We start from the raw sequence: 72,089 nt of genomic DNA, 5'->3' as shown, positions 1-72,089 counted from the left end.
CAGAGCTTCTCACCCTATCTCTAAGGGAGAGCCCCGCCACCCGGCGGAGGAAACTCATTTCGGCCGCTTGTACCCGTGATCTTGTCCTTTCGGTCATAACCCAAAGCTCATGACCATAGGTGAGGATGGGAACGTAGATCGACCGGTAAATTGAGAGCTTTGCCTTCCGGCTCAGCTCCTTCTTCACCACAACGGATCGATACAGCGTCCGCATTACTGAAGACGCCGCACCGATCCGCCTGTCGATCTCACGATCCACTCTTCCCTCACTCGTGAACAAGACTCCGAGGTACTTGAACTCCTCCACTTGGGGCAAGATCTCCTCCCCAACCCGGAGATGGAGTGTTACCATTTAGTGGTCAATTGTACGGAATATGTACTGTACTGTGCAATCTACTAATACAAGTTTCAATCAATCAATCAATCAAAAACAAGGTTTTCCAAAATAAGAGAACAACTTCAACTCCAGTTATGGAAAAAAATGCCAACATGGCACTGCCATATTTATTATTGAAGTCACAAAGTACATTATTATTTTTTTTTAACATGCCTCAAAACAGCAGTTAGAATTTGGGACATGCTCTCCCTGAGATAATCCTGATACCCACTACAACTATGGGAAATACTATACATTGACTTTCACAAAGTGCATTATTTTTTTAAATCTTTTTTAAACATGCCTCAAAACAACAGCGTAGCGTCCGTGTTTTACCGGATATGTACCGCTCCGTACAGCGGCGTTTTAAAAAGTCATTCATTTTACTTTTTGAAACCGATACCGATAATTTTCGATATTACATTTAAAGCATTTATCGGCCGATAATATCAGACATCTCTAGTTAGAATGCATGAAATTTGTTATTTTCTTACATAAGGATTGGAATTGTTCCTATCATTTGGCAAAAATCCACCCAAAAAGGCAGTTCCTCTGTAAGGACTTGAGGTGGTTTGAGACCATGGAGCAAATAAACAAGTTCATGGACGACTGTTGGGTGAAAGAAAGCGTGTTTCCTGAGCTAAGTGTCACGATTGTTCATGACTGTTTTGGGTTTGTGTATTATTTCCCAGCGTTTTGTGTTATTTTCAACGTCAGCACTCCTTCCTCCTTGTTTTTCCACTTCCTGTGCGGTTTCCCTGCCTCGGCCAAGCCACTGCGGAGCGCTGATTGACACACCTGCCTCCCTTTGGTGATCAAGACACTCACCGGTTGACAGTCACCATCTGATGGTTTTATATGCCCGCGCCACAATTCAGACGAGTGCACACCTCCGTTTTTTATTTCATGAGTAACTTTGCTTCTCTTTTGCATTTTCACGGGTGGTTGACTGTTTTACTCACGCACGGTGCTCTTTCTCCTATTATGCTTTCCTGGTACCTTTTGCTCCCACACCGCCTGCCTTCTCTGCATCCTGGAGTCACGCCAACAACGCCAAGCCGCAGCCATAATCCAGCAGGCACAAGACAATGATACGTTGATTTCACATTCATGTCCTTTAAAAGTGACTTTGAAACATCCATCCATCCATCCATTTTTCTACCGCTTGTCCCTCTTGGGGTCGCGAGGGTCGCTGGAGCCTATCTCAGCTGCATTCGGTACACCCTGGACAAGTCGCCACCTCATCGCAGGGCCAACACAGATAGACAATGTTGCAAAATATTTGTAAATTGAGACTACGTTGATGTTTTTCTTATTTAACCTGGAAAAAAATCCCATTGAGATTATCCATCCATCCATTTTCTACCGCTTGTCCCTTATGGCAGTGGTTCTCAACCTTTTTTCAGTGATGTACCCCCTTTTGAATTTTTTTTTAATTCAAGTACCCCCTAATCAGAGCAAAGCATTTTTGGTTGAAAAAAAGAGATAAAGAAGTAAAATACAGGACTATGTCATCAGTTTCTGATTTATCAAATTGTATAACAGTGCAAAATATTGCTCATTTGTGGTGGTCTTTCTTGAACCATCCATCCATCCATCTTCTTCCGCTTATCCGAGGCCGGTTCGCGGGGGCAGCAGCCTAAGCAGGGAAGCCCAGACTTCCCTCTCCCCAGCCACTTCGTCCAGCTCTTCCTGTGGGACCCTGAGGCGTTCCCAGGCCAGCCAGGAGACATAGTCTTCCCAACGTGTCCTGGGTCTTCCCCGCGGCCTCCTACCGGTCGGACGTGCCCTAAACACCTCCCTAGGGAGGCGTTCGGGTGGCATCCTGACCAGATGCCCGAACCACCTCATCTGGCTCTTCTCGATGTGGAGGAGCAGCGGCTTTACTTTGAGCTCCTCCCGGATGGCAGAGCTCCGCACCCTATCTCTAAGGGAGAGCCCCGCCACCCGGCGGAGGAAACTCATTTCGGCCGCTTGTACCCGTGATCTTGTCCTTTCGGTCATAACCCAAAGCTCATGACCATAGGTGAGGATGGGAACGTAGATCGACCGGTAAATTGAGAGCTTTGCCTTCCGGCTCAGCTCCTTCTTCACCACAACAGATCGATACAGCGTCCGCATTACTGAAGACGCCGCACCGATCCGCCTGTCGATCTCACGATCCACTCTTCCCTCACTCGTGAACAAGACTCCGAGGTACTTGAACTCCTCCACTTGGGGCAAGATCTCCTCCCCAACCCGGAGATGGCACTCCACCCTTTTACGGGCGAGAACCATGGACTCGGACTTGGAGGTGCTGATTCTCATCCCAGTCGCTTCACACTCAGCTGCGAACCGATCCAGTGAGAGCTGAAGATCCTGGCCAGATGAAGCCATCAGGACCACATCATCTGCAAAAAGCAGAGACCTAATCCTGCAGCCACCAAACCAGATCCCCTCAACGCCTTGACTGCGCCTAGAAATTCTGTCCATAAAAGTTATGAACAGAATCGGTGACAAAGGGCAGCCTTGGCGGAGTCCAACCCTCACTGGAAACGTGTCCGACTTACTACCGGCAATGCGGACCAAGCTCTGGCACTGATCATACAGGGAGCGGACTGCCACAATCAGACAGTCCGATACCCCGTACTCTCTGAGCACTCCCCACAGGACTTCCCGAGGCCCCCATGGGGCCCGGCCGGGCACAGCCCGAAGAGGCAACGTGGGTCCCCCCTCCAATGGGCTCACCACCCATAGCAGGGGTCATAGAGGTCGGGTGCGATGTGAGCTGGGCGGCAGCCGAGGGCAGGGCACTTGGCGGTCCGATCCTCGGCTACAGAAGCTAGCTCTTGGGACGTGGAACGTCACCTTGCTGGGGGGGAAGGAGCCTGAGCTAGTGCGCGAGGTGGAGAAGTTCCGGCTAGATATAGTCGGACTCACTTCGACGCACAGCAAGGGCTCTGGAACCAGTTCTCTCGAGAGGGGCTGGACTCTCTTCCACTCTGGCGTTGCCGGCAGTGAGAGGCGACGGGCTGGGGTGGCAATTCTTGTTTCCCCCCGGCTCAGAGCCTGTACGTTGGAGTTCAACCCGGTGGACGAGAGGGTAACTTCCTTCCGCCTTCGGGTGGGGGAACGGGTCCTGACTGTGGTTTGCGCTTACGCGCCAAACCGCAGCTCAGAGTACCCACCCTTTTTGGATTCACTCGAGGGAGTACTTGAGAGTGCTCCCCCGGGTGATTCCCTCGTTCAACTGGGGGACTTCAACGCTCATGTTGGCAGCAACAGTGAAACCTGGAGAGGCGTGATTGGGAAGTCTTTTTTGAACTATTTGGAAAAAAAAGATAGGTTTTTATTTATATTTATAAAGGATTTTTGAATTGTTGCTATTTTTAGAATATTTAAAAAAAAATCTCACATACCCCTTGGCATACCTTCAAGCACCCCCAGGGGTACGCGTACCCCCATTTGAGAACCACTGCCTTATGGGGTGGCGGGAGGCGTACTCTATCCCAGGTGCACACCAACTCAGTGGCCTAGTGGTTAGAGTGTCTGCCCTGAGATCGGTAGGTTGTGAGTTCAAACCCCGGCCGAGTCATACCAAAGACTATAAAAATGGGACCCATTACCTCCCTGCTTGGACCTCAGCATTAAGGGTTGGAATTGGGGGTTAAATCACCAAAAATGATTCCCGGGCGCAGCCACCGCTGCTGCCCACTACTTCCCTCACCTCCCAGGGGGGGATCAAGGTTGATGGGTCAAATGCAGAGAGTAATTTCGCCACACCTAGAGTGTGTGTGACAATCAGTGGTACTTTAACTTTAACTTTAACACGGGCAGAAGGGTGGGTGGACCTACAGTAAAGCAAGTTATTCTTCAAACATATTTAGGGGTCAAATGGGAAAACTAAATGTTTTAAAAATAAATAGTTAAGTAAATACATTTCTCTAAATTATGATTTAAATAAAATAAAATAAAAGGGAATTCAATATTTAATTACTGTATTTTATCTAATAGTAATTGTAATTAAAGCTGCAAGCAGCGTTGGACGGGCCCGCGTATTTGGCAGGTGCTAGTCCTAAGTGTCCCAATACTTTTGTCTACTTTTAGTCTGAAGTGTCCCAAGACTTTTGTCTAGTGTACCTACCTTGTCTGCATTGTGTGGGCATGTTGGTGCTTCCTGCTTTTAAGCAGCCATCTTACAAAAGCAGCAGTGCAGCAGCATCAGCGCAGCGGTTCTTTGAAGGCTCATAAAATCAAAACCGGAGCAGTTATAAAAAAACTGTTCTGTTAATTTATACACAAGGGTTTAATCTCTCTCCTGTGTTAGTTTGAAGCCGAAACGACAAACGCGCTCAGAGGAGATAGATTTTGAAGGAAGGTGACCGGTTTTTCCAAAAAAATTGTTTTGAAGGGGGAATAGCAAACTTCCTGTTGATTTTTGCTGGGGGTTGTCAATTTATGAAATGTAGGTCTAAGTGAGACCTACATAGAGGTTTTTGTTTCATCTCTTTCCGACCTTCCCAGTGGGAGTTACAGGCAGTTTTGTAGTTTTTTTCTTCCGAGGAGCAGTTTTTTGTCCGTTTTATAAAAAAATTGCTGTAGAGCACAATTTTTAGATTTGGGGTTAGGTTTTTTCATTATATCACAGATTAAGCCAGTCCTGATGTGTGTGTTCAGTTTGGTGAGTTTTGAAGCATGTTAAGAGGGTCAAATTACAGCTCAAAGAGGCAAAAGTGACTGTTTTTAGTACTTTTTTGTCTTGAAGGGGGAATTGCCAACTTCCTGTAGATTTTAGCCCGAGAATGTACCATTATGAAAGTTAGGTCTGAGTCAGACCTACATAGAGGTTTTTGTTTCATGTCTTTCCGACCTTCCTAGTGAGAGTTACAGGCAGTCTAGTTTTTTTTTTCTTCCTAGGGGGCGCTAGAGCGCAATTTTGATTTTTGCGGTTCAGTTTTTTTACTAGAAGACAATTTTCGCAGGTCCTGATGTGTGGGTCAAATATGGTGAGTTTTGAAGCATGTTAAGTGGGTCAAATTAGTGCTCAAAGAGGCGGCGGAAGAATAATAAAGAATAAAGAATAAAACAAACGAATAACAATAGGTCCTTATGTCCCATTGCATAAGGACTCCCTGTGGGAGTCCTTGTGCAATGGGCCATGCGGGCCCTAATAAGTAATTAGGGCCCGCTATTGTTTTTCTAAGGTTTTATTATTATTATTATTATTATTATTATACCGGCCGCCTCTTTGAGCTGCAATTTGACCCACTTAACATGCTTCAAAACTCACCATATTTGACGCACACGTCAGGACCTGCGAAAATTGCCTTTTGATTATAAAAAAACCCCCCAAAAATACAAATTGCACTCTAGCGCCCCCTAGAAAAAAAAAAAAACTAGACTGCCTGTAACTCCCACTAGGAACGTCGGAAAAACATGAAACAAAATCCTCTATGTAGGACTGACTTAGACCTAGTTCTCATAATTGTACATCCTCGGGCTAAAATCAACAGGAAGTTGGCAATTCCCCCTTCAAGACAAAAAAGTACTAAAAAGTCACTTTTGCCTCTTTCAGCTGTAATTTGACCCCCTTAACATGCTTCAAAACTCACCAAACTGAACACACACATCAGGACTGGCTAAAACTGTGATGTAATGAAAAAACCTAACCCCAAATCTAAAAATTGTGCTCTACAGCAATTTTTTAGTAAAACGCACAAAATACTGCTCCTCGGATGAAAAATCTGACAAAACTGCCTGTAACTCCCACTGGGAAGATCGGAGAGACATGAAACGAAAACCTCTCCGTAGGTCTCACTTACACCTACATTTCATAAATTGACAACCCCCAGCAAAAATCTACAGGAAGTTTGTTATTCCCCCTTCAACACAACATTTTTGTAAAAACCCGTCTCCTTTCTTCAAACATTATCTCCTCTGAGCGCGTTTGTTGTTTCGGCTTCAAACTAACACAGGAGAGAGATTGAACCCTTCTGATTAAAAGTTGGTGAAAGAGTTGTGATACCTGCTCCGGTTTTGATTTTATGACCCTTCAAAGACCCGCTGCACTGATGCTCCTGCGGTGCTGTTTTTTAAGATGGCTGCTTAAAAGCAGGAAGCACCAACGTGCCCACACAATGCAGACAAGGTAGGTACACTAGACAAAAGTCTTGGGACACTTCAGACTAAAAGTAGACAAAAGTATTGGGACACTTAGGACTAGCACCTGCCAAATACGCGGGCCCGACCAACGCTGCTTGCAGCTTTAATTGTATCAATTCCTTGTTTATGATATCAATCACGTCAACAACTCACTTCGGAAGTGATTGGTTGAGGGTGGTATCGCTTTCTCCTGTGATTGGTCAGCGACGTCACGTGACGCTGGAGGCTTCACCCAATCACTGCACGAGAAAGTTCTCCTGCGGAAGAAGGAGAAAGGATCAAGGAATGTCTGGTGTTGCATGTAGCCCCGTTTGACCACCTCTTGTCGGCATGGATCTGAGCGGGGGAGCACGGCTGCTTGTCCTTGCAGTGGTCGGCTGTTGCTTTAGGGACGTTTGCGCGTACGGAGAGGAAGGCAGCGAGTTCACGTTCTTGTTGCAAGCCGGGAAATCCGATTGTTTCTTTCAGAGGGCAATACAGAACGGTACGATGGAGGTGGAATATCAGGTAACTGTCATGTGTGCTCAGTACGGTCCTAGCTGGCGGTTAGAACGTTATTTCTTATGTTACTACGTCAATAATACTTTGAAGCACATAAAGCATTTTAACACATACGTGCTTTATGTTTGTGTATATATATATATATATATATGTGTGTGTGTATATATATATGTATATGTGTGTGTATATATATGTGTATATTATTGTATGTATATATATATATATATATGTATGTGTGTGTATATATATATATATGTGTGTATATTATTGTATGTATATACAGGTAAAAGCCAGTAAATTAGAATATTTTGAAAAACTTGATTTATTTCAGTAATTGCATTCAAAGGGTGTAACTTGTACATTATATTTATTCATTGCACACAGACTGATGCATTCAAATGTTTATTAGGGCCCGCCATGGCCCATTGCAAAAGGACTCCCACAGGGAGTCCTTATGCAATGGGACATAAGGACCTATTGTTATTGTAAGGTTTTATTATTCTTTATTATTCTTCCGCACCCACAAGAAACTGTAATTTGACCCACTTAACATGCTTCAAAACTCACCATATTTTACCCACACATCAGGACCTGCGAAAATTGCATGTTTTTAAAAAAACCGAAACATAAAACTCAAAATTGCGCTCTAGCGCCCCCTAGGAAAAAATAAAACTAGACTGCCTGTAACTCCCACTAGGAAGGTCGGAGAGACATGAAACAAAAACCTCTATGTAGGTCTGACTTACACCTACCTTTCATAATTGTATATTGTCGGGCAATAATCAACAGGAAGTTGGCAATTCCCCCTTCAAGACAAAAAAGTACTAAAAACAGTCACTTTTGCCTCTTTGAGCTGTAATTTGACCCCCTTAACATGCTTCAAAACTCACCAAACTGAACACACACATCAGGACTGGCAAAAACTGTGATCTAATGAAAAAACCTAACCCCAAATTCAAAAATTGCGCTCTACAGCAATTTTTGAATAAAAATGATAAAAAACTGCTCCTGGGAAGGAAAAAATTACAAAACTGCCTGTAACTCCCACTGGGAAGGTCGGAGAGACATGAAACAAAAACTTCTATGTGGGTCTCACTTAGACCTACATTTCATAAATTGACAACCCCCAGCAAATATCAACAGGAAGTTTGCTATTCCCCCTTCAAAACAATTTTTTGGTCAAAACCGGTCACCTTCCTTCAAAATCGTACTCCTCTGAGCGCGTTTGTCGTTTCGCCTTCAAAATAACACAGGAGAGACATTGAACCCTTGTGAATACAACAACAGAAGCCTTTTTTAATTAAGTGCTCCGGTTTTGATTTTATGACCCTTCAAAGACCCGCTGCACTCATGCTGCTGCGGTGCTGTTTTTTTAAGATGGCTGCTCAAAAGCAGGAAGCACCAACGTGCCCACACAATGCAGACAAGGTAGGTACACTAGACAAAAGTCTTGGGACACTTCAGACTACAAGTAGACAAAAGTATTGGGACACTTAGGACTAGCACCTGCCAAATACGCGGGCCCGAACAACGCTGCTTGCAGCTTTAATTAGGGCCCGCCATGGCCCATTGCAAAAGGACTCCCACAGGGAGTCCTTATGCAATGGGACATAAGGACCTATTGTTTTTCGTCCGTTTTATTAGGGCCCGCCATGGCCCATTGCAAAAGGACTCCCACAGGGAGTCCTTATGCAATGGGACATAAGGACCTATTGTTATTCGTCCGTTTTATTATTATTCTTTATTATTATTATTCTTCCGCCGCCTCTTTGAACACTAATTTGACCCACTCAACATGCTTCAAAACTCACCATATTTGACACACTTATCAGGACCTGCGAAAATTGTCTTTTGATAAAAAAACCGAACCCCAAAAATCAAAATTGCGCTCTAGCGCCCCCTAGGGAAAAAAAAAAACAGACTGCCTGTAACTCCCACTAGGAAGGTCGGAGAGACATGAAACAAAAACCTCTATGTAGGTCTGACTTAGACCTAGTTCTCATAATTGTATGTCTTCGGGCTAAAATCACCTGGAAGTTGGCAATTCCCCCTTCAAGACAAAAAAGTACTAAAAACAGTCACTTTTGCCTCTTTGCGCTGTAATTTGACCCCCTTAACATGCTTCAAAACTCACCGAACTGAACACACACATCAGGACTAGCAGCAACTGTGCTGTAATAAAAAAACCTAACCCCAAATTCAAAAATTGCGCTCTACAGCAATTTTTGAATAAAACTGATAAAAAACTGCTCCTCGGAAGAAAAAAATTACAAAACTGCCTGTAACTCCCACTGGGAAGGTCGGAGAGACATGAAACAAAAACCTCTCCGTAGGTCTCACTTAGACCTACATTTCATAAATTGACTACCCCCAGCAAAAATCAACAGGATGTTTGCTATTCCCCCTTCAAAACAATTTTTTGGTCAAAACCGGTCACCTTCCTTCAAAAACTATCTCCTCTGAGCGCGTTTGTCCTTTCGGCTTCAAACTAACACAGGAGAGAGATTAAACCCTTGTGCATAGATTAACAGAAGCGTTTTGTGATACCTGCTCCGGTTTTGATTTTATGACCCTTCAAAGACCCGCTGCACTGATGCTCCTGCGGTGCTGTTTTTTTAAGATGGCTGCTCTAAAGCAGGAAGCACCAACGTGCCCACACAATGCAGACAAGGTAGGTACACTAGACTAAAGTCTTGGGACACTTCAGACTAAAAGTAGACAAAAGTATTGGGACACTTCAGACTACAAGTAGACAAAAGTATTGGGACACTTAGGACTAGCACCTGCCAAATACGCGGGCCCGAACAACGCTGCTTGCAGCTTTAATTTCATTTAATTTTGATGATTTGAAGTGGCAACAAATGAAAATCCAAAATTCCGTGTGCCACAAAATTAGAATATTACTTAAGGCTAATACAAAAAAGGGATTTTTAGAAATGTTGGCCAACTGAAAAGTATGAAAATGAAAAATATGAGCATGTACAATACTCAATACTTGGTTGGAGCTCCTTTTGCCTCAATTACTGCGTTAATGCGGCGTGGCATGGAGTCGATGAGTTTCTGGCACTGCTCAGGTGTTATGAGAGCCCAGGTTGCTCTGATAGTGGCCTTCAACTCTTCTGCGTTTTTGGGTCTGGCATTCTGCATCTTCCTTTTCACAATACCCCACAGATTTTCTATGGGGCTAAGGTCAGGGGAGTTGGCGGGCCAATTTAGAACAGAAATACCATGGTCCGTAAACCAGGCACGGGTAGATTTTGCGCTGTGTGCAGGCGCCAAGTCCTGTTGGAACTTGAAATCTCCATCTCCATAGAGCAGGTCAGCAGCAGGAAGCATGAAGTGCTCTAAAACTTGCTGGTAGACGGCTGCGTTGACCCTGGATCTCAGGAAACAGAGTGGACCGACACCAGCAGATGACATGGCACCCCAAACCATCACTGATGTTGGAAACTTTACACTAGACTTCAGGCAACGTGGATCCTGTGCCTCTCCTGTCTTCCTCCAGACTCTGGGACCTCGATTCCCAAAGGAAATGCAAAATTTGCATGGTTGGGTGATGGTTTGGGGTGCCATGTCATCTGCTGGTGTCGGTCCACTCTGTTTCCTGAGATCCAGGGTCAACGCAGCCGTCTACCAGCAAGTTTTAGAGCATTTCATGCTTCCTGCTGCTGACCTGCTCTATGGAGATGGAGATTTCAAGTTCCAACAGGACTTGGCGCCTGCACACAGCGCAAAATCTACCCGTGCCTGGTTTACGGACCATGGTATTTCTGTTCTAAATTGGCCCGCCAACTCCCCTGACCTCAGCCCCATAGAAAATCTGTGGGGTATTGTGAAAAGGAAGATGCAGAATGCCAGACCCAAAAACGCAGAAGAGTTGAAGGCCACTATCAGAGCAACCTGGGCTCTCATAACACCTGAGCAGTGCCAGAAACTCATCGACTCCATGCCACGCCGCATTAACGCAGTAATTGAGGCAAAAGGAGCTCCAACCAAGTATTGAGTATTGTACATGCTCATATTTTTCATTTTCATACTTTTCAGTTGGCCAACATTTCTAAAAATCCCTTTTTTGTATTAGCCTTAAGTAATATTCTAATTTTGTGACACACGGAATTTTGGATTTTCATTTGTTGCCACTTCAAATCATCAAAATTAAATGAAATAAACATTTGAATGCATCAGTCTGTGTGCAATGAATAAATATAATGTACAAGTTACACCTTTTGAATGCAATTACTGAAATAAATCAAGTTTTTCAAAATATTCTAATTTACTGGCTTTTACCTGTATATATGCAGTGACGTGCGGTGAGGTTGATGGCTGGTGAGGCACTGACTTCATCACAGTCAGATTTACAAACATATGAACCCTAAAGAGTATCTTATTCACCATTTGATTGGCAGCAGTTAACGGGTTATGTTTAAAAGCTCATACCAGCATTCTTCCCTGCTTGGCACTCAGCATCAAGGCTTGGAATTGGGGGTTATTAAATCACCAAAAATTATTCCCGGGCGCGTCGCCGCTGCTGCCCACTGCTCCCCTCACCTCCCAGGGGGTGATCAAGGGGATGGGTCAAATGCAGAGGACACATTTCATTACACCTAGTGTGTGTGTGACAATCATTGGTACTTTAACTTAACTTTAACTTTACACATACAAACTGTAGCACACAAAAAAGCACATTTAATAATAAAAAAACGTTATTATAGTCTTACCTTTACTTATAAAATAAGTCCATGAGCCGCTGTTGTGCTGGATTAATGCACCCCCTGACGAGAGTGTTATATCAACTAAAGCCCTCACTTAAACTTTCCACGTGCAAGATTGAATTTATTTAAAAAAGTGTAACCGAGGGTTTATAAATGTCGCCTATACTGTATGAAACTACAAAATAACAAACACGGAGGCTCCAGTTTACACGAGGACCACTTTATTTACCTTCTTTCAAAAACTTCCGCTCAACTCCAACGTGTCATCACTTCTGCTCTTAGCGCCTTCAAAATAAGAGCTCAAGGCATATACTGTATAACAGCGCATAACAGGAACTTAACATCACAAAGAGGAAAGCCCATAAAAATAGGTTACAAACGTTATTTAATAAGAAGCCAAAAAGTGCAAAAACAATAATGTTCGTGTTGGAGGAGTTGTGAATTAGGTACACCTGCAGTCTGCAGGTGTACCTAATGTTGTGGCCCTGCAGTCATTCACAACTCCTCCAACACGAACATTATTGTTTTTGCACTTTTTGGCTTCTTATGAAATAACTTTTTTAAATAGATTCAGTCTTGCACGTGGAAAGTTTAAGTGTGGGCTTTAGTTGATATAACACTCCCGTCAAAAGGTTGCCGTGCATTCTACGGCGGGGGTGCAGGAGGCGAGCCTCAGCCAGTGCGTCTTTTGCAGCCGTTTTATGATCGCTCAGCACAAGAAATACTTTACACACATACAGTTGTTGACAAAATACACTGTACATTATATACCTCAGCTAACTAAACTATGGAAATGTATAATATAATTCATATAGCAATACGGTCTCACTGCACAGCAGGCCAGCAGTTAGCCGAGTCCGCAATCCATGTTGAGGCACAAATGAGTGACGTGCCTCAACTGGCTGCTGTTCACCCTCACCGTCTCTTCTCAGTATTTGAACGGCAAATGTGAAAATTCAGCGATTTTAAATAAAAATAATCTAAAACGGGTGAAGTTAAATGGAAAATAACTTTATAGTATAATCACTGTATACATATAACAATTTAATTAAAAAAAAAATATTTTTACTTTTTTTTTCTTTCCATGAGAATAAAATTAGATCCAAAAGTGTGTAGCAATTCAACATTCCCAGTATTGCCATGCACTGTATGTATAATTTCTCTAAATAATTGTCTGTGTGTGCACGTACCAGGTCATAGGAGGTGCTGGTATGGATGTGGACTTTACTATCCACTCTCCAGAGGGCACCTTGTTGGTCACAGAGTCCAGGCGCTCTGACGGAGTTCACGTGTAAGTACAGCCACAACCTGGATACGGCCGTCTTGTTTTCAAACACTGTCGTCTTTACTCCCCGTTTCTTTCCTCAGGGTGGAGCCCACGGTGGAGGGGGACTATCAAATGTGCTTCGACAACAGCTTCAGCCGCTTATCGGAGAAGATGGTGTTCTTCGAGCTCTACGTGGCGGGTCAAGGCGGAGACGTGGGCGGCGACGAAGAGTGGGGCGGTGTCGAGGAGCTGGACGAAAACATGCTGCAGTACAAGTTGCAGGACATACGGGTGAGATGCAGACGTGGTCAGAACATACACACATCCTGGGCAGACATTTTAATTGTGCATCCTTCTTCCAGAAGTGGAATGTTTACACAATTTCCAATAGCATGCATATCTACACAGCGCCAAACAAAAAATAATTAAGGTCCGGAACCAATTAACAGTGATAAACGAGGGTTTACTGTTATACTAGTGACGACCAAAAGTGCATTTATCTGTGGGAGCCTGAGTGTGTGCATATAAGACACAACCAACAAAATGCAGTTCAAGTATGTTTCTAATTAGTTTTAAGTTAAAGTACCACTTATAGTCACACACACACACTAGGTGTGGTGAAATTACCCTCTGCATTTGACCAGAGGTGGGTAGTAACGCGCTACATTTACTCCGTTACATCTACTTGAGTAACTTTTGGGATAAATTGTACTTCTAAGAGTAGTTTTAATGCAACTTACTTTTACTTTTACTTGAGTATATTTATAGAGAAGAAACGCTACTTTTACTCCGCTACTTTTATCTACATTCAGCTCGCTACTCGCTACTAATTTTTATCGATCTGTTAATGCACGCTTTGTTTGTTTTGGTCTGTCAGACCAAAGTGCCTGCGTTACTGGTGACGTTTCACTCCGTTCCACCAATCAGATGCAGTCACTGGTGACGTTGGACCAATCAAACAGAGCCAGGTGGTCACATGACCTGACTTAAACAAGTTGAAAAACTTATTGGGGTGTTACCATTTAGTGGTCAATTGTACGGAATATGTACTGTACTGTGCAATCTACTAATAAAAGTTTCAATCAATCAATCAAAAGTGTGAAGGAAAAAAGAAAATTTTTTATTTCAACCGTACATCCTGTCAAAAGCCTAAAGACTGACTGCACAGTTCCTGTCTTCACAATAAAAGTGCCGCTCCATGGCGCCTGCGCTTTCAAAATAAGAGTCTCCGAAAGCCAGCGCAAACAAGCTAGCAAGCTACGGAGTTTGCCGCCAATGTATTTCTTGTAAAGTGTATAAAAACGAATATGGAAGCTGGACAAATAAAATGCCAAAAACCAACCACTTTCATGTGGTATTAGACAGAAAGGAGGAACTTTTTTTCTCCTCCATTTGAAAACGTGGACGTTATCATCACTACTGTCTGATTACAATCAATGCAAGTCATCAGAATCAGGTAATACACCAACTTATATTCTTGTCTTCATGAAAGAAAGGAATCTATATGTGTTAAACATGCATGTATATTCATTAAAACACCTTTAACATGTAAACAAAAACGGCAAAATAAATAAATATAAATTATATACTGTATATATGTGTGTGTGTGTGTATATATATATATATATATATATATGATATGTGTGTTACTCATCAGTTACTCAGTACTTGAGTAGTTTTTTCACAACATACTTTTTACTTTTACTCAAGTAAATATTTGGGTGACTACTCCTTACTTTTACTTGAGTAATAAATCTCTAAAGTAACAGTACTCTTACTTGAGTACAATTTCTGGCTACTCTACCCACCTCTGCATTTGACCCATCCCCTTGTTGTTAGTGTCCGCCCTGAGATCGGTAGGTTGTGAGTTCAAACCCCGGCCGAGTCATACCAAAGACTATAAAAATGGGACTCATTACCTCCCTGCTTAGCACTCAGCATCAAGGGTTGGAATTGGGGGTTAAATCCCCAAAATGATTCCCGAGAGCGGCCACCGCCGCTGCTCACCGCTCCCCTCACCTCCCAGGGGGTGATCAATGTTTTACAAATTCTGCACATCTTCGTGTTTATTATAAATAATCTCATATGAACAATAAACAAAAGGACTACATTGTCAACAACAATTCAGTTTCAATACGTTCAATAGTCTTGTGTTTATATTGCAGATCATGTTTACATGAAAATAGGGAAACAATAGGTTGGTAGGTCCAATGGGGAAAGAAAAGCCAATTGGAATACATTGAAAAAGTAAACAAAACACAATAAATGGGCAAAAATCATGAGCAAATTAAATGTTTTAGACATATCTATGGGAAACTTAAATACTATGGCTATTCTACAAATGTAACTAAATCTGTCAAGATTACTAGTGTTTAAAGCAGGGGTGTCAAAGTCAAAGCCAGATTCGGCCCGCGAATGAATTATCTATGACGCCCGGGATGATATTTGATTAGTATTAGAACCGGCTCGCAGGCCCCAGTCGCCCATACTTGCCAACCTTGATGGTGGGGTGGGGGTGTTGTGGGCGTTGTAGCGGGGGGTTTAGGTGCAGGCAGCATACCCCTTCCCCTTCGAGCTGTCCTGGATGAAATTAAATTATTTTTTCCAATCATTTTGGAACTTGCAAGCGTACTTCTTCTTACTCGTCGTCTCCATGTCTCTTCTACGTTCTTCTGCTTCGTCTCCTTCTTGTTGTGTGTGCAGTTGTGCACTGAGCTCCAAAAGCCGTAGATGTTATTGTAGCGTCCCGGAAGAGTTAGTTCTGCAAGGGGTTCTGGGTATTTGTTCTGTTGTGTTTATGTTGCGGATGTTCTCCCGAAATGTGTTTGTCATTCTTGTTTGGTGTGGGTTGACAGTGTGGCGCATATTTGTAACAGTGTTAAAGTTGTTTATACGGCCACCCTCAGTGTGACCTGTATGGATATTGACCAAGTATGACTTGCATTCACGTGTGTGTGTGTGTGTGTGTGTGTGCTTGAAATCAACGTTCTTATTAAACCAGTTAAAAGATCATACAACGTGTCAGCATTTCTTGACATCTTTGAGTAAAGACCATTGTTAAACCCATCCAACGCTACATTATTATGTGACTGGGCCGGCACGCTGTTTATATGGAGGAAAAGCGGACGCCTAGACAGCATGCGGCTGTTAAGGGGTGAAGGTTTCAGGTGAGAGAGGACGCTAAAGCATACTTGCCAACCCTCCCGGAAATTCAGCGCCTCTCCCGAAAACCTCCCGGGACAAATTTTCTCCCGAAAATCTCCCGAAATTCAGGCACACAATATAAACAGGTGCCTGCCCAATCACGTTATAAATGTAGAATGATCGAGGGCGAGTTCTTGGATTCTTATGTGGGTTTATTGTTAGGCAGTTTCATTAACGTCCTCCCAGCGCGGCAACAACACACAACAACAGCAGTCGCGTTTTCGTCTACCGTAAAGCAGTTCGTCTGCCGTAAACAGCAATGTCTTAAACAGGACAATACTGCCATCTAGTGCATTTGATGAAAGCACTTTTGTGCGTGCCACACAGCAATGCATCATCAGAGAGGGCGTTCAGCATGGTTAGAAAAATAGTGACAAATAGAACAAGGATGGACAATTCAACCCTTAACTCAACAATGAGTAGATGAGTGTTATGTGTGTATATGTGTAAATAAATGAACACTGAAATTCAAGTATTTGTCTTATTTATATATATAATATAGCTAGAATTCACTGAAAGTGTAAATAAATGAACACTGAAATTCAAGTATTTGTCTTATTTATATATATATATATATATATATATATATATATATATATATATACACACATATATACATATATATATATATATATACAAGAAATACTTGACTTTCAGCGAATTCTAGCTATAAATATATATATATATATATATATATATATATATGAAATACTTGACTTGGTGAATCCTAGCTGTAAATATACTCCTCCCCTCTTAACCACGCCCCGCCCCCCACCTCCCGAAATCGGAGGTCTCAAGGTTGGCAAGTATGCGCTAAAGGCAGTGCCTTTAAGGCACGCCCCCAATATTGTTGTCCGGGTGGAAATCGGGAGAAATTCGGGAGAATGGTTGCACCGGGAGATTTTTCGGGAGGGTTGGCAAGTATGCAGTCGCCTGCTGCTGTTTTGCACGCACCAATACTCCATCAGTGTTGGCGCTAGGTATTTTCAAAATACAAGTCATAAAAATGGGGTCCCGTAGTAAATTTTTGGGGTCCCAATTTTTTGTAAGCATTTTGAAAACAAATGTTAAATGTATGCATTATTCTGTTATATCTCACATTCTATATGTGTATATATGCTATATATACACTGTCGAGTTTTGAGAAAATGAAAGGATTTTAAGTGCGCCTTATAGTCCGAAAAATACAGTACTTGAAATGTAGGTTTATAAATGGAAATATCAACATACCGATCAATTGTTACACCCCTGGTTCATACACAGACGCACGGTTGGCACATGGAGGCATATTTGGTTAAATCTAATGGTTCGTAAATTGAAACGTTCCATTGTAAAGTGTTACATTTCATAATTGTCAGTATCTTCTGAGTTTTAAGTCCAAAATATGCAATAATGTGTGATTTCTCCAGGAGTATATGGACTCTGTGCACAAGCGTCTGGAGCGTTGTCGACAAATGCAGTCGGTGCTGCGAGCTTTTGAGGCGCGGGATCGAAACCTCCTGGAGGATAATCTGTGGAGGGTCTCGTTCTGGTCGTGCGCCAGTTTACTGGTGATGCTGTGCGTGGCCATCACTCAGGTAACAACACAGTCCAGATGGCCAATGGCTTCTTGTTGGGCATTTACCAGATTGTCGCCTTCCCCACGCCCCTGCAGGTCTACACCGTGCGTAAACTGTTCGACGATAAGCGGAGGGTGTGCACATAGAAGTGAGACGAGACAATACAGCTGTTGACATTTCATTTCAAAGGACTGCCGGCTGACAGTTCACCATGAAGAACAATTTATTTCCTTAAGTGCCTTGTTGGTGTTAAATGGCACCGCCAACTGATGCATTTCAAAAGGCACTGCAGGGTTAGTAATTAAAGACGGTTCTTCCAGTTTACAAGTGATAACTGTGCAATATTCTGGTTGGATTTGTTTTTTCTCGCAGTGTTCTTTTAATGTTTTTTTTTTTAATGAGATTATTTCTACATTGTGTGTGCATGTTGCCAGCATTGTGTTCTACATCCCTCAAATATGCCAAGATATTTCGTAATATTAATATTGTGTTTCATGCCTCGGCTCCGTCCTCAATATGAGATGTTTTGTTTTTTCTGATTACCGGTATGTGTTTATTTTTAATCAGTGGCTTTCCTTGTCAAAAATGAGTAATTTACGGGGTTTTTTTCCTATAGGAGCTACTGCATTGATTTTAAATTTGTATAACGTTTTGTGAATGTTGAGTTCAATCAAGTCTTGTTGCAAATCCAGTTATTAAAAAAAATAAATTCACAATACACTCTGACTCCTCAATGCTACAGTTCTTCTATATGTTTTTTGTATTCCTGTTCTCAAGTTTCAAACCATAGGCAAGTAATGTGGTGGAAATAATTTTCGGTAACACTTTAGTATGGGGAACACATTCACCATTAATTAGTTGCTTATTAACATGCAAATTAGTAACACATTGGCTCTTAATTAGTCATTATTAAGTACTTATTAATGCCTTATTCTGCATGGCCTTATTATACAACCAGTAAGCCATTAACTAAGAGTCTTCCCTCAATAACCTCAGAATTATTGCTTATTAGTAACCCTAACCCTTATATGCTTCCCTAGTGTCCAAATAACTCTAAATTAAGTCTTTGTTACTTTAATAAGCAACTAATTAATGGTGAATATGTTCCCCATACTAAAGTGTTACCTCGTTTTATTTTGCTGCAGCTGTTACATATACTGTAATATTGTACATGGTAATTGGGATTTGTTATATATTGTATATATTAATATATACAAATATAATAATATACCAGTATATATTATACACTATATATAAAATGTACATATTTCATATGTTATATTTTATATTGCTACTATGGTACATTTTTTGTCTACTTTATCCCTTCATTATCCTTTTCATCCTTACCCTTTCCATCCTTTGTAACTGAGCTACTGTGTGGAACAATTTTCCTTGTGGATCAATAAAGTTTATCTAAGTCTAATTGAGTAATCAGATAAAACAATAATGGGTATTGTAGGGAATATTGTTGAAATAAACAATGATTTGTCTTATTACCATAACCTTCATAAATCCATTTATTTTTTGCTGGTAAATGCACACCAACGTTGAAATGGCATTTTTAACGTGCGTGCATGGATAAAAAAATATTGTGTACGCTCTACTGCATTTTAAAATTCCAGGCACTCCCATGCAGTCCAGGTTTTTATCAATTGTTATTAGTTACACTTAAACAATCAAGCAACATAATATAAACCAAATTTGAATCAAGTAATCGTTGCAGACCTAAAATAGTCATATTATACCAGGGGTGTCAAACTCGTTTTTATTGTGGGCCGTTTGTAACAGTGAATATATAGCAATATAAATGTATAATTGTCTCATAATATAATCACACAATTGCCCATGCATTTCATTATTTTAACAGATACACATAATGCATAACTTTTTCCACATTTTGGTATGTTACAAGTACAACCTTATTCCAAAATGTAATAAATTATTCTTTCTCCTTAAAAATCTACAGACAGCAAATGGTGTGAATACTTATGTTCATGTGATTTTTTTTTTTTTTTTTAATACATTTACCAAATTGTATTATGGGGCATTGTGTGTAAAATTCTGAGGACAAACATTGATTTATTCGTTCCATTTTGGAATTATGCTATCACAATAAAATGTGGAAAAAGTGAAGCGTTGTGAATATTTTCTGGATGCACTGCATGTTGCTTGGAAATTATAATTCAAGGTGACAAGCAGATATTTAGGTATTTATTTTTGGTAACAAAAGAAAATGGCATATCTTGTTGGAGGATCAGATGATATTTAAGTTCAGAAGATATGCAATTAAATGCAGTACATTTTTCTTAGGCAAAACTGAGAGATTAAATACATTTATAAATTAAGAACAGGTGCTTTATTGATATTGTTTCCAAACTTTCACAGGCCACTTTAAAATAATTATAAATGAAATATAAATAAATGTGGTAGGGTCAACACTTTTGTATTAGATCAGGGTTGTCAAACTCATTTTCATTGAGGGCCACTTTGTAGTTATGGCTGCTCTCAAAGGGCCGCTTGTAACAACGAATGATATATGAATTTGCCTATGCATTTGATTATTATATATATTTTTAAGTACACTGTAAAAAAATACAAAAAATACATTTACAGTAAAAAAAATAGCAACTCAATTACTAGAATTTTACTATAAAATATACTGTGTTTTTTGCAACATATAACGGTAAATGGAAAAACTTTACCATCGTTTTTATTTTATTCTGCCAACTGAGCTGTCAATTTTTTACCGTTAAAAAAACCGTGGTACTGTTTTACCAGCAAAAATAACAACCATAGATCTTACAGTATTAACACGGGCAGCTCAAGTCAACAGAATTTCCCGTAAAAAAACAGTGGTAGAGTTTTTTCAATTTACAGTAATATGCTGTAAAAAAAAAAGCATCGCAAATTTTACAGTAAAATGTATTGTCATTGTCACAGCTGCATTCGAGCGGAAGACGTGGTACACGCTGGACAAGTCCCCACCTCATTGCAGTTCCAACACAGACAGACAACATTCTCTTATTATTATAATCAAATGACAGCAGTCATTTCCATGAGGTTATTTTCTAATATAAGTGTTTAGGCCCACTTACGATGAGAATAACAAAAAATATTGTTTTTCATGAACTGTGTACTTGTATTGTTTGTCTGGGTGGAGGTCCTGCTTTGGAAATAATTTGTACCCCTTTCAGACATTGCATTTAGTTCCCATTAAAACATTCACATGTTGCACAATGAGATGTAAGCAGGGGATCATGTGTACATTCCTGCAACTTCCCGTTTGTAAAAAATATATATTTATTAGTATTTATTTAATATACTAACAGCATTTCATGATTAATATTTATAAATTAAGATTCCTAATAAATGACACTAGAATAAGCACACATTTGATTGGTCAATCATAGTGTAACGACCTGGAATTACACTTTATGTGTGGTGTTGGAGTTGTCCGACTTTTTGTGTGGCTGTAAACGCATCACTGGCTAAATGCCATATGTGCATGTGTTGGCGCTAGTGAGAAAGAGCGAGCGGCTGCTGTTGATATAACAAAGTTGCTTTTGGTCTGGTTTGTACTACAGAAAATGACCAGTTTTGCTAGATATATTTTTTTTACTAATGTTTTGGTGATGTGTTTATGGCCGACAATAAAGAGTTTTGCTCAGTAAAGTGATCGATGGAATTCATGTCCTCAAAGCGTCTCGACAGACGTTACAATATTTGAACAATGATGACGAAAACTGTTTTCTCTGTCATGTCAAAAATTGTTATGCGCTTATTTTTTTATTTGATTTTGTGCGTGGCATAGATTTGCCGTGCGCAGAGGACGCTTGAGCAGTGCGCAATTGCACAGGCGCGCACCTTAGAGGGAACATTGGTCATGCGGTACCTGCATTTTTTTTCCTGTTAAAACGGAAAAAACTAGTAAGAACAATTTCCAGGCCTTTGTGGGCCACATACAGTGATGTGGCGGGCCAGATCTGGCCCCCGAGCCTTGAGTTTGACATCCCTGTATTAGATCATTGATTCTCAAACTGTGCTACTTGTATTACTAGTGGTATGGTGGCTCCATTTAGTGGTATGCCAAATAATCAGTTGATTAAAGTAGTTTTATTTTTCTATATTCAAACACCCTGTTCAAACTGTGTGTAATGTTACAGTGGCCAAAACACTAAATATTATTGTTAAATAAAACATCGGCCTCGTTTTTAATGAATACTTAGACCTACTATGCTACTGTTTTTCAATGTTGGTCATTATGGTGGTACTTGGAGAGTCCACGTCTTGGTGAAAAAAGTTTGAGAACCACTGTATTAGACTGTATCATGTCCTGCTCATTTAGAAAGTTGATCTGCGCACAAAAACATGCACAGTCTATTAATAAGTTCATTGAAGACACAATATCGGAAAAACGTAATAAAGGTCATAAATTAATGTTTATTTCCGCATCATGTGGTGGAACGTGCTCAAAGTGTTTTAGAGAAACGTAAAAGAATGAAGATGTGTGTGCACATACACTTTATGCCATAATACTTTTTTTCTATACCGTGTTTCCTCAAAAGGGTCAAGGGTGAGCTGGAGCCTATCACAGCACCCCCAACCGATCACATGTTGATCACATAGCACATTTACACAAAGAACCATCCAAAAAAACCCTGCATGCATACTTTTGGGATGTGGGAGTACCCAGGAAAAAAAAAAAAACACGCATGTGTTGGAAAACATGCAACAATTTTTTTTTTTAGGTAGATAAAGAAGCATGGTTATCATTATATCCAGTCACCGATGCCTTTTGAATGTGAAATGAAAATCACACTATTTATTTCAGAGCTTCAGCACAAATTGGGCAATGTAAATTCTACCTGGCAACAAGGCCGCGTCCATCACCTGTGGTTGCTACGAGGGCAGCTGTGCGCAGGTCGTCTGTGTGGGAAAACCATATCATTGTTAGTTTTTCCTCAATTCGACACCGCAGAGAAGCAAATATGCTGAGTAAAAATGCAGTTGCACACCTGTGTTCTTCCCAGCTATTCACAGGGCCGGGGCATGAATAAATATCTGTTGCCGCTAACAACAGCAGTTACCATAGCGACACATCCATTGGCTGCCTTCACCTGACTTTAATGTAAATCCGATGTTACCTGGGTTTACCTGTTTAGTAAAGATTACGTTTACTAGAATTTTACTATAAAATATACTGTGTTTTTTGCAACATATAACGGTAAATGGAAAAACTTTACCATCGTTTTTATTTTATTCTGCCAATTGAGCTGCCAATTTTTTTACCGTTAAAAAACCCGTGGTACTGTTTTACCATTAACAGTAAAAATAGCAACCATAGATCTTACAGTATTAACACGGGCAGCTCAGTCGACAGAATTTCCCGTAAAACAACAGTGGTAGAGTTTTTTCAATTTACAGTAACATGCTGTAAAAAAAAGCATTGCAAATTTTACAGTAAAATGTATTGTCATTTTTACAGTGTACAATTTGATGGATAACTTGCTCTAAAACCATAAGTCAAGCAGAAATTAAAGTATTTTAACAAAATAAAATGTTTGGAAAGTATGATAATATATCTATTGCTATATTGGATAATATTAAAGTTGAAAAGGTATGCAATGTCATGCGGTAACTGCATTTTTTATCCTGTTAAAACAGAAAAAACAAATAAGTAAGAAAAATTTGCATGCTTTCTATCTCGTTGTTAGTGCACAAAAAGGCATCAATGCTAAGACATAAGACAACAGAAATAAAGGCACACTCTCTTTATATTAAGGCCATCATTTTTAATAAACAACCTGAAAGACAGGCTCTTTCCCTCCTTTCATTTTATCCATACTCTTTGCGTTGGTACACAATGGACTTCAAGATTCAAATGAGACCAAAGGTTGAGCGCTATAGGGAGATGAATGATAAAGATATAATAAAACCTTAGTTATAAGGTCGGTATGATAGTGAACGAGGTTATAGCAGTCCGAGTAAATAAAAAGGTTGATTGAAGGACGACTCTCTAAAGCATAATTTCATAGATCTGCCACCAGAGCAGAGAAAGGATCAAAAGTGCCGCTCGCTTATTGAGGTGCTTAAGTGTATAAGATTTTCGACAATAGATTAGCAGATAGAAATCTCTTTAAAAAAGCCTTTCTTACCATAAGAAATCATGAACATTAGTATAAAAGACAAACAAATGTGATGGATCATAACCTATACGACTCATCAGAGTACTGTACATCCCTTTACGTCATGTCACTGTGCTTGTTGGAAAAAAAAAAAAAATAGACGACATTATCTAAACAAGTGTCTGAGATGCACGGATAGCTAACTGGAAATATAAAAGTGTAAACTGAATGAAATATTTGTGTGTGTGTGTGTGTGTGTGCTTCTAGTCAAGCAGGGAAGGTTCCGAAGGACGTATGATGGTGGGTCGGGGCGCAGCTGGGGGTCTTCTGCTGCAGGAGGGACAGAAATAGGGTAGTATTAGGAGAAAGGGAAGAAACATGCAAGGAACAAATATGATGAGCTAGTCATGCACCATGAACACCAGAGCACCACAAACCTGCACCATCCACAAAGCCACCGTTTCATAAGTAGTACAGTAGTACCTCAACTTACCGGCAACTTTTTAACATGTACAGTAACATGCCTTCTTTAAAAAGAAAAACTTTTAGTTAAGAAATTGTACAATTGTACAAAAACAATACAATGTAATGTACTACAAACAACTACAGTAGTTTTATGAAGTAATGTAATAATGATGTACAGCATTTACTTTGGAGCATGGACTTTTACAGTATGTCCCTCCAGCAGCTTATCCTTATTGTCATGGGTTTAGACACCAGGGTTTCCCTTACATAATAACAATAATAATAATAATAATAATAATAACAATAATAATAAAACTGCGATGAGGTGGCGACTTGTCCAGGGTGTACCCCGCCTTCTGCCCGATTGTAGCTGAGATAGGCTCCAGCGCCCCCGCGACCCCAAAGGGAATAAGCGGTAGAAAATGGATGGATGGAATAATAATAAAACAAAATAAAAGCGGCTACAACTAAAAAAGTTTTTTTTTACGTGTAAACAAATTAAAGTGATACAATGGATATTAATATCCATCCATCCATTTTCTATCACTTGTCCTATTATGTGTGCAATATTGACTAGTGATGCACCATAAAATCATCCACCGGAATCAGACTTTGATCATCGAAGCAGTGCTGCCGAAACAGGATGTTGTGATGACACAAGATTGTCTGGAGCACAGGCAGTATGTCCGCGATGTGGACGTATTTTAATATATCCGAGATATACCCGCGGACAGCGATCGACAAAATGTGCAAATATTAAGAGGACAGTGGCGGCTTTTAAAGGGGAACTACACTTTTTAAAAATATTTTGCCTATCATTCACAATCATTATGAGAGACAAGAACACACGTCTCTTTTTTTAATTCTAAAGATAAAAAAAAAAACGTTTGCAAGATGCGACTAACAGGCGTCTCTTGTGTTGCCTTCAAAGCCCTCTAAAACAACTTCAAAACCCTCCATCAACAATTTATATACACGCTGTAAGTATATTTACTGTGGTAAGAGACACGTTCATAACAATATGTAATATGTCACGTTTGTGGCGCATGATGATGCAGGGTTTTGTTCTCCCAAGATGCAAGGGACGAATCCGGACAGAACTTGCAGGTAATGCTTGATTTAATAATAAAACAACACAAAACAGGTACAAAACAGAAAACAAACCGACTGAAAAAGGTGTCGAGCGCACCGGAAGCTAAGGCTACAACTTAGCAACGACTATGACATTTAGCAGGGGCTAGGAGACAAGCAAAAACTTACTTAGCAGTCGCGTGACACAAATAAAGAAACCAGCCTGACTGACTGGAAAAGGCAGGCTTAAATAATGTCAGTGATTACAACAGGTGCGCGTCAGAAACACAAGCGGCAGGTGGAATTAATATGTAACTATGGTAACCAACTCAAAGGTGCACAGACAGGAACAAAATGAGTCCAAGACTAACAGAAAACACACGTGACCCGAAAACCCAAACAGAAATATGATCCGGGCAGCGGATCATAACAGTAATATGTCCAATATTTAACGTATTTTGGTCTTTTTAACCATTACCGGAACTTATTTTCTGTGCACATTTATTTCCGTGCCCATAGCAACATACTTCCGACTTTGGGCAACAAAGGTGTGTGTTTTCTATGCAGACTGCATAACAAACAAAAAACAATACTTTTTTTGGACAAATGACAATTCACTATCTTATTTTTTTGTAGGCTGAATATACAGAGGATGAACTTCTGGTTATAGACGCCTAACGAGCACAAAGAGAGGGTGAAAGGTTGGAGCAGACGGAACCTGAGAGAGTCAGGACCGGTGTGAATACTGTAACTGTGGAGCTTGGAGCTAAGCTATGTCGACATAAAGGTTGTGCTTACCCAAAATCAACTAAAAAAACATGTCCCCGGCCAGCTGTACGAAACAGACAACTGTCCATCGGGTAAGCCCCTTTATTATTGTTCGTAATAAGTGCAGCACGTCACCGTACACTACAGTACATACGCTAGCTGTATACAAACAAAACATTAAATGTGGGCTAATAGTACATTCTCCAATAACAACAGATCTTAGCAAGATGTTAAATTTGTTGCTGGCCGATTCTCTAAAAACTTGAAAAAGTCTCAACAAAGTATGCGCTACAGTAGGCAACAATTAGAGCAAAATGATATACAGTATTTTAAGAAAAAACATACACTATATTGCCAAAAGTATTTGGCCACCTGCCTTGACTCACATATGAACTTGAAGTGCCATCCCATTTCTAACCCATAGGGTTCAAAATGATGTTGGTCCACCTTTTGCAGCTATTACAGCTTCAACTCTTCTGGGAAGGCTGTCCACAAGGTTGCGGAGTGTGTTTATAGGATTTTGGACCATTCTTCCAAAAGCGCGTTGGTGAGCTCACACACTGATGTTGGTTCTATCGGGTTCAGGTCAGGACTCTGTGCAGGCCAGTTAAGTTCATCCACACCAGACTCTGTCATCCATGTCTTTATGGACCTTGCTTTGTGCACTGGTGCACAGTCATGTTGGAAAAGGGAGGGGCCCGCTCCAAACTGTTCCCACAGGTTGGGAGCATGGAATTTTCCAAAATGTGTTGGTATCCTGGAGCATTCAAAGTTCCTTTCACTGGAACTAAGGGGTCAAGCCCAACTCCTGAAAAACAACCCCACACCGTAATTCCTCCTCCACCAAATTTCACACTCGGCACAATGCAGTCCGAAATGTACCAATCTCCTGGAAACCTCCAAACCCGGACTTGTCCATTAGATTGCCAGATGGAAAAGCGTGATTCATCACTCCAGAGAACGCGTCTCCACTGCTCTAGAGTCCAGTGGCGAAGGGCTTTACACCACTGCATCCCACACTTCGCATTGGTCTTGGTGATGCATGACTTAGATGCAGCTGCTCGGCCATGGAAACCCATTCCATGAAGCTCTCTGCGTACCGTACGTGGGCTAATTGGAAGGTTACATGAAGTTTGGAGCTCTGTAGCAACTGACTGGGCAGAACGTCGGCGACCTCTTTGCACTATGCGCTTCAGCATCCGCTGACCCCTCTGTCAGTTTACGTGGCCTACCACTTTGTGGCTGAGTTGCTGTTGTTCCCAAACTCTTCCATTTTCTTATAATAAAGCAGACAGTTGACTTTGGAATATTTAGGAGCGAAGAAATTTCACGACTGGATTTGTTGCACAGGTGGCATCCTATGACAGTTCTACGCTGGAAATCACTGAGCTCCTGAGAGAGGCCCATTCTTTCACAAATATTTGTAGAAACAGTCTCCATGCCTAAGTGCTCGATTTTATACACCTGTGGCCGGGCCAAGTGATTAGGACACCTGAATCTCATCATTTGGATGGGTGGTGTCGGAGGCAGATATTTACATATATCCGTATTTAAGTGTTACTTCTTTATTTTCATAATCATATTACAAAACAGCTAGTGTTCTTCTTCCAATTGTGGTCTTTTGGTTGTCTGCAAATACTGTGTGCTAACCTTGACTTTGGAATGTAAGGAGGAGAGATACTCCTTTTCCTTATCTGTTCCTGTATCCAGCTGAGGAGGACAATGGGCATGTGTTTGGGCGAGAAAGAGAGACAAGACAACGAGGGTGGGAGGAAGAGACACTTTATAGAAGAGAAGGTTTCCATATTTTAGATCAGACCATCTTAGCTGCGCGATTGAATGTTCTATGCTGGACTGGTCTCATTATATTTCCAAAGCTTTGGAGATAAAATTACAAAATACCTATTCTGTCTCTGGTGGTTCTTCTACTCAGCTGTACTGTCATAAAGAGCTTGGGAGCGACCAGCCGCTTGAATTCCCTGGGAGGAACAACTGGTCCAAACGCAACAATTGCCAAATACTTTTGGCAATATAGTGTATGTTAACCGTAATTAATAATAACAGATTTGTTTCTAAACAAATGTATAAACATTTTTTTTAGCTTTTTTAACGAAAATACATGCATCATAGCAGATTATGCAAATTGTATGACAATGTCTTGTTGACCACGCCCCCACTACTACAGGTATATTGGCAAGGCGGGGGAAACCCCGGACATTTTTTTTAACATTCTTAGCTGATGTTAGACTTATTCTGCTTCAGTATGGTGCAGACTAGCAGTCAAACGCTTAAACTGATACACCATGTTGGCGACAGAGTCATGTTTTTGATGATTTTGTTCAATGAATATCCTCCACTTCTTCTCAGCACTGTCCTTCACACTCACTTTCTTCCTTCCCATGCTTGGAAAACAAAGTTATGTCCATCTCTAGCTATAAGCTAAAGCTTATAGGATGTTTAAGGTGGATCTTACATTTGCTACACCAACTAATAGCGGGGAAGCTTGTAAATCAAATTGTTGCTTGCAACTTAAAACATAACAATTAGCCGAGAGACAGCTCTTATCTCCAAACACTCTTAAGTTGAGGTACCACTGCACACATGAAAAGCTTTATTAGCCCCGTTTCAAGCCAGAAGTACTGTTTAGTTCACTTTTAGAAACTAGGAAAGATTCCAAAATAACTTTTTCCAGTTACATTTTCAATGTCGTCTTGTTCTGTTTGAAATTAGAAGGAAATCCTCATTCTTAGTGTGTTGCAGCTTTGATGTCACACTATTAATAATTACCATGTTTACTGTAACTGTATATAAAGGTTGCGCGTCTACCTTGGGATGCCGGGCGGCAGGGAAGGAGGCACGCGAGCCGGCCTGGAGGGGATCACAGGTGCGTTCAGATCAAAACCCGTCTGGGCGGGCGGCGGTCCGGGTCGTGTAGGCACTGGTGGTGCCCCGAATGCTGGTGAAGGGTTGAGGGGAGGGGCCGCACCCGGCGTTGGTCCCCTGACTGCAGGGGGTCGACTTGGAGGGGGTGCTGTCGCCGAGGCAGGCCGTGTCCCTGGAGGACTGTGATAGGGGAACATTTCAGTACACTTGGAAAGTCTTTAAATTTTTAAATATTTTTTTTATTTTCGAGGGAAATGTGTGTGACCTCTTAGTATTGCAGTTTTTATTACTATTGAATGCAGCTGAGATAGGCTCCAGCACCCCCCGCGACCCCGAAAGGGACAAGCGGTAGGAAATGGATGGATGGAATAGTAGTTACCCTCTTACAGATGCTGTACCTCAATTATTCACAAGGGTGCCATCCAGATGAACCAGAAGATGGTTCACCCCAAATATATACTTCTAAGGACATACCTTATTTTCCGGACTATAGCGTGCACCAGTATATAAGCTGAACCCACTAAATTTTAGAAGAAAAATATTTTTTCCAAATATTAAGCGCACCGGTCTATAAGCCGCAGACATATACGTTGTAAAATGAGTAATTTACATAGAAACATTTTGTAAATGTTTATATACATACCTTAACTGTTTCCAAGCAGTACAAGTAAGGCGGCAGTTAAACAGCTGTTTAAACAAAACAAAACCCACTAGCTGTGAAAGGTAGCTCTCCAATCAGCTAAACAGACTCATTAACTCCATGGTGACATTTTGGTGAATTTACTGAGGAATTTGTGAAACTGAAACAATACTAAAAGAATGCCATTGTAAGTTAATAACACTAACACAGAAACTTGTAAACATGTTAGCATATTAGCTAATGCTAACAACACTAGCATGATTACATTATGACGGTATGTACAAATATGCATGAAAACACTACTATCGAAAATGTGATGGTTTAGAAAGTCTAAGTGAATTATTTTGGTTATATTGTAAAACTTACAAACGTTGCTTGGAGTGGTAAATGACAAAAAAACATACGAGTAGAAAAGCTATTGACGACTAGGGATGATGTTTGATAAGAAATTATCAAGTTCAAGCCTATTATCGAATCCTCTTATCGAACCGATTCCTTAGTGATTCTCATATCGAGTCCAGATAGGTTGTTGTATATGAAAAAAACCACAATATTTGGTTTAACAAATCACTTCACATTCTCTACTGCTCGCTACTATAGTATTACCATATCTGAGCAATATATTGTGCAGAAATGTGGGGAAATAACTACAAATGTGCGCTACATTCGTTAACCGTGTTACAAAAAAGATCAATTAAACTGATACATAATGTTGGATATAGAGAACATACAAACACTTTATTTATTGAGTCAAAAATGTTAAAGTTTGATGATTTGGTAAAATTGCAAACAGCTAAAATGATGTGGAATTAAATGATGGAATGGATTAAGTAAAGAAGTTGTACTGATATGATCCAGTTTAAGAGGTTGTTCAAATGAATAGTGCTTACAAAGTACAAAGAAGAAGAATTATGAGAAATACTTTCTACTTTATCGAAAATAAGATATTCTTAATCTCAGTATATTAATAATGACTGAATTAATTAATTACATATTACAAAACTGTTGCATATACTAATTCACAGATATTTTATTATAAAAAGGTCAGTAAATGATGTATATATTTGTCCGATCATGTTTTGTTTAGTTATGTTCTGTTAGTTTTGGACTTCCTTAGTTGTTTTGTGCACTTCGGGGGTTTGTTTTAGTCACCATAGTTACTTATGATTTTCACCTGCTGCTCATCAGAGACTCTATTTAAGCCTGTCTTTTCCGGTCACTTGTCGTGGCTTCGTTGTTTGCATTTGCAACAATTACGTTGGCATTCTGGTTTTCGAGCGCATGATTCCTGTGCTAAGTTACCTTAGCTTCTAGTATTCCTGTGCTAAGTAAGTTTTTGCTTTAGCTTCTCGTGCGAACGGCACGCTTTCCTTTTGTTTCGTTCCTGTCTGTTGTAATGTGCATGATTTATGAGAAATAAATCATTTCCTACCTGCACGCTTTCGTCCGGAGCCGTCAGTTTTGCGTCCCGGGAGAACGAACCGCAGCACGCTGCACCCCACCGTGACAAATGACAGAGCTACGTGACGTCATTTCTTATGACGTCCGTCCCGAATTTCTTGTCGGGACGGGATTCGTTCCCAGGGATTCGAATAAAGAACCAACTCTTTTTCTTTACTATAGTGGTCTCGATAACTGGTACCGGTTCTCAAAAAGGGATTCGAGTCCGAGGACTCGGTTCTTTTCTTATCGAACAACCGGGAAAACCGGGTTCGAGCATCATCCCTATTGACAACTAATAGACGGAACAGCACCTATACTTCCGGTTCAAAGCACGGAACAGAAAAAAATACTGTAGACTTTTAACCCACAGCATCTGCAGTGAGCGAACTCATCTAAAAAATTATGCCATAGTCCAAACAATAACACACCTTTTTAGTCTATGTGTCGGTGTTACTACTTCGTAAGTTTGTTGTATACACAACCTTTTGGCCGCGAGGAAAGAAAAAAAACATAGATTAAAGTTAAAGTTAAAGTACCAATGATTGTCACACACACACTAGGTGTGGTGAAATTTGTCCTCTGCATTTGACCCATCCCCTTTGATCACCCCCTGGGAGGTGAGGGGAGCAGTGGTGCCACGCCCGGGAATCATTTTTGGTGATTTAACCCCCAATTTCAACCCTTGATGCTGAGTGCCAAGCAGGGAGGTAATGGGTCCTATTTTTTATAGTCTTTGGTATGACTCGGCCGGGGTTTGAACTCACAACCTACCGATCTCAGGGCGGACACTCTAACCACTAGGCCACTGAGTAGGTAGAATAACCGCACATTTGTATAAAACTCAGGGTACAGAACTCGGAGAAAAGTGTAGCTGTTTATATAGTCCGGACAATACGGTACTCTAAAATAAATGCCCGTCACTAACTGCAGTTGAGTAATTGTAATTGTTACCCAGAATCTTTGGCCATCCAGGTGTCGTCTACGGGCGGCGGCACAGGTGTGGAAATAGTGGTGGTGCTGATGTCTCCAATAATGACCAGAGATTCCTTCAGCGCGTGGTACATCCTCAGCATCTCGTCTCTCCTCTGGGCCTGCTCAGCAGACTCTTCCATCAGGCTGCTCTGGTCCCCGGCTGAGTACAAGTAGGCCAGCAGCTCCGAGTGGATAAAGTCCTTTGCCTGGTGGTTAAAAAGCATCATATTTCATTATTTGTATCTTGTTTTTCACAAATTAGTGTACATATTTACTTGTATTGTATGTATTGTCCATCTATTTTCTACCGCTTGTCCTTTTCGGGGTCGCGGGAGGTGCTGGAGCCTATCTCAGCTGCATTCAGGCGGAAGGCGGGGTACACCCTGGACAAGTCGCCACCTCATCACAGGGCCAACACAGATAGATAGACAACATTCACACTCACATTCACACACTAGGGACCATTTTTAGTGTTGCCAATTAACCTATCCCCAGGTGCATGTCTTTGGTGGGAGGAAGCCGCAGTACCCGGAGGGAACCCACGCAGGCACGGGGAGAACATGCAAACTCCACACAGAAAGATCCCGAGCCCGGGATTGAACTCAGGACTACTCAGGACCTTCGTATTGTGAGGCAAATGCACTAAACCCTGTGCAATACATTACTTGATTACTAAAATAATCAATAGGTAGAACACTAATTAATATATTAATCAAAGGTTGGTTAAAAGCCCTTAAGTCATCTTATAAAAACATTATTTAGACCAGGGGTGTCCAAACTTTTTCCACCAAGGGCCACATACTGAAAGTTTAAAAACATACAAGGCCATTATGTATTGTGTAAAATGCTAAAAACAGACATTATACATATTTAACAATACAACTTTGTGTCAGCTTTGTCTTACAGGTGGCAAAGCATTTGATTATTAGTAGTGTCACAATTTCAGGTCTTTCTTATTTTATTAGTTGTTTTTAGCTCTTTTTTTCGTACATTATGCGGCGGGCCAACAAAACTCGAGCTGCTGGCTGTACATTGCGTAAATTATGCACTTTGGACTCTAAAGATTAATAAATGCTTTCGACTTTATAGGAAGGTCTTTCGACAATTTATTTAAAAATTTATAGCTTCTGGAACAACACTGACATTTGTGTTTGGGTTTTGTGTGGAAGAACTTACGAGCCCTGATCTCAACCCAATAAAACACATTTAAAATAACTCATAACAGAGCTGGTGAGCCATCAAGCCCTTTCTAAGGTCCAACATCTGTAACCTCGGGCAACCAACACCACCGGGTATCGATCAGATAGCGGAAATGATGCGATGATAAATCTTAATCTACTGAAACTCGCTTCATTCTACAGCTTCCCTCGAATGTGCTCACTCCAGTGATAGTTTGCTTCTTGGATTGGTCAACCAATACAGAAATTACATCCGAATCACAATGCTTAGTCATCCTGATTCCAAAACAATTCATAATTTTCATAAATCGATTAAAAGAAAACAAAAAACAACAAAACAATTTTTTTGTTGCTTATTTTAAAATAGGAATACATTTTAAAAAATATCTCCATGGAACCAGAATGAGCTTTTATAACCTGTAACCTGTTTTGAAAAAGTTGAATTATAATTACTATACCAAATAACACATAGCGAAAATCGGTTTTAATCGAGAATCGTGTTGAATCGAGAATAGATTCTGAATCGAATCGTCACCTCAGGAATCGGAAGCAGATCGAATCGTTAAGTGCCCAAAGATTCACACACCTAGCAGACATATGTTTCAGGAAGGTTTAATTAATAACAATGCGTTAATCTTGACTAGCTACTGCCCTCCCTCTGCGGCCGTTGTGTGACTATGTAAACAAAGTAAACAATAAGGGACGGCGTGGCGCAGTGGAAGAGTGGCCGTGCGCAACCCGAGGGTCCCTGGTTCAATCCCCACCTAGTACCAACCTCGTCATGTCCGTTGTGTCCTGAGCAAGACACTTCACCCTTGCTCCTGATGGGTGCTGGTTAGCGCCTTGCATGGCAGCTCCCTCCATCAGTGTGTGAATGTGTGTGTGAATGGGTAAATGTGGAAGTAGTGTCAAAGCGCTTTGAGTACCTTGAAGGTAGAAAAGCGCTATACAAGTACAACCCATTTGTCATTTATTTATCACTGTAACTGCTTTAAGCTATTTGTTACGCTACATCGGGGATAGCTAGCATGCCGTAACATTTGATGTTTTAGTTTACAATGTCTAATCTTTTTGGTGTTGGTGTGTATTCATATTTCATCATAGTATTTGCCATAAGGTGATGATACATTCTAAATTGTTTACTTTGTTTACATAGTCACACAACGGCCGCAGAGGGAGGGCAGGCGAATAGGAAAGTAAACAGGATGTTGGAAGATTGTTGGATAATAAATTACTTTTTCTAGTCTTTTTATTGTTTTTGTTTTCATTGATACTGTGTGTGCACCATTTTTAAAAAGTGAATCTTGTCCCATAAAATAAAGTAAAAAAATGGTAACAGCACCAACACAATTCATCAACAACACCTCATTCTGTCATGAGGGCGGTTCTCCTGCTCTTTTTCCTGTTGTCTTCCTACTCCCCTCCCTTCTTGTATCTGTAAGTCTCTACCCTGTCATTAGTTTCAGGTGTGCTGCCAGTCATCTGAGCCCACCTGTCTCCAATCAACCACCAGATTTAAACCCTGGATCTCCACTCAGCTGGTGCCAGTTTGTCCATTGTCTGCGGTAGAGTTTAGTCTGAGCATAGGTACTCTGTCTTTTTCCTTGGACCTTTTGTAATTTATTTTTTTGTATTTCCTCAGGTGGAGGACAGATATTGACCCGGTTTTCCTGGAGCTGAACTTTTGTTACAACTGATTTATTTTCTGCAGCTATTTTTTGTTAGTAAAAAGAGACTTTTACGGATCTGCACTTGGATTCAAATTTTTTGAGATCACAACACATTCTCAATTCACACTTTCTACAAAAGCTATAAAAAAATGTACAATATTAAAAAGCAATAGTACACAACAGTACAGTATATGACAGTAAAACACTGGTTTTCACAGTACAGTGGTATGTCAACATAAAAGTGCCCCAACTTACGAGTGTTTTGAGATAAGACCTGTCTCTCGGCTGATTGTTATGTAACTACAGCACAAACAGCCTTGTTTTTTCACCATATAAATGTGCATGACCACATGATACCGACAAGGCGGCGTTATCAGACTTTTGCCCTCAAAAACGATCGTTTCAGGTCACCCAGGACATGTGGACGAAAGGCTGAAATGATATAAGACTTATTTGTTCCCCACCTAAAAACTTACCTGTGTTAATACCTTATAAACAATCTCTGTGAACCTTTTCAATCCGGTTTCAGGGCAAATCACTCTACGGAGACAGCCCTCGCAAAAATGACTAATGATCTACTGCTAACGATGGATTCTGATGCGTCATCTATGTTGCTGCTTCTTGATCTTAACGCTGCTTTCGATACCGTCGATCATAATATTTTATTAGAGCGTATCAAAACACGTATTGGTATGTCAGACTTAGCTTTGTCGTGGTTTAACTCTTATCTTACTGACAGGATGCAATGCGTCTCCCATAATAATGTGACCTCGGACTATGTTAAGGTAACGTGCGGAGTTCCTCAGGGTTCGGTTCTTGGCCCTGCACTCTTTAGTATGTACATGCTGCCGCTAGGCGACATCATACGCAAATACGGTGTTAGCTTTCATTGCTATGCTGATGACATCCAACTCTACATGCCCCTAAAGCTGACCAACACGCCGGATTGTAGTCAGCTGGAGGCGTGTCTTAATGAAATTAAACAATGGATGTCCGCTAACTTCTTGCAACTCAACGCCAAGAAAACGGAAATGCTGATTATCGGTCCTGCTAAACACACATTTATTTAATAATACCACCTTAACATTTGACAACCAAACAATTACACAAGGCGAATCAGTAAAGAATCTGGGTATTATCTTCAACCCAACTCTCTCGTTTGAATCACACATTAAGAGTGTTACTAAAACGGCCTTCTTTCATCTCCGTAATATCGCTAAAATTCGTTCTATTTTATCCACTAGCGACGCTGAGATCATTATTCATGCGTTCGTTACGTCTCGTCTCGACTACTGTAACGTATTATTTTCGGGTCTCCCTATGTCTAGCATTAAAAAATTACAGTTGGTACAAAATGCGGCTGCTAGACTTTTGACAAGAACAAGAAAGTTTGATCATATTACGCCTATACTGGCTCACCTGCACTGGCTTCCTGTGCACTTAAGATGTGACTTTAAGGTTTTACTACTTACGTATAAAATACTACACGGTCTAGCTCCGTCCTATCTTGTCGATTGCATTGTACCATATGTCCCGGCAAGAAATCTGCGTTCAAAGAACTCCGGCTTATTAGTGATTCCCAGAGCCCAAAAAAAGTCTGCGGGCTATAGAGCGTTTTCTATTCGGGCTCCAGTACTATGGAATGCCCTCCCGGTAACAATTAGAGATGCTACCTCAGTAGAAGCATTTAAGTCCCATCTTAAAACTCATTTGTATACTCTAGCCTTTAAATAGCCCCCCTGTTAGACCAGTTGATCTGCCGTTTCTTTTCTTTTCTCCTCTGCTCCCCTTTTCCTTGAGGGGGGGGGGGGGGGGGCACAGGTCCGGTGGCCATGGATGAAGTGCTGGCTGTCCAGAGTCGGGACCCGGGGTGGACCGCTCGCCTATGCATCGGCTGGGAACATCTCTACGCTGCTGACCCGTCTCCGCTCGGGATGGTGTCCTGCTGGCCCCACTATGGACTGGACTCTTACTATTATGTTGGATCCACTATGGACTGGACTCTCACAATATTATGTCAGACCCACTCGACATCCATTGCTTTCGGTCTCCCCTAGAGGGGGGGGGGGTTACCCACATATGCGGTCCTCTCCAAGGTTTCTCATAGTCATTCACATCGACGTCCCACTGGGGTGAGTTTTTCCTTGCCCGTATGTGGGCTTTGTACCGAGGATGTCGTTGTGGCTTGTGCAGCCCTTTGAGACACTTGTGATTTAGGGCTATATAAATAAAGATTGATTGATGATTGATTGATAAAGCCGCGGTCTGCAACCCACGGTTTCAGAGCTCTTTCGCCTCATTGTTGTGGCTCCCGTTGGAGAAGAGTGACTGAAATTAGCATTTTTGAGCTCCATAATTTTCTGATTGGTGATTGCAAAGAAAGCAAGGAAAAGGGAGGTGGAGCCGGTGTGTGTGTTGTGAGAGGGATGTGTGTACGAGATATGGGTCTGATTTTTGAGTGTGTGACCCTCGGTTAAGCTAACCGTGAATAAATCTCAAAATTGAAAAATTTCAGATTGTTTTAAAATGCGTTGTTTTGCGGCTTCAGACTTCTTTGGGTTTTTTTGTGGAAGAGGGGGTAAAATGTCTAATTTGACAGTAAAGTTTGCTGGCCACTCTTTTACATGTTGTTTTTTTCAAAAAATTAAGGTGTTATAACTTCAAGAGGGGTTGGGGCAACTCCACATTTTCATTCACATCCAAATATTGAATGTCCAACCTACAGAGCTGGAGTCTTTTCTGCTTCCATATGACCACAGAGTCCAACAATCAAACTTAAAGGGAATACTGTATGTGTCTATTTAGTTCCTAACCGCCCTGAAAGTCATTTACCTCAAAAGCCAGTAAAACAACAGGACTTAAGTTATACTTCTCCACATGCAATATTAGTAAAAGAGGAAAACCTACACTGTTGATCATGAGGTGCATGATGGTCTTCGGCATGAGGTCTCTGATTGACTTGTTGACGATGCTGATGTAGGAGTCCACCAAGTTGCGGATGGTCTCCACCTGACGCTCCAATTGTGGGTCCATAGACACGGTGTCGCTTGGATTCATTGCGTCTTCATTTTCAGGCTAAAGAAGGGCGGGACAGACAGAAAAGGAGACACGACAGGCGTTGGTCTGTAAGCTGATGACCACACTGATACAAATATGTTGTTTTTTGGTTGCATCATTTGCACAACTAAACTTTTGAGTATCGAATACTATATGAAAGTGTCAGTTAAATTCATGCCCACAATATCAGTGAACTGACTTCTGTAGATCTATAACCTGCTCAGTGGCCTTGTGGTTAGAGTGTCTGCCCTGAGACTGGAAGGTCGTGAGTTCAAACCCCGGCCGAGTCATACCAAAGACTATACAAATGGGACTCATTGCCTCCTTGCTTGGTACTCAGCATCAAGGGTTGGAATTGGGGGTTAAATCACCAAATGATTCCTGAGTGCAGTCACCGCCGCTGCTCACTGCTCCCCTCACCTCCCAGGGGGTGAACATGGGGATGGGTTAAATGCAGAGGATAATTTCACCACACCTAGTGTGTGTGTAACTATCGTTGGGACTTTCTCTTTTAACTTCATTGGATAATCACCATAAAAACTGTTCATGCAAACCAAAGTCTGGTCTTAACCTTCATGATCGACTGGTTTAACGGGTCCAAAGTGCACATAACTGCAACCAATCTTCAAATATCCTTGGGCCACACGCGCATGTTACCACTACCTGGTCTTTCTCTGGGTAAACACCAGCTCTGAGGAACGAGGCTTTCCAGCTGTCGACATCCTCCTGGGTGTCACATGCCAGCTCAATCTGCCGCAGGTCTTTGTACACGTTCCTGTGGAACACACGTGCAATGACAGGACCGGAAAATATATTGAAAAAGCTTAAAGATATGGGTGGTTGGCAGCAAATGACTCACCTCTGCTCAGTGTTGAAGATGGCAAATACGTGTTTGCTGGACATGAAGCCCTTCTCCACGTCTCTCAGCTTTAGGTTGTCCAGAGGCAGCATGTACTTCTTCTCTTTCTCCTGAATATTCAGGAAACATGCGGCCAGTCAGTTTACTGTCATTTAACAGGTGTGTTCTTTACTAATGCAATCACTGAATACGTAAGAATTTAACCATAAGTGAGAATTGTGTTAAAGGGGCCCTATTATGCAAAACCAAGTTTTCTTAGCTATTAGTACCTGCTGTGTCAGGCTTGTCCCTGACAGTTTGACTGTGTTTTAGATTTTCCTCTGCGTTTGTCTTAGTTTTCTGTCAGCGCTTTTATTTTGTCTTCATTTCCTGATTGTCTCCCTGAGTGCTGCTTCCCCTCAGCTGTGGCTGATTGGCAACTGGCCACACCTGGTGTCAATCAGCCAGCTGCTATTTAAACCTGCCTTCCCCTCCAGTCAGTGCTGGATTATTGTCATTGTCGATGTCACTACTACCTGTCATAATACTTGTCGTAGCTCTGTCTACTTTTGTTCACTCTGCTCATGTCATAGTTCCTTCGTGTGTTTTAGTTTTAGTTTGAGTTCATAGCCAAGTTTGTTCTCCGCCTTGTGCGCGCCTTTTGTTTGTACCCTTTTGTTTGTTTTTTTTGCTATAGTGTTAAATTAAATCATGTTTTCCTGGACAAAGCCTGCCATCTCTGCATCTTGGGGTTCGTCACCAACAACTCTTGACATGCTGTTGTGTATACGGGATCTGCATAAATTTTGAAATCAAACTGAAGGAATTGCGCAGATATTTTAAAACAATCTTGCCTTCCTTCATACTTTCGGGAACAAGCCATTTGGAATGTGCCCATTGAGTGACGTTTTTCCCAAGTGTGATGTCAGTGGACTGTCCATATATTGTAGAGATTTACCCAAATTGCTTAGCACACGTCTGACAATGTAGTCCAACGCTGTCGTCAATAAGCTCCTTTTTTTCTCTATCCTCTTGTTGTGGAGCAGACTGGTTCATACATGCACATGCATCCTGCGCTGTAGCCATTTCTAATATAAAGTAGCGTATAGTTGTAACTTAATCTGTCAGTAGATTCGCTATGGTAATGCTAAGAACTACAACGAAGATAGCGGGTCGGAGACGCTGTAGAAGTGGAGCCACGTAAATAAGACCGCCCACCAAACGGAGCATCCTGAAGAGACGGTCAGAAAATGGCTTATAAACAGTCTGTAAAACATAATCTATGCAAAATGTTTACCAAAGAACCACCATTACATGTTATGTAGACCACATGAAAGTGTTTAAAAATATATATATAATATGACCCCTTTAAACATTACTGTTAAAATAGTGAGTACCGTATTTTTCGGAGTATAAGTGGCACCGGAATATAAGTCGCATCTGCCGAAAATGCATAATAAAAAAGAAAAAAACATATATAAGTCGCACTGGAGCCCGGCCAAACTATGAAAAAAACTGCGACTTATAGTCCGAAAAATACGGTACTCGGTTTTGTATTAAATGTACATAAATGTCATATACAGTTAAAGGTGTATTATTAATTTAAACTGTACTACTCAATTTTGATTAAGATCAATATTTATGTAATTGTTCATTATTGTGATTGTAGTTGGCAGTGTATAACTAATATGTTTGCCTCTCTTGTACAGCAAAATATAGGGTAACCAAATATATAATGGTATTAATAATTGTAGCTAAAATTCAACTTTAGATTTGTACCTGTTAAGCTTATTTTATCTGTGGAGTTTGGAGGTTTGCGAATAGCTTTTTCAAGTATACAAAAAATTAAAAAAACATAAAAAAAGGTCCGATATGCATTCTAAACTTCTTTAGAACATTTAAAACAACAACTTTGGCTTGTTTAGCGCTAGACTGATGTCTTAAAACAAAAGCCACTTTACCTCTTCATCTTTGTACCAGGAAAGTGACTCTGCAGTGAGGACAAACCAGTAGTCTTTGGAGCCTCCCTTCATGATGCTTATGTTGATTGTTAGCCAGCCTCGGCGGATAACCTGAATTCGCGAGAAAAATACATAAAATACACAAAAGCAAACGACAATAAAAACTAACCCCAACTACAAGCCTGAGAAATTTCATTTAAAAGAAACCCATGCAAGTCCAACCCCTACAAACAAAACAACACAAAAAAAACAGAGAGAATATGAAGTTAAATGATATGCTTGAAAGAATATGTCAAATTATTTGATCCTTTTCTCTGCCAGAGACAAAAGAACACAACAATTGAGTGGGATAAAGTCTACAATAAATGGAAACAACTTCAGGGACTATTATGTTTTTCTTCTTGAAAACAGAGTTTAATGTCAGTTAAAATTGCCCACAAGACATCCAGTTCTTAAAGCATCTTCAAGAATGTACTCATTCACTTCCCGCTTCTTTACTGAGTGTTTTCACAAAAGGTTTTAAAGGATGGTTGACTCAGCTCAGACACCCACCCAAAGAGGAAGGGACTAAGAAGTGGGGTACTCACAAGTGTCTGTCCCTGGGTCATCGAATGTAGGGACAGTATTGGAAATAAAAATGTACAAAGACAATACATAAGGGCACATACAGTACACAAGTGTGTTAGTATGAAAGCAACAAAAGGCTCAGATGGGTGGTGACAACTATTAACATTAAAATAGGAGACGGACAGCAGTCGTGAAATTCCATGACTTCAGATTGAGCAGTGTAACAATTATACATTACCTGGTTAGGCATGACTCTCTTCTTGGTAGCATTGGCAGCGGTCCTCTGCTGGGCACTGCAAGATGAGAAGTATTGCATAACCTATCATGTGAAACTATGACGAAGGGATAGTCATAAGTTATTTATTTCACAGTACCCGCTATAATCCTGCAACGGGAAATTCACTTTACACACTGCTGTATATGCTGCGTGCCATGCATGCCTTGCTCATGGGCACCTCAACAGCAGTAACTGCCATGTATTTGTATCCGCATCGAGACTCAAACCAATATCCGAAGGCCAAAATTCGAATGGACTAGCTACTGCCACGCCAATTATAACGCTGATGATGCTTTAACTATTTAAATGTTGCAATTACAATTTTTAGGTTTTTAATACCTCAGTTATTGTACAACCCACTTGGTTTTTGACCATATTTTTGCAAACAGTTGGCCCTGGTTTTACTATACCCTCTCGGTTTTTGTACGGCCAAATATTGCGTGGCACAAATTACAGTAAAGCGACTGCAAAATCGAGTGCCCCCCAAAAAATATTTCTTTATTTTTTCGAACAACTGCAAATGAACCAAACCATGGGGCAAAAGAAAGTTGTGACTGGTAGCACATTGCTGTGGGGTTTCGGAGTCACGACAGTGTGATGGGTGGTGCCAAAAAGCACTGTCTAATCGCATCTTTTGCAGTACCAGTAAGTAAAATTGTGTCGATGCACAGATTTTGTTTATGAGTTCTTGGATACAGCGCGAGTGCAAGCACGTTGATAAATAAGATAAGAAACACTATTGAATTCAAGAAAAAAAACGCCACCTTTGCCAACAACAGTCTTCAATTCAAATTTGCCGTTCATATGTAATCCACATTGTTTTCTGCATTTACAACTACAATTATTCTCTATAAAATGTGTTTTGTGTTTATGTTTTTGTGTATCTGTAGAGATTTAATTGAATTAAACAACTAATCACGTTACTTTCTGGTTGGTGCTCGAGAATGGAACAGACGTGCACTACCATTATGATGTTGGTGTGTTTCTATTGATACCATAGTGACTGAAACTTTATCCAGATTCACATCAAAATTTAATGCATTCTCCTTTGGCCAATGCGCCAGCTGTCTACAAAGTTGAATGAAAATGTGTTTAGAAATGTTCCCTGTCAATCCCTCTAAGAGTGCTTGTCTTTTTATTTGCTGTTTTTAAAGTCATTTCACCCCCTAGGAAAAAAAACCACCAATAAAAAAAGCTAAATGTTGGTGTTAATTTAAGTAGTACCTGCATAAGAACAGTCAAAATGCATTATCGCTATGACACTTTCATCTGGTGAATACAACTGTATCCTGTTACAGTACATACTGTAATGTGTGACCTAATGTATTAAGTTGCCATGAAAATGATGTGGAAAAACAGTTTCAGATGGTGTTTCATAGTCACTCAATCATTGTCTTATGGTGGCTTTAATATTTCTCTATTATTTCTAAAGAACGTGTAGAACAGTGTTTTTCAACCTTTTCTGTGCCAAGGCACATTTTTTTCATTGAAAAAATCTTGAGGCACATCACCAGCAGAAAACATTAAAAAAATGAAACTCGGCAGCCGATATTGACGGTAAAAAGTCGTTCTCGCAATTGTTGGATATGAATTCAAAACATAACAATCATGCATCACTGTAGGTCTTGTCTCAAAGTAGGTGTACTGTCACAACCTGACACATAACGCCGTGACTTATTTTAAGTTTTTTGGTGTTTTTCTGTGTGTTTTATTTTAATTCTTGTCTTGCGCTCCTATTTTGTTGTTGATTGTCATGTCATGTACGGATGTAATTTGTGGACGCCGTCTGCTGCTCCACACGCTGTAAGTCTTTGCTGTCGTCCAGCATTCTGTTTTTGTTTACTTTTACATCCCTAACCAAGTGCCTTTTCTTAGCGGCACTTACCTTTTGTTTATTTTTGGTTTAAGCATTAGACACCTTTTTACCTGCACGCTGCCTCCCGTTGTCGCCTTCAAATTGTGATTACGACAAACCATGTTCCCGACATCTACAAAGCAATTAGCTACCTGCTGCCACCTACTGATATGGAAGAGTATTACACTGTTACTCTGCCGATCTCTAGACAGCACAGACACTTAACAACGGCACATTTGCGGATTATAATTACTGATTTGCAAAAAATATTTTTAATCCAATTAGGTGAAATTGCATAATCTCCTACGGCACACCAGACAATATCTCACGGTACACTAGTGTGCCGCGGCACAGTGGTTGAAAAACACTGGTGTAGAACATTGGTTCTCAAACTTTTTTCACCAAGTACCACGTCCGAAAACACTTGGCTCTCCACGTACAACCCTAATGACCAACATTCAAATACAGTAGCGTAGTAGGCAAAGTTTTCATTAAAAACAAGGCAGAGGTTTTATTTAACAAGTATATTTAATATTTTTGGCCAGTGTAACATTACGACCGTTTGAACAGTAACGCTGTGTTTCAAAATAGGAAAATGAAATACTGTGCTTTAATCAAGTGATTCTTTGGTGTGCCACTAGATGGAGCCGACGTACCACTAGTGGTACACATAGTTTTAGAATCACTGGTATAGCGCATGACGCGAAAAGCACCTCACAGTCATTGTGATATACTTGATTGCAATACAATGCAACGACGGACTTGATGTGCATTATATTAGTTATTTCATGTCAATTTTAAAAATAGATGAGTAAGAAAATGAACAAACAAGATTTGTTGAAAACAAATTCTCACTTGGCAAATCCAATGAAGTCCTCGTGATTAGTGTTGATGTAGGAAAGTTCGATATCAATCAACAGGAGCACCTAGCAGAGCAAACATAACACACATTTGCAAATGAGTTGAATGATGAGTTGCAACACACACACACATGTACACACTAACCTGGTCTTTAGTCTTACTGTCTCTCTCCCTGATGTAGGTGGTAACGATTCGTTCGGTCTCTTCTCTCAGACGAGGATACGATCCCAACTACAACAAACACACAGGGAGAACAAACACACAGTGCTGCGGGCACCACAATTATACAAAATGCAGAAAACCTAACCACACATTAGCATGGCAGCACCTACCCACACAAGCACACATATTACTTGTGTATGATGAACACAAAAAAAAACTGGAGGCAAGAGCAGGGAGGCATGCAAATGAAAGTGTCCTATCAGCTTGAGGTATTAAAGCTGCTGTATGTCACTGCTTTAAAATGATTTTTTTTTAAACCAAAAATATAGGAAGACCACCAACTGAGAGCATATGTTACCAAAACTGGTTTAAGAGGACAGACTTAACCAACTGTTTTTATTAAGTTTGGCCCAAATAATGGCTGTCTGGTACAAATGCCCGTCACACGTGCATATACCAAAACAAAAAAAGGTCTTGATAACAAAAGTCATTAAAAACACTGTACTTTAGTGACTATTTTGCTGTGATATCAAGTTATTTAAAAAAACAAATGTCATAAATGTTAAACAGTTCAATAACAAGGTCAATTGAATCAGATTAACAATGTCTAAGACTACTAACACCCATCAAAAATGCAAAATGTTTCACCTGGATAGCGGCAAACCTAACTCGAACACTTCACTCAAAATAGACATCATAAGGTCATCAAAGTTCACTTTTAAGCATTCACACACAGCACTAGCATTTTGGAACAGGGATGAGGTGAAAGAAGAAAGGTGAAAAATATTATGAATCCATTTGTGGCAGCATAGGGGAAAGCTATGTATAAGTTTCACTTTTGCATATCATTGCACCTAACTGTGGTGCGTTCAAAGACCCTTGATTAAAAGTTAGAAACAGAGGCGCCGCTACTTTTTAAAACAGGAGATTCACTAATAATTATCTAATCATGATAATGATGACGTATTATTATGATTCGTATTATCCATAGATGATAATCGTTTGTGAACCATTTTCTACTGCTTGTCCCTCTCGGGGTCACAGGGGTTTTTGGAGCCTATGTACGTGAACCAGCTAATCTCTATTTAACATTGTAAAGTAAAGGTAAACTTGACAGATTCGAAATCTTTTTTAAGTGAATAATTATCATTTAAGTTCATATTCTGAACACTTTATATTGAATTTGGGACATTTTTGTAACAAAACCAAACTATTTAAGGAGTTTATCTAGATATGTTCTAGATATGTTAAACCCATCTTTAAAAAGTAAAAAACCTAATTAAGGTTTTAAAATCTTGTTTCAACCACACTCATGCAATAATTGTTTTTAAGTGCATGTAAACATACGAAGTGTGTGTATGTAATAGTGCTGCACGATTAATCAACATTTTTTCAAGGTTTTAATTAGTGCAATAAATAACCGCAAGAGGCTGAGGTTTTTTTGTTTTTATTCTCCATTGTCACCGGCATCTGAGTGACAGACATGTTCGCCAATCAGAATGGTTGCGCCTAACATTTGTTCATCTCTCGCTTCAAACGGAGAGAGATACGTCTCACTCTGTGCATCGCTCTCAGGACCTGAGCGTGTTTATCTAACAGAAGAATTAACTGAACGCAGTGAGAGGTTCCGCAAAGTAACACAAATTAGGAGGAAACAAAGACGATCACAAAGCCAAATGTCCCGTTGTGGTAATATTTCAGCATCAAAGCAGATGGTAATATACGCCCATCAACACGAGCGAGAATGCTGTGATCACGAGATGGCAAACAGGCAATGTTCAACCTCGTTTTAAAACTGAAAAAAAAAGAACTTTAAGATGTTCAATATTTATCTAAGTCAGTTTTTTGCCTTCATATTACAATACAATGGTAAAAATTATATAGTAATGAAAGTTAAAAGTGTATATGCTTTTAAATGGTTACTTACATTATTATTATATATTATGATTACATTACATTATCAACACTGTATGTTTATCGATAATGTCTTCAGTTTAAGAGCATGATGTGTTGCAGACAAAAGCTCAGCGTCTGTCTGCATACGATTAATATTTTGCATAAGTACATTATTGCATATTGTTTTATTATGTGACACCTTGACACAAGAATATGTGGATTGACAGTCTAAAACCAACATATCTTCCTTCACCTGTTATTTTGGCAGTTTTATGCATTTTTATGTATAAAATATAAAAATTGCAAAACGAATAGCAATCGCAATTTTGGAGACAAAAATCGCAGGTAGGGTTTTTCTCAAAATTGTGCAGCCCTAATATATGGCATCACTATAGTCTGTTGGGTTTAGGGTGGGATAGTGGACCCTTTAGGAGTCTTGTGTATGGGGGTCCAGAATTTGCGTGTTTATTGGTGGGGCGTGCCTTACATTATTGGACCAAGAAGAAGGTGGGATATAAAGCTTACAGCTTGCAAACAGCACCTTTAAATACCGGTTCCTTTGTATTTTCAAGGTTTTAACAGTGGTTAACTTTCATGCTTAGATAACTTTTAAGATTATCTAAATGTTTCTATTTGTATTGTATTTGCTTACACTTAATATGTCAATATTTTTTCTCGAACAATTCAGATGTCTACCAGTGAGGTTGTACTGCATTGAAGTGGCACAACCTCAAGCTGAGAGGAATCGGTGAGAAAGAGCAAGAAAGAAGCGGTGAAGGCAAAGAGTTGTGCTGGGGAAGATTGAGAAAATGGTTTGAAGAGCGGGAAAAAGAGATCTTGTCTTATGTAAGCCGTGAAATTTCTGCAAGTCATACGGGTTTGGTGTAATCAGTGAGTGAGGGGTTGGTTAATCACCATTCCGAGTGCTGATGGGTATGTGGGTGGGTGGCTCTTAAATTGGTCTTTAAAGGGGGAATCACAGGATGACATGGGTGCTGTAATCAATAACAGTTAACAAATAAACTAGACAGCGACATGTTAGTTCTTTTCTCTTCTGCCTCATTCTGTCTTGGACTGTCTTGTATCATCCGGCACGCCATCTTTTTACTTTTCCAGTTTACCTTTTCAGTGCACTTCCTGATCAGGGCGACAAGCTCGGTGACGACGAGGTCGACACATTTCAGACAGGGGTCTTTCAGCTTAATGACCTGCTTTTTCACTATAGCCTCAAACGCCATGTCTGGGGTGAACAGGCCTGTCCTGTGGTGATGCATCACGGGAGTAGGAGGATTAATGTCAGGTGAGGCAAAAGTCAGAGTAGTATCATGTAGAGAAGTGGTCAGGGAGGGTCGCAGAGAAAGGATAGCCCGAGTTGGAAAAGACAACAAAGAGAAGCATGACAAGGACAAGAACAATTATTTTAATTCTGGCCGATAAAAACAAGCTGCTGGTTTTCAAGGATGGAGACAATGACATCAATTATTTTACAATTAAATCCCCCCGATTCCGAATTATTCACATTTTTGTCCACATTTTGGACAATTCTATATTTTCGACTTTGTTGGTAACTGATTTTGTGAAGACACGTTTCTGTTACAGAGTTCAGTGTGGAGGAACCTGAGAGCTAACCCTGAGGTCAACCCCATTCAACACCTTTAGAATGAAGTTAAAAAAGAAATTGTGAGGCATCAAACCCGCTTCAACATCAGTGACCTCTGACCACCCAAATGTTCTTCTCCATGAATGAGCAAAACCCTAACTCGCAGACACATTCCAGCATCGTTAAGAGTAAAGTAGAAGCTGTTCTAACTGCAAAGGGAGATAGCAACATGTATTTTCTTCTGTTTTAACTTCTTTTAGGTGTGGCCAGGTGTTGCATCCTCCCTTAGCCCTGTGTTTCTAAACTGGTTTGGCTGTAGGACCTATCATCACACTTTATTACGGGGCGGTATAGCTCGGTTGGTAGAGTGGCCGTGCCAGCAACTTGAGGGTTCCAGGTTCGATCCCCGCTTCCGCCATCCTAGTCACTGCCGTTGTGTCCTTGGGCAAGACACTTTACCCACCTGCTCCCAGTGCCACCCACACTGGTTTAAATGCAACTTAGATATTGGGTTTCACTATGTAAAGCGCTTTGAGTCACTAGAGAAAAGCGCTATATAAATATAATTCACATTTCACTATTATTGACAAGCAGCAATTTTTCAAATATCTTATGTTTAATGAAGGGACAGTGCAGTATGAATTTGTGGTAGTTTAGTTTAATTAACATTTCAGGAACAATAACATTGTATCCACAAACTCATTATTATCTTAGCAAAAAGTATATGTTAAGGTGCTCTACTCTGCCCCACTAACGTTTTATTCCCTACTTGTTACTTGTTAGCTCAGCAGACGGATAACAGGTTCTTAATAAAGACTCCAGTTGAGTTGTATTTCAGACACTTTACTTTGACACACTGTAAAACTGAACATGCATAAAACATGAAAATTACAGTTTACAGGAAATATTAAGTTAAAGTTAAAGTACCAATGATTGTCACACACACACTAGGTGTGGTGAAATTTGTCCTCTGCATTTGACCCATCCCCTTGTTCACTCCCTGGGAGGTGAGGGGAGCAGTGAGCAGCAGCGGTGTTCACGCCCGGGAATCATTTTGGTGATTTAACCCCCAATTCCAACCCTTGATGCTGAGTGCCAAGCAGGGAGGTAATGGGTCCCATTTTTATAGTCTTTGGTATGAATCGGCCGGGGTTTGAACTCACAACCTACCGATCTCAAGGCGGACACTCTAACCACTAGGCCACTAAGACATGATTCAATTCTGATTTTTTGGGTGACGATTTATAATCAGTTCTCGATTTAACACGATTCTCAATTCTAAACGATCCACGCAATATATTATGTGGTATAAAAAATAGAATAAAATCTTTTTAAAACAGGTTACAAAACCTTTGATGTATATGCGCAGCGAGTAATTAGCATTAGCAAGTTTACAACATCACCAAATATGACACTTGAATACATACAAAAACACCAGCAGACAACAAAACTAATCAATTGAATTAGTTTTAAAAAGTTAATTAGGTCAACAAGCAGTTTTAAAATTATAAAATAATAATTTTGAATAGACGATGTCTAATAATTTTTATTTTCGACAGTCCAAATATTTTGACACGCACACAAACGGAGTATTTTCCCTCGCAATCGTCTCTTTGCAGCACAGTCATCTCCTTTCTCACAGCTATTTCATGCCATTCTTGACGCGCTAAATATAGACGCTAAACAGCAGACGCAGAACAGTTTTAGTCTTGATAAATCCATTGTGAGTGCTGAATTATTTTATTTGCGTTTTCTCCTTCCGGTATTGTCGGTGTTATAATAATTTGCATATATTCTTCTTATAAAGACACATGTGCTTTCTAATTTGCTCATTTGAAGTACCAGTACAGTGGAAAAACAAGATGGCTTTTTATGCTTAATTGTGTTGATTGTATCCATTAAACCATATCCAATTGTAATTACAATCCACACAGTATGTGAAAATACAGTCTCATCATTAAAAATGCCACAAATTCGGTCAGCCATTTTGAATATTCCGCTCCGAATACCTTCGGTAATTTTCGTAGATTGATGTCACTGGTAGAACGTTTCTGCAATCTGACCATGTTGTCAGATCAGTCATACTGGAAATACGCAAAAATTAGAAAGACATGTAGAAAAAGATGGGCTATCTATCATTCACAATCCCTATGTAAGACATGAACACATGTTTTTCTTTTTTTAAGCATTTAAGTCGTAAATAAATAAATTGATAAAAAGTCCGCTAACAATGGAATCAATGGGGGCTCTTTATTTTGCCCACAAACTCTCTAAATTACCATCAAACAAAACACTATTTAAATCTTGTCACCTGAATGTTAACCAAATATTAGTAATGTTGTTATTATAAGTGCTAACGCAGACAAATTATTTGTAGCATTGATAATTTAGAGCTAATTATAGTTTATACTGCACTGGACTAAAGGAGAGACTTTAATGTAATTATAAAATGAAACTGAAGATAGCAGTTATGCAACATATATGGATGCAAACTGCCGTAAAACTGTAAAGAAGAAGAAGAAGCTTATACGGCACGGCAGCATTGAGCCGGCGATGTCTTGTTTGCTGCCGTTTCTGCTACTGCTGCATCGCGTCTCGGCACGTCAAAGTTATTCTAGATTATAAATCATGCCTCTGATCTGGGTAATGGAAAAAAATTGTCATGAATCTAGAAGTTGTTCATCTGTAACATTCAGTTTATACCCGGAGGTGAAGACAAACACACGACAACAGACGACAGTGTCTACAGCAAATTTTTTGACCCTTAATGCGGATTAAAATTAATTACTCATCTGAACGGGAAGATATGGACATCCTATCTGTCGTCATCACACTGAGAGCAGACATTGTACAGTAAGAGATTTTTGATTTATGTTTCTATTTTTTGTTTAGCACTTAGCAATACTGCTACATGATGCTTAGTGCTTCACTAAAGCTGGATCTGTTTAGCATAACTTCTAAAACGTGTAGCTCATTCTCCTTATATTCAGGATCAAAAATATAAGTTTCTGGATCATCATTTGTCTCAAAGTAGTTTTTGTTGTCTCTCACAAAGTCTGCATGATTTGCGTTGTTGTTGGTGGGGAAGGGATCTGTCTCTAGTCACACTATCACGTGACTGGCTAGCTAATTATCTCTTAAAATGGCTCAGCAATCTCCATGAGATTGACACTATTTTCATCATATCTATTTATTCGCAAACTTTGTAAATCTTTCGGTGTCATACATCAGATATATATATGATAATAGCTTCAATATAGAGGCAACTTGTTTTTCCACTCTACTGGTACTTTAAGAGACGCAATGTGTACTATCAAGTTTGCACGTGTTTTAATACGGGCAAACCTTTTGTAGATCAGGCCCATAGTCTCTTCAAAATGTCCTGTGTCTTCCTCAAGGCCTCCTACCAGTCAGACGTGCTGTGAACACCTCCCTATGGAGGCGCCCGGAGGATACTTGAGACACCTAAAAGTTTTCAAAGTGAATCTTAAGTGGTTTTATAAACACCTTATGAGAGCATGTTCCACACACAAATTAAATGACAACATTTTATCCAGGTTAAATACATTATACAGTCGACACTGTCTCGCTGTACTAAACAGGCCTCATTGTTTAATACCCTAACACCGCAAGGTTTTTGCAAACAAATGGATGGAGTAAGATCAGAGTGCACAGAACATTGTAGCAGATCTTTAGAGTAAGTATTTGAGCACTAACTAACTTTGCAGCAATAGTCTATGGTTAAAGTCAGGCCACAAGATTAGGAAGTTTGAAAAAAAAAAGAAAAGCCTGCAGCTTGTTTTTTTATCAACCGGTACAAGAACAAGTATAGAGATCTGTTTCTGACCACACAGCCACATTGCAGCCAAGACTTTTGCATATGTTCACAAAGAAGTGAACTTAAGGGTTAAGGGAGGTTATCACAGAAAGGAAGCGTGCACAAACAGGTACACGTTATAATGCAAAAGTGAAAATGAAGAACACAACTGTAGCAGTACATTAACAAATGCTTCTAGCTGAACTGCACTTGGCCAACCTCTCTGATGTGCAAGCATGGCATCAGAGCAGGAGACCATGCAGTGGTACCTTATTGGTGCACTGTCTGACTGTGTTGATGAGCTCCTGGATGACCATGTCGATGCATTTCAGACAAGGTTCTTTCAGCTTAATGATCTGCTTTTTCACTATGGCCTCAAACGCCATGTCTGGGGTGAACAGGCCTGTCCTGAAGGACATAGAGATGGGACAAACATGGAGCAGGAAAACAGGAAGTGCACAAAGGAAGAAGACACTTAGAAACAAGACAACAATGGGGTATCTAAAAACATATTAAAGATTACAAATAACTTAAATCAGTAGGAAAATGAGTCATGAGAAATGGGTTGATATTGTAAGTTATTGTAAGACAAACAAGGGAGACAGCTCACAGACACAAAAAACAAAGTGTTTATGTGCAACATGGTCACAGGTTGTTCAACTTGCCTGACTCCATGAATGTTTTTGATGGCGTAACTGATCTCCTTCCTCAACTCCTTCTCATCAAACTCCATCTAAGGCACAGAGCATAAAAGCCTTAAATATTTCATGAGGAATAAGCATATACCATTATAATTACAGCCATTATTACTGTTAAAGGGGCAGTTTGCAACCTAGAGAGCGCTGACTTTAGTATTACATCCCGTCCCCTTACGGCTGTTCTGTTAAACTACTAACGGTAACATAAGCTAGCCGGTGGGGTTTGTTGTTGTATTTTTTGGTTTGAAAAATTTAACTTTGAGCAGGTTTCAAACAGCCCCTTTAACATCTTGTGAGCGTAGACATTGTAACGGTGGTCACCTTCACGAGTTCAAAAGGAAAGCGCTCATGAAATATGCGGTTGATCTTTGCTCCTCCAGATAAGTTAGAGGTGTCCACCTGATCTCCTGAGCCTTCGATGCACTTTTCAAAATCCACTCCAAACTGCTGCACCATCCTGCACATAAGGAGCAGAAGGGCAAATTAAACTTTTGAAGTTAAGTTTTGAAACTTAACTTGAAACTTGAAACTGTCTTTAAATCGTTGGGTGTTATGTGTGTGCACTGACTGAAGCAAGGCCTTGGTTTTGCGTGTAGGATCATCAGGGCGAAAGTTTTTGTATTCTTCTACCTCTTTCTCCAGGGAAAGCAGCTGGCTTTGGAGCTTACTGCGTAACCCTGGCAGAGTGTCACGAATGTGGTTGGTAAGTTGCTGTAGAAAAAAATACACACATTTGAAAATAACATCTATAATGTTAACCAGAATATAAGATGGTATTTTTTACCCTAGAAAAAAATATGAAAAATAAGTTGTGAAGGTTGTTTTATAATTCTATCAAAAATACACCTCAAAACGTTGGCGTTGCACCCAGTTGCACATGACATAATAGGAGATTTTAGAGCAACATGTCTGTTTGAACATGGTTTTTGCTATTTCTTAGGGTTTTTACTTTCAAAAGTTACTTATTACTCAAAAGAGAATTTGTATTTTTTTAACTATCTCAAGACATTATGTAATTGTTGTTGTCATCAGTTATTTAGTTAGTTAATTAGTTAGCAAATAAACTCAAAACGTTGTGGAAAAATTTTCAGGTAATGTTAGACATTAAAAAGGGAACGACTAATTAGATTTTGGGTCTAATCGGGATCATTTCTACTACATTACCTTCTGTGTGTGTGTGTGTGTGTGTGTGTGTGTGTGTGTGTGTGTGTGTGTGTGTGTGTGTGTGTGTGTGTGTGTGTGTGTGGGCTAGCGGACCCGCACACACAAACATAGTGGAGACAGACAAGTGTATTCACTGGTTTTTTTCATTGTGTTATAGAAAGCTCAAAAAGGTATGAGCGGATTTTCATCTACCTTTCAGCAAATTAGATAAGGAACAGGTGATTACATTTTGGAATTTCGTCTGAATTTAAAATTGTTTTACTATTGAAAGTTTGACTCTGGATTGGATGATTTCTATTTGTTTGCCACATTAGAAAGTTTTTAAGGCCCAGAACTCTGAGAATGATGTTCACATTATAAGCATATCTGAATAGACAGACCAACAAACAACATACAAAGGTGATAGTGTATAGTCGTACAAGATTTATTTCAGCCTGTAGTGATTTGACCAAAACTATGTAAATGTATAGTATTCTGTAAGACAAACACTTCTCTGGCTTTTTTGTATGGTCGTCTAAAAAAAACTTGCAGTGCAGTGTGAACAACTGTAACTATGGTTACCAACACTATGGTTTATATCAATTTATAGGGCCTACAACTCTCACGTGCAGGTTGGATCGACTTCACCCCATTTTTACTAAAAATAACTGGATGGATGAACACATTTTTAGGGTTTAAATATTTGTTTCCGACTAAATTACAACTATAGAATGTTTTAAAATATATTTTTGATTCAAATTTTAATTAGATCTAATTATATTTTAAATGTCGCCCTGTGGGTATCGTTAGGTGTGTGACTGACCTGATTAAGTGTCTTCTGTAGGTGTGCCGTGCCCATACGCTCTGCAATGTGTCTGTATGCAGGATGGGACAAGAAGAACTTGCGTTCAGCTGCCAAAGCAACACGAATGTCTTTCTTGCCATCAATGTCCTTCTGACTGCGGTTCACCACGCCAATATAACCTTTTAAGAATACATAATGAACATTCTGCATTACTACAATTTCAAACTAGATGTGTTCTATTGATGGGAATGACAGTGAAGGTGCCATTAAAGATATCACACTGACAAATACATTTAAAAATGGGTGAACAAAAAATAACTGTGCGTAGTTGTGAGTGTGTGGCCTAACCTCTTCGGAGAGGAAGTAGTTTGTTTTCCAGGATGTCTCGAGCGTCCGTCCCCTCATCCATCAAGTCCAGCTTGGTGATCACTCCGATAGTCCGCAGACCTGAAGACAAATGTGTCGCTGCTAAAAATGTCTCTCAGATAGTTTTTCCATCTTAATATCTTTAAAATCTTTAATATAAACATTAGACTATATGTCTTCAGTTAAATGTCAGCCTCTCAGTCTGAACATTTGAATCCTCTTTGGAACGTTGTGTTGAATTTGCATAGTCTTTCCCTGAGTGCAAAGGTTTTCTCTGGATATTTCTGGGACTTTTAGCATGAGCGTCTTTATTCCTGCTTAAACAAAACACAAGCCTACAGCCGGGTGTCAGGAGTCTTTTTCATTGAACTAATAATCATGTTGACAAGGAAGAACACTATACACATCCACAGCAACATATAACTCAAATCAACTACACTCCTATCTCAGGGCATTCAATTGATCGCAACTGGACTGTTTGGTTTATCTTAGAAGACGTTTCGCCTCTCATCCGGGTAGGCTCCATCAGTTTGTGCTCATGGACTTAGAATGGTCAGACCTAGACTCGATCAAACAGTCAAGTTGTTATCGATTGAATGCCGAATGAGAACATTCATACACAACTACACTACTACTACTACGTTTTTGTTTACCCTTTATTTACCCAAGAAAGTCCCAGTGAGATTAAGAACATCTTTTGCAAGGGAGTCCTGCCACCCACATGCAGACACCAGTGTGAGCGGCACTTGAGCAAGGAGGGCGAAGTGTCTTTCCCAAAGACACAACAGGAGTAACTAGGAAGGCGGATGCTGGATTTTTACCAAGAACCCTCAAGTTTCTGGACGATCGCTCTCCCATTTGAGCGACGCCACCACACTACTACTACTAAATGGTAAATGGGTTATACATGTATAGCGGTTTTCTACCTTCAAGGTACTCAAGGCGCTTTGACACTATTTCCACATTCACCCATTCACACACACATTCATACACTGATGGCAGGAGCTGCCATACAAGGCGCCCGTCAGGAGCAAGGGTGAAGTGTCTTGCTCAAGGACACAACGGACGTGACTAGGTTGGAAGAAGGTGGGGATCTTACCAGGAACCCTCAGGCCACAACCGCGCCACACCGGGAAGGTCTTGGCCCCCTTTTTCAAACTACTACTACTACTACAACTTTAATACTACTACTACAGTTACTACTACTGCTACTATGAGCCATACAGAACAACAAACACGTAAACCTGACGGTATTTATAAAGTGCTGGGTAGTACAGACTACAGAGGCAACTGATTCCGAAGTTACAACGTACTTTTTATGATATAAGCAATATTGTTGCAATTGTCCATCACCATGTTGACCAGTAAGTACCTCATACACATCTAAGGCAACACATAACACAAATCCACTACTACTACATGGGTCATACATAAAAACTAAGCACTAACAACAAACACGTAATTTCGTAAACCTGACGATTTTTATAAAGTGCATGCATGCTGGGTACTCCAGAGGCAACTGATTCCGAAGTTACAACGTACTTTTTATGATATAAGCAATATTGTTGCAATTGTCCATCACCGTGTTGACCAGTAAGTACCACAGCAAGTAGCAGTAAGTACCACAGCAACACATAACAAAAGTCAACTACTACGACTACTACTACACATACTACAATGACTACTACTAATACATGAGCCATACGTAACAACTAGGCACTAACATTGAACACGTAAACCTGACGGTATTTATAAAGTACATGCAAGGCATGCTGGGTAGTCCAGAGGCAACTCATTCAGAAGCTGTTTATGGTATAAGAAAAATTGTTGCAATTGCTCATCATCGTGTTAACCAGGAAGTACCTCATACACATTCACAGCAACACATAAAACAATCAACTTACTACTACTACTACTAGTACTATTGGGCCATACATAACAACTTAGCACTGTATTTATAAAGTGCATGCAAGGCATGCTGGGTAGTCCAGAGGCAACTCATTCAGACACTACAATATGCTGTTTAAGATAAACCAAAGTTGTTGCAAATTTTGCACTTTTTTTTTTTAAACAATCTTTTGAAAATGAAAAATCTGTTGAGCTGTGAAAAATATTATTAAGGGAGATTTTAAGTTGTCAATATGTGTGAATTGTCATTTATGTGTCCAGTGATTACCTGAAAAACAGTCCAGGGTGTACCCTCACTCAAAATCCAAGTAAATAGATGAATCGATGAATCAAAGTAGAATAATAAAAAGCTTCATGTGAAAGGAATGTATGATACTTTGGTCAAATCAAATAAAAAATAATTGCCTTATTGGATTACAGAAGGATCATATTAAACACTAATTAATTGCATTCCTTCTAATTGTTTTATGGGTAGAAAGCCAAATGCGAATGGAGACTAAAGTATTTTGTTCTAATGTGGTAGGGTTATAGCACATGGACATTGAACAGACAAAGACAATAATCCAACAAACACAATTTTAATTGTGTAGAAATGCAAGTTGTGTTACCTTGGGGGTCCACCTCCTTCGCAATCTTGAGAGCGTCAGAGTTGGCCAGGTCAGTGTTGGCCGGAGTGACGGCCAGGATCAGGCAGCTCTCCTTGGTAATGAACTGTAGCAGCATGTCTCTGATCTGGTGTTCGATGTCTACAGGTTGGTCTCCGACAGCCACCTTTGTCATCCCCGGCAGGTCGATCAGGGTCAGATTCAACACTGACAGGTATTGATTTGGGAGAGAAATGACAGAGGAGATATAAGACTTGCAGCAAAATGCCAGGGAAACTGTTTGTCTATACGTGTTTTCCTCACCGTGAGGGGAGTAGACTCTGAGGTTGATGGGGATGGGTGAGATGCCCTTGTTGGACCCGGTGAGTCGGTCAGTCTCTGCTTCAATCTCTTGACGGACTTCATCAAAGTCCACAAATTTCCGACCCTTACAGTGCAGGAACTCTGCATACTCTGTAATTAAAACGTGTTAAGATAGAATTATGGTTTGTCTTTATCTGTGCTGTACAAATGCTATAGAATAGACCAGGGGTGCCCATTAGGTCCATCGCAAAGGGGTTTCGGTTGATCGCCAGGCATGAAAAAAAAATAGACCTAAAATTGATTTATCATCAATCTTCACTCCAAGGTCACTTTCCCCACTTGATTGACATACACGGCAAGCTAGAATCTTGTGAGATGATCAATGGCTGCTGCAAACTCAATATGAAGAAAAACACGACCGGCACAGACCCTCTCTCAAAACCCCTGCCGTCAAAAGTGTAAAGACGGCACAGTTCCTGTCTTCACAATAAAAGTGCTGCTCCATCCTGCCTGCGCTAACAAAATAAGAGTCTCAGAAAACTAGCACATACAAGATAGGCAGCTACGGAGTAAGCCTGCAATGCATTTCTTGCAAAGGGTATAAAAACGAGAATTGAGTTGGACAAATAACAAGCTAAAAGCCAACCACTTTGTGTGGTATTGGAAAAAGAGGAGGACTCTTTTTTTTCTCTGGATCTTATCAGCACTACTGCAAATCTTTTCTAAATCAAATCAATGCAAGCCTTCAGAATAAGATAATACACCAACTTATATTCTTGTGATCAAGAAAGAAGGGAACATGCATTTATATGTATACAAACACATATATTCTGTATACAGTATATTCTATATGTATAAATGTGTATATATAGTGTGTGTATCCATCCATTTTCTACCGTTTAATCCCTTTGGGGTCGCGGGTATGTATATATATAAATCAAATCAAATCAAATCAACTTTATTTATAAAGCACATTTAAAATTTACCACAGGGGTAGCCAAAGTGCTGTACAATGGGCAGGTTAAAAGATAATACGAGTACCGAGCAAACACAACACAACACAAACAGAACACGATAAAAAAATAAATAAATAAAATAGAATAAATAAAAACATAAAAACATAAAAACAGGTTCACAGCAGGTGTATTATGGGGCGCCATTGTAGGATGGATATCACTCAGTGTTAAAAGCCATGGAATTTTTTTAAGAGAGATTTAAAAACAGGAAGAGAGGAGGCTTGTCTAATACTCAGAGGTAGGTCGTTCCAGAGCTTGGGAGCAGCAATGGTGAAAGCTCTGTCACCTCTAAGCTTCAGCCTTGTGTCAGGGACCGTCAACAGCAGCTGATCGGCTGATCTTAAGGATCGGGTGGGGCAGTAAGGCTGAAGGAGGTCGGAGAGATAGGTTGGCGCGAGGTTGTTTAGACATTTAAAAACAAATAAAAGGAGTTTAAAATTGATTCGATAACGCACAGGGAGCCAGTGAAGGGACGCTAATATAGGGGTGATGTGCTCACGTCTGCGGGTCTGTGTTAGCAGACGAGCAGCAGAGTTCTGCACGAGCTGCTATATATATATATATATATATATATATATATATATATATATATTTATATATATATATATATATGTATATATATATATATATATATATATATATACATATATATATATATATATATATATATATATATATATATATATATATATACATATATATATATATATATATATATATATATATATATCTTCTTTGGCAGCTTAGTCACAGAAGATCATGCTAATTTACGACACTTATTTCGATTTGATGTTTAATTTTATTTATTAATTTTTTTCTTTTTTAATGGTACTTTAATTATTATTAATAGTTTATTTTTATTTAAATAGTTTTGTCATCCTATTTTAGTCAATTATTAGTAATATTTTTTCAGTTATAATGCGTGTTGTAAATATACAATACACTGATCTAATTATAATTTTCACATTTTAACTTGATGTTTTGTTGATGCAGTACATTCATGTACGCCTAGCATGGCTGTAATATAATGATATATATATATACATATATGATACTTAAATGGCCTGTTTGCAACATTTACTCAGATGTCTAGAGGGCGCTAACTTTCCAATATATTTTACACAGTTGTCCCGACCTCTTTCGGCTTCTCGGACGTAATGACGTAACTACCTACGTATGTAACACATGCACGCGCATTAGCTTTGGGTGTGGTTAGCTAATGATAGCAATTTGGATAGCTAGCGTTAGCTGTCATTGAATGTATATTCTATCATAACAACAACATGACTGCAAATTGTTTGTTGCTTCTCTTGGACTGCGTTTGTATGTGTGCATGTGCTCCCTGCGCAAATGTGTTGACGAGACAAGGTGAGTGACTGCCATAAACACTAGTTACTTTATTCAGGGCGATAAAAAAATGTACTCCACAAACTCATATAAAATATAGACCGTTTTATGTGTTGTGTTAAACCACTAACGGTAACACGAGCTGGCCAATTGTGTTCTTGTTATATTTTTTGCTTTGAAAAATTTAACTGTGAGCAAGTTGCAAACAACCCCTTTAAGTAACAAGTATTCATATGGGCTGTTAAAGGGATGTGGTCGCGACACTGATGAACCAAACTAAAACAAAGTAGAACAAGCAACCACGTTGATGATCATGTGACCATCGGGTTCTTGGTCATCTCCCTAACGAGGGCCCTTCTCCCCCAATCGCTCAGTTGAGACGGCCACACGGCTCTAGCAAGAGTCCTGGTGGTTCCAAACTTCTTCCATTTACAGATGATGGAGGCCACTGTGCTCATTGGGACCTTCAAGGTATCAGATATTTTTCTGCACCCTTCCCCAGATTTGTGACTAGAGACAATCCTTTCTCGGAGGTCTGCAGACAATTCCTTCAACTTCATTCTTGGTTTGTGCTCTGTCATGCACTATCAAGTGTGGAACCTTATATATAGACAGGTGTTTGCCCTTCCAAATCATGTCCAACCAACTGAATTTACTACAGGTGGATTACAATTGGAACATCTCAAGGATGATCAGTTGAAACAGTAAGCCCTGAACTCACTTTTGAGCTTCAGTTATAAAGGCTGTAAATACTTAAGTACATGTGATTTGTGTTTTTGTTGTTTTTAACAAATTAGCAAAAATGTGTAAAAAAAAAATTTTTTTTAAAAAGTAGAATTTTGGGGACAAAAATAAATGTATTCCATTTTGGAATAAGGTTGTAACATAACAAAATGTAGAAAAAGTGAATACTTTTGGGATGCCATGTATGTCTCTAAACATGGGGCGGGCCCCGTCAAATATCACAAGGTTTGTACTGCACATGTAGTAACTTACCTGCTTTATTGTTAACTAGTTGCAGTATGAGAGGACGGCGGGTGACAATGCCAGAGCCTCTGGGCAAAAAGTCTCTGAGGGAGAAACACAGCGTATGTTTAACACACACTCATAACAAACATGGATAATCACATGAAATGCAATAGTAACTCCAAATGGTAACAACAAGAAATGTGTCTTCTGGATTTTGTCATGCATTGCAAGGTAAAAATAGAGAAAATCACAGTTAAGAGTGTACACAAAAACGTTTCCACAGTTTGACTTTTAGACTTACAAGAGAAAAGGAAACACATATAGCTAATTCATTTTATGTACATCCTAGTTCATCAGAATGGAAACTCTTGTTCAATAGAACCGTGATTATTTCCAGGTCACTGATGACACATCTCTCTAGGCAATGACAGTGTGTCTGTCATTATTACAGCCACACTGATACACTTGTTTTGTGGATTTTGCAATGATGGTTCAGGATATGTAGATCTACATATACAGTATTTTACATATCAAAAGTATGTGTGTTACCTATACGTACACATAATTGTGTTATTTGTATATCTTGCAATTGAGACAGGAGTATTTTAATGTAAGGTAATGTGCTACTAAATAAAAACAAATTAAACCTGAAAGTGTTTCATGCAATATTAGGCAATATAACCTATATCCATCAAATATGTGCATATGTTCCTACAAACGCATAAACAACGCCTGTTATCCACTGCTGACGGAGCAATCAGGAAATTACACAACAATTCCCCATCCTCTTTTCTTAGCAATTCCTGTCACTTACGAAAGCATCAAATCGTGATTGAATACAAATGCCAAAACCATTCCTTTACAATAATTGTCTGAAAGATCTGTTAAAAATAGAAACAATGAGAGTATAGGGCTCCGAAAATAGCTTAGGGCTCAGTTAAACAATGGAATACATAACCGATCAATCAAGCTGCTTTCTTTTTAGGTAACATGTTAAAAACTATTACAGTTATTATGTGTAAATATAAGGTATTTAGAAACCCTAAAAAGTAAGTCACAGAAGTCAAACCAGATATGCTGCCGCAATTTGTGCAACATGCAAAATGAAAATTTGACATTTTCTTGACATTCACTGAATATTTTTCCTGAAAAATTTGGATCGAATACCAAATTGACCGTTAAAGGGGAACTGCACATGTTTTTTAATTTTGCTAATAATTCACAATTCTTATGTAAGCCAAGAACACATATGTTTTTTTTAATGCATTCTAACTTGTAAAATAAACACTCGCAAAAGTCAGCTAACAATGGAGGTAATGGGATTCACTCCACAGTATTCCCCTATAAAGCTCTAAAAAACCTCCAAAAACCTCCAACAATGTTTTATATACACACTGTAAGTATATATGTAATGTAGTAACAGGCACATTCATAATAACATATAATATTTAGGTATTTTTGGTCATTTTAGGCATAGGGTGGCGTATTAATTTCGCAAACGCATCAAAACGTTTGCTATTTCATTCAACAATAACAACATTGCTACTCATGCAGACTTAGTGAGAGACAACAATGACTACTTTGGGACAAATGATGATCCAGAACCTTATATTTTGTAGCCTGAATATAAGGAGGATGATCCCAGACTCCATTTTTAGAAGCTTTGTGCTAAATAGATCCAGCTTTAATGAAACACTAAGCATCATGCAGCACTAATGGTAAAAGCTAAACAATAAATACAAACTACAGGGTTTCACCTAGACTGCCAAAATACCTTTGGTGGTGGGGGAGTGGTCAGGGGCGCGGTTATGGGCGTGGTCACCATGACGTTGAGTAATTTGCTATGATGATATGGTTTTCTTTAAATAGGCTCAAAAAATGTATAAATACATTTAAAAACAAATGTGTTGTTATTAATTAGTATTATCATATATTTTTTTAATCCTGTTGCCATATTTTCAATTGTTGCTGCTTTTTGTACAATGTACTTTTAGAAAGGTTCAAATGTCTAGAGACTTTTAATGAATTATTGAAAAATAACTGGCAACCAATCGAGCATCTTTTTTTGGTGTTATTGTGTGATTGCTCCAAAGCATTCACACATATGGTTGTCTACACCAAAGTTCATCAATTTATTAAACAACTTCTTCTTCTCCAGATTTTGGTGCGCTCTACTTTCCACATTTTTCACCCGATTCAAACCATTCCAACTTCAAACTATTCAGCCTATTCAGGAATCGCAGGCTTTCCCTTGAAAAAATCCAAAAATTCCCAGATTTCCCAGAATTCCAGGTTTTCCGGGACATTTTTCCCATCGGAATGAATTGGCCATTTTTCAAACTTTCACCATTTCCACATTTTTCAACTGATTCAAACCATTCTACCTTAAACACATTCCACCATCCTGGAAATTTAAACTACCTTTTTTCCAAGTTCCAAAAAATTCCAGGATTTTCCAGAATTCCTGGCTTTTCAAAGCCCTATTTCCACCCTTTTTTCTTTTGACTACTTCTTCCACATTTTTCAACGTATTTTAACAGTTTCACCATCAAAACATTCCTCTTAATCAGGACAAAAAACAAAGTTGTTTTTTTAACTGAAAAAATTGCCGTTTTTCCCGAAATTCCAGGAATTCCGTAATACCATTTCTCAATTCAACATGTTACTATTTCAACATTTCTCGACCGATTTGAAAAATTTCAACACCAACCATTTCAACTCATTCAGACCATTCAAGTTGTTTACCATTTTCAAAATAATTCCCGCTTTTCATGAAATCAACACATTTTTGGTAATGATAATGTTTATAGTCGTGGTGGAGAGTAGGGCCAGGGGCCAAAATATTGTCTTCTTCCTGGGGGGTGGTGTAACAGAAAATAATTGAGAAGCAGTGTCTTAAAGAGACAGTAACATGCACTTCTGTCCAAACAGAAAGCAGCGTAAACATAAGATGTATCACACACCATATTTTAATTAATCACAACACAATTGCTTTAATTAACTTTATCTTCACCCCAAAGGATGTAGACTTCATTTATTTAATATCAAACATATAATATAAATATGTATTTTTGTTATCCATCCATCCATTTTCTACCGCTTATTCCCTTTGGGGTCGCGGGGGGCGCTGGAGCCTATCTCAGCTACAATCGGGCGGAAGGCGGGGTACACCCTGGACAAGTCGCCACCTCATCGCAGGGCCAACACAGATAGACAGACAACATTCACACTCACATCCACACACTAGGGCCAATTTAGTGTTGCCAATCAACTTATCCCCAGGTGCATGTCTTTGGAAGTGGGAGGAAGTGTTCATACTTAATAAATTTGATTTACTTGAGGCATGTAATGTTTTTTAAACAAGTTTAAAAAAGTATTAAATATCTCAAAATAAAATCCTGGTTTGAGTTATGTTTCACTAAAACTGTACCATTGCTTTTTGCATTACGGCTGTTTCTACTCTGCTTAGCTTATGCTGCAAAATATTTACTATGATTTTTGTTGGTTTCACCTTTATCACACTATAAATATATTGAAATATTATCATTGACATGTGCAACGTCTAGTGATAGGTACAAAAAGTTGGTTCCATTATGGCAGTGATTCTCAAAACAGTGGTTTGAGTCACTTAATGAAATACTCAAACATAGTGCTGCTGTTCAAACTGTATGTAATATTACAGTGGACAAAAATATTAAGCATACTTGATAAATAAAACCTCTGCCTTGTTTTAATGAATATTTAGGCCTACTAGGCTACTGTACTTTGAAGTTGGTCATTATTGTGGTACTGGGAGAGCCATGTGTTTTCTGTTGCCAGGGTCCTTGGTGGAAAAAAGTTTGAGAACACCTGCATTATGGCACTGAAAAAAGTTGCCATCGATCTCTCATTTTGATGCTAAATTTTGCTAAATAATTCAGCAACAGGTGGAGTCACCTGCCGTGATATGCTATGGTTGTTTTCAGCAGATGGTGAGTATCAAACAAAAATCTGCACTTAAAATACCGTAAAGTCGGCAGAATCACAATGAGGCAGGATGACATTTAGTCAAACAAAATAGACAGACAGATGCAGTCCACACTTTCAACACTCTTACTGAAACTCTTCTCAACTTCCAGGCCAGCTCCAACACAGCACACAAACATTACTGCCCCCTACAGCCCATCCTCTGAATCAAAGCTCAAAACCCTACACCAGTGATTTTCAACCACTGTGCCGCGATATATATATCAATATATCACGGCATATATTGCCTGGTGTGCCGTGGGAAATTATGCAACTTCACCTAATTGGTCCAAAAAATGTTTTTTTGCAAATCAATAATCATAATAATGTGCCGTTGTCTAGTGCCTGTGCTGTGTAGAGCTTGGCAGGGTAACCATGTAATACTCCATATGAGTAGGTGGCAGCAGGTAGTTCATTGCTTTGTAGAAGTCGGAACGCGTCGAGGATGGTTTGTCGTGGTCCCAATAGGCAGAGCACAGCGGGAGACAGCGTGCAGGTAAAAAGGTATGTAACGCTTAAACAAAAAATCAACAAAAGGCAAGTCCCGCTAGGAAAAGGCACTGAAGCATAGGGATGGCTATGTAAAACAAAAGTAAAACTGAACTGGCTACAAAGTCAACAAAAACAGAATGCTGGACGACAGCAAAAACTTACAGCGTGTGGAGCAAATACGGCGTCCACAAAAGCACATCCCGTACATGAAATGACAATCAACAATGTCCCCACAAAGAAGGATAGCGTACGCACAACTTAAATAGTCTTGATTGTGAAAACAAAGCAGGGGCGGGCAATAGCGCGCAAAGGAAGGCGTGAAGCTGCTACAGGAGAACACCAACAAAACAGGAAGGGTCACCAAAATAACAGCGCAAGACAGGAACTAAAGCAATACACACAGGAAACAACAACAAACTCAAAATAAGGCACGACAACCTGGTGGAGTTTAATTTTTTAACCTTTTCTGCTGGTGGTGTGCCTCCGTATTTTTTTTACGAAAAAAATGTGCCTTGGCTCAAAAAAGGTTGAAAAACACTGCCCTACAAAATACAATACAAGCGTCACTATACAACTGTAAAATCTAGTGGGCGGGTTTCTGCACTTTCTCTGTATTGCTCGCTGGTTTTGCTGTGTTAATAGTCACGACGTCTTGTGGATTTTACTTCATATTGGGGAATTTGTACATTTTATTTATATTGTTGAAGTATTTAAATTACTATATTGTTCAATCCGCATGACATACAACCCTGTGAAAATTTAAAATGTGTTTAAAATGGTTGTCTTTTTTTAAGTATTGGTGTAAACCGTTTATTTTTTTTAAACCATTTTTCAAGCATTACAATAGCTAAATGAACTAAAACATATAAATAACTCCAGTAGTATTGGCAACTAAAGGAGACCAAACCATTTAGAGTGCGCTGTTAAGTATCATGGCCTGAGGCAGCATTACTATATTGGATTAAAAGAGTGTAGCAGTGACTCTGGAAAGTAGGGGTGTGAATCTTTCGGCATCTAACGATTCAATCTGATTCCGATTCCAATGTGGTGACGATTCAAATTCAGAATTGATTCTCGATACAACACGATTCTTGATTCAAACAGATTTTCGTAATGTATTATTTGGTATAATAATTATAATGACATTTTTTCAACACAGGTTACAGGTTGGAAAATCTTGTTTATCACGGTCATGTCCAGAACAAATTAACTGTGATAAATGAGGGACGACTGTAATAATGCTTTGTTTCTTCTGCCAGTTTGTGTAATGTGTGTATTATTTTATTAGTTTTTAAATAAAATCTGGTTGATAATTATAACTGTTGCAAATTTTGATCACTGTAAAACTGTAATTGATTAGTAATTGATTACTGTACTTTGATAAACTCATGGTGCGGTGACACTGCTCATTTCCTGGAGAAGCAGCTAATGCCCTGATCGCTAGCGAGCATTTAAGATGCTGATCACTAGCTGGTCACAAGCGTGCTGATCGCTATCTAGAACCGAGTGTGCTGATTGCTAACTGGCAAATACTGTGGCACGCTAATCGCTAGCTACCTTAATTGCTAACATGAATACAAGACAGTCATTTAAACACTTAAATAACAAACAACAAGACTCTTAAGAAAACTAAAACTTGTGTTTTTTCTGCCAATTCGTATATTGTTTGTCATTTATTTATTAATAAAGGGGTCGTGTTATGATTTTTTTCTACATTTAAAACACTTTCTTGTGGTCCACATAACATGTACCGTATTTTTCGGACTATAAGTCGCAGTTTTTTTCATAGTTTGGCCGGGTTCCAGTGCGACTTATATATGTTTTTTTTCCTTTTTTACTATGCATTTTCGGCAGGTGCGACTTATACTCCGGTGCGACTTATACTCTGAAAAATACGGTAATGGTGGTTCATTGGTAAAATGTTGCATAGATTATATTTTACAGACTGTTTTTAAGATGCTTGCTGCCATTTTCTGGGCGGTCTTATTTGCGTGGCTCTACTTCAACTGCGTCTTCTCCCCGACAACTTTGTTGGTAGTTTTTAGCGCTTCCATATGGAGTCCACTGACTGAACTATACGCTACTTTGTATCAGAAATGGCAACGACAGAGGATGCATGCGCATGTACGAGCTAGTCTGCCCCACAACAAGATGATCGTGAAAAAGAAGGCGCTTATTGACAATGTCGGATTTCAATTGTGGAACCGCGCAATGACCTATTAGTAAATGTATGCCTTATATGGATAATCCGTTTGTGTCACTAATGGGAAAAACGTCACCAAATTGGCGGCTTGATTCAAGGAAGTATGAAAGAAGGCACGATTGTTTTATAAATATTGCCGCAATGCCTCCACTGTTTGATTTAACATTGTCGGGCCTTATGCACATCCCAAATACACAACAGCAGGTTCTAATAGGCAAGAAAGGTTGGTTTTGCATAATAGGGCCCCTTTAAATAAATGTGTATAAGTACTTTTTGAGCACATTCAACAATACCATGATGATATTGATAACCGTGATAATTTCTGTCACAATAAACGTTATGTAAAATGGTGCCTTGGGATTCCTAGCCCTAATATCGATATTGTCAGGCGAGCAAAACAAAGCCATGGTGGATCCAGGAGTTGATGTTCGCCATCAAACGGGTTGGCGACGTAAGCTCGTTCCACTGTCGTAGGTTTTTTGACGAACATAAAAACCGCTCAGACACCCTTTGTGAAGCTCTGCCAGCTAAAGTGTGTCATACACACATGACAGTGCAGCTGGTGACATCACTGATGACCCCACACATCAGTAAATCAATGGCCCCACTGTCTCCCCCAGGAACCGCTTGGGACCCGCGGACAAAAGGCGACAGGGGAAAAGGAAGCATGGTGGACGCCTAATCCATTGCAACATCATCCAACGGAAAATGTTGAATGTTATTTGAATGAACTAACACTAACTGCAACCATCCCATGAAAGCATCTGCAGTCAGATGATATTCCAACAGTTGCTTTGTTGTTGTTTGCATTCAGGAGGAACTCATTAAGATTCTGTCAGTCTCACTGGAAAAAAAAAAAAAGCACCCAAATTCAGCAGTGCTGGCATCCTGATAGACTCCAAGCATTTCTGCACTGAGTCTAATAATCTATTCATACAGCAAGCACTTAATATTCCAAAGTCATACACTGCTCTACCCCTTTTCAAGAGCCGACCTATGTAACACATGAACAATAAAAGGTGTATTTACAACCTGAAGGCAAGTGCTTTGTTAATGTTTGACATGTTAGTTTAGGGTGAACGGAGAAGAATGAAGGGTAACACTTTAGTACGGGGAACACATATACACCATTAATTAACATGCAAATTAGTAACATATTGGCTCTTAATTAGTCATTATTAAGTACTTATTAATGCCTTATTCTACATAGCCTTATTATACAACCAGTAAGCCATTAACTAAGAGTCTTCCCTCAATAACCTCAGAATTATTGCTTATTAGTAACCCTAACCCTAAACCTAACCCTTATATTGTTCCCGTAGTGTCCAAATAACTCTAAATTAAGTCTTTGTTACTTTAATAATAAACTGGTCGAGTATGTTCTCCATACTAAAGTGTTACCGAATAAAGTAAAAGAGAAGCAATACTTTTTTACATTTAAGCAAATATGTTCAAGTTATTTTCCCCTAAGCCTAAACATGGATATTTACTGTGTAAAAAGCGTAATGAGTGATAGTGAATAGCCCGCCTTCAAAATAAAAGAAAACAAACAAAAAGGCGTCCTTTTAAGTAAAAGCTCAGTTGGAAAGAAGACATTTTACACGATTATTTCATGATTTCGTTAAAAGGTTCCCACCTCCCGACGAAATTCTCCAGAACGGAGCTCTTCCCCGCGCTCTGGCCGCCGACGACCGCTATCTGGGGCAGCTCCAAGTGGCAGCTCTGGCCGATGGAGCTGAAGGCGTCCTGGAGCTTGTTGATGAGGGGGATCAGGTCTTCCATCCCCCGGTTTCCCATGGTGGTTCCCTCGGTCGGCCAAGTGGCTCTCCGAACGGTCACGTAAAAAAAAAAAAAAAGGGCCTCTAGTAAAAGTTCCAGATGGGTTTGTCAAAGATTTGCCAAAAAAAGACACTAACGAGGGTTGACGTGTTCCCGCTGCCAAATGACAATAACGGAGATTAATAAGAGGAAGGTTTGTGGTCAAAGTAGCCACATTGAAAACTTCTGTCACCATCCGGTCAGGAGACACCCAGCCTCCGTCAAACCCTTAAGCCCCGCCCTCTATAAACAATCTGTATTCTTATTGGTCAGTTCAGTCGTCAATCAACTTTGAATACATTTTTTTTTCCACCTTTATTAAAAATTAAAATAATTGTTGTATTTGATTTATTGAAACACACACAAAATATACATGAAAAGTACGAAACAACAGGATGAACAGTTGGAATAAATTCGCACCAAACCTTTTAGCAGCGAGTTGTCACGTGACTCAATTGTCTTGCCGCCTCCATTTTCCTTCAAACTACGCTCAAAAGATGCGAACATGTGATTACAAAAATACACAAACGCGATTCCGTAAGCATCGGGTGGTAGTGTAAATAAATGCTGAATGAAAGGAAAGACGTTACACAGGTTCACATACGACAGTATTTGATCACATTTCAAACAGCTGTTCACAGTTTCGCCACAAGAGGTCACTAAAGTATTTAACAAAGCACACGATTGCACACAGTCAACGTTTTTTTCCACCAAATACCACCTCAAAAAACACTCAGCTCTCCAAGCACCAAAGTAATGGCCAACGTTAAAGTACGGTAGCATAATAGGTCTAAGTATTCATTAAGACAAGGCAGATATTTTATTTAAAGTTAAAGTTAAAGTACCACTGATAGTCACACACACACACTAGGTGTGGTGAAATTAACCTCTGCATTTGACCCATCCCCTTGTTCACCCCCCTGGGAGGTGAGGGGAGCAGTGAGCAGCAGAGGTGGCCACACCCGGGAATCATTTTGGTGATTTAACCACCAATTCCAACCCTTGATGCTGAGTGCCAAGCAGGGAGGTAATGGGTCCCATTTTTTATAGTCTTTGGTATCACTCAGCCGGGGTTTGAACTCACAACCTACCGATCTCAGGGAGGACACGCCAACCACTGAGACCACTGAGCACAAGTATAATTAATATTTTTGGCCCTGTAGCATTACAAGAAAGTTTGACCATATTACGCTTATACTGGCTCACCTGCACTGGCTTTCCGTGCACTTAAGATGCGACTTTAAGGTTTTAAAGTTAAAGTTAAAAGTTAAAGTACCAATGATTGTCACACACACACTAGGTGTGGCGAAATTATTCTCTGCATTTGACCCATCACCCTTGATCACCCCCTGGGAGGTGAGGGGAGCAGTGGGCAGCAGCGGTGGCTGCGCCCGGGAATCATTTTTGGTGATTTAACCCCCAATTCCAACCCTTGATGCTGAGTGCCAAGCAGGGAGGTAATGGGTCCCATTTTTATAGTCTTTGGTATGACTCGGTCGGGATTTGAACTCCCAACCTACCGATCTCAGGACGGACACTCTAACCACTAGGCCACTACTTACATATAAAATACTTAAAGATCTAGCTCCATCCTATCTTGTCGATTGTATTGTACCATATGTCCCGGCAAGAAATCTGCGTTCAAAGAACTCTGGCTTATTAGTGATTCCCAGACCCCCAAAAAAGGCTGCGGGCTGTTAGAGATGCTACCTCAGTGGAAGCATTCAAGTCACCATCTTAAAACTCATTTGTATACACTAGCCTTTGAATAGACCCATCTTTTAGACCAGTTGATCTGCCGTCTCTTTTCTGCTCTGCCCCCCTCTCCTGCGTGGAGAGGTTGATAAGTGACCACAGATGACGCGCTAGCTGTTCAAAGTCGGGACCCGTGGTGGACCACTCATCTGTGCATCAGTTCTCACACTATTAACTTGATCCACTCGACGTCCATTGCACCGGTCGCCCATGGGCGGGGGTCCCAACATCTGCGGTGCCCTCCAAGGTTTCTCAATGTATCCCATTGGGTTGATTTTTTTCTTGCCCTGATGTGGGATCTGAGCCAAGGATGTCGTTGTGGCTTTTGAAGCCCTTTGAGACACTTGTGATTTAGGTCTGAATCAATAAACTTTGGTTGATTGATTGATTGATTGATTGATACACACAGTTTCAACAGTAACACTTTGTTTGAACATAAGAAAATAAAACACAATACTTCATATATTTTAAAATGTTATTTATATTGTGAACAAGACTCCGAGGTACTTGAACTCCTCCACGTGTGAGGGAAGAGATGATCGTGAGTTCGACAGGCGGATCGGTGCGGCGTCTTCAGTAATGCGGACGCTATATCGATCCGTTGTAGTGAAGAAGGAGCTGAGCCGGAAGGCAAAGCTCTCAATTTACCGGTCGATCTACGTTCCCATCCTCACCTATGGTCATGAGCTTTGGGTTTTGACCGAAAGGACAAGATCACGGGTACAAGCGGCCGAAATGATTTTCCTCCGCCGGGTGGCAGGGCTCTCCCTTAGAGATGGGGTGAGAAGCT

At 39.9% G+C, this 72,089-nt stretch overlaps 2 protein-coding genes across 8 annotated transcripts; one reads left to right on the top strand and one right to left on the bottom strand.

The window, feature by feature from the left end:
• The first annotated feature begins 6,765 nt into the window (after positions 1–6,765).
• On the top strand, positions 6,766–18,546 carry tmed1b (transmembrane p24 trafficking protein 1b). The gene is made up of 5 exons (XM_061988095.2): positions 6,766–7,024; positions 12,924–13,021; positions 13,099–13,288; positions 17,611–17,778; positions 17,856–18,546. The coding sequence occupies exons 1-5, from the start codon at positions 6,848–6,850 to the stop codon at positions 17,904–17,906; spliced, it is 684 nt and encodes a 227-aa protein (XP_061844079.2). The 5' UTR covers positions 6,766–6,847; the 3' UTR covers positions 17,907–18,546.
• A 5,000-nt stretch (positions 18,547–23,546) lies between these two features.
• LOC133624496 (dynamin-2-like) lies at positions 23,547–69,760 on the bottom strand. 7 transcript variants are annotated; one of them, XM_061988096.2, is made up of 21 exons: positions 69,363–69,759; positions 61,054–61,127; positions 57,695–57,844; positions 57,395–57,598; positions 54,861–54,959; positions 54,531–54,691; positions 53,133–53,275; positions 52,886–53,021; positions 52,532–52,599; positions 52,136–52,274; positions 44,536–44,622; positions 44,386–44,456; positions 41,637–41,691; positions 41,419–41,430; positions 40,832–40,942; positions 38,892–39,001; positions 38,693–38,807; positions 37,883–38,050; positions 32,107–32,333; positions 29,016–29,252; positions 23,547–24,215 (listed from the first exon to the last, which is right to left on the bottom strand). In XM_061988096.2, the coding sequence occupies exons 1-21, from the start codon at positions 69,521–69,523 to the stop codon at positions 24,149–24,151; spliced, it is 2,595 nt and encodes an 864-aa protein (XP_061844080.1). In that variant the 5' UTR covers positions 69,524–69,759; the 3' UTR covers positions 23,547–24,148. The 7 variants fall into 7 exon arrangements, with proteins under 7 accessions (XP_061844080.1, XP_061844086.1, XP_061844081.1 ...); XM_061988102.2 differs by having other exon boundaries at positions 23,547–24,212; positions 38,696–38,807; XM_061988097.2 differs by having other exon boundaries at positions 38,696–38,807; positions 69,363–69,758.
• Positions 69,761–72,089: the final 2,329 nt, after the last annotated feature.

This window comes from Nerophis lumbriciformis, linkage group LG27 (genome assembly GCF_033978685.3).
Source record: "Nerophis lumbriciformis linkage group LG27, RoL_Nlum_v2.1, whole genome shotgun sequence".
NCBI lineage: Eukaryota > Metazoa > Chordata > Actinopteri > Syngnathiformes > Syngnathidae > Nerophis > Nerophis lumbriciformis.
This window is presented reverse-complemented; position numbering and strand designations above follow the sequence as displayed.

Excerpts from the sequence above, each read along its gene's own strand:
- tmed1b (XM_061988095.2), top strand. The coding sequence starts at position 6,848 with ATGGATCTGAGCGGGGGAGCACGGCTGCTTGTCCTTGCAGTGGTCGGC. Across the intron at positions 13,289-17,610 it reads ACAAGTTGCAGGACATACGG|GAGTATATGGACTCTGTGCA; the intron begins GTGAGATGCAGA and ends TGATTTCTCCAG. Across the intron at positions 17,779-17,855 it reads TGTGCGTGGCCATCACTCAG|GTCTACACCGTGCGTAAACT; the intron begins GTAACAACACAG and ends ACGCCCCTGCAG.
- LOC133624496 (XM_061988096.2), bottom strand. The coding sequence starts at position 69,523 with ATGGGAAACCGGGGGATGGAAGACCTGATCCCCCTCATCAACAAGCTC. Across the intron at positions 53,022-53,132 it reads AAAACCAAGGCCTTGCTTCA|GATGGTGCAGCAGTTTGGAG; the intron begins GTCAGTGCACAC and ends CCTTATGTGCAG. Across the intron at positions 39,002-40,831 it reads CCTGGTACAAAGATGAAGAG|GAGAAAGAGAAGAAGTACAT; the intron begins GTAAAGTGGCTT and ends CTGAATATTCAG.